Consider the following 72,089-nt stretch of genomic DNA (forward strand, 5'->3'; position numbering starts at 1 on the left):
TTGGTTAAGAAATTTAACTCGCCACATTCACGAGAATTGTGGTCTAACTACTAATAGATATATTCCAATCATACTAAATGAACATAATGCGGCTTGTATAATCCAATTTAAGAAAAAGTTTATTAAATGAGATAGAACTAAACATATATCACCTAATCTCTTTTTCATTCACAATCTTCAAAAGGAGTGTGACATCAACATCCGAAAAATCCAATAAAGTAACAACTTAGCCGATTTATTCACTAAAGCACTTCATACATTCAAATTTAAAAATGGTACGATACATTGGTATGCGGCACCTCAAGAAAATCAAGTGATGTGTCCACTATGGAGAGTTAGAAACATGTATTCTTTTTCTTATCTAAGTTTTCCCACTATGTTTTCTTAACAAGGTTTTTAATGAGACAATTATTTACAACGTAATATTATTAATCATGTACTAATTTCCCTTAATAATGATTTTTCCCTAAGGTTTTACCTATTCAGATTTTAACAAGACAATATATAATCGCTATTGAATGGAGAGTTAATAATATTATTTGGTGAATGACCATTGAAATCTCTATATTCTTTCATCTCTCCATAATTAGTGAGTATTAATAACAACATTATTATGAGTTTTATAGACATACTTATGTACCATTTTAAAGAACATTTATAACATAGATTGCTTTTCATTTTCTTTTGTTAGTATAAATAGCGAGTACTATATATTAAAAAAATGATTATTTTTACCGTAGGTAATGAAATAAACTTCTTCACAATCTCATTTCTTTTTTTTAACTTAGCTTCACATTTCATAAAATAAATAACTATTTTCCCTACTTTGTTTTTTGTATGAATCTATTAGTTATATAAAATGTGCTTAATCGAAGAATTTGTCCCCATTTGAATAAAATTTTGCAGCCCCTAACGAAAATATGTTTAACTTTATAAAATGTGTTTATATTCAATGTTGTCTTACTATAATATTCAAATTATGTGAATGATAATTCTCTTCTTTATCTTTAAAGAAACCATTCATCGTGGCATCGTGCCTTTAAAGCGACGCTTGGACGCGTGGTGTCAATGCCATATCATCCCGGCCCAACCTCCACTTTCTAGCTTTATGATTCTGAAAGTAGTTTTTTCGAAGTTTTGGTCCCTAAGCTATGAACCTACTGTCAAGTTTAGTCCTAAAACTTTGTGTTTAACCTTACAATGTAATGGATTCTATCATTCTACTCAACTCTACACGGCTACACGTGTTAATTACTTATAACTTTGGTTAGCGTTGGTAAGGAATTGAAGGAGTGGTTTGAGAAAGAAAAAAAAAACTTTTGATTTTAACAACACCTTCTTTGAGGATAGGATCAACATTACCCACAAATATTTACCAAACATGTAGTGTGTGAAAAATTATTGCTCCAATAGTTTTTTTTATATAATAGATGATACGTTGAGATCAAGAAAAATAAAAGACTATACGTAATAAATGAGTTGGTTTCTATCTTCTCCGTAGCTCATGATTTTTAATATATTTAGGTTGTTCCAAAAAAATAAATAAGTTAGGTATGCTTGTACAAAAGCAACAAAGTCAAGAGATATAAATGAAACAAACCCATTGGCATGTGCATTGTGTTGACCAAGTCATATTAGTTCATATAATTATTTCCCAAAAATATTTGGTTCAATTGTTAAAAAATATCAAGTCAACACCAAACTCCCTAATGAAATGTTTAACCGGTCCATTATGGATCGATCAAATTAGCACCAAAGTTGTAACATGAGAATACCACATAAAACAAGACTAAGTTGTGTGACCTAATAATTGTAGAAGTAAGTGGATTAAAATATGAGATAACTATTATGCTAGTACCATCAATCTTAGCTTCTTTACGGTTAGAAGGGGTTGTCCCCCCTCCCTCCCCCCCACCCCCCCCCCCCCACCTGTTTTTTTTATATATAATTAATCCATACCTATTAAATTTTACACATATTAGACTAAGTACAAATATAAAATTTGAAACATATTCCAAAGAATTGAACGTTCATACCTGATTATCCAAGGGACAAGAAGTTTGTTTAATCATGACAATGTACATGTAAAATTACAAATGTGTCATACACATGGAACATATTCCAATAGAAAATGTAAAAGGACAACCGGTAATGTATTCATCAACTCTTTTAAGGTTTCTATGACCAAAGAATTGAACGTTCATAAATATTGCAACTCTTAGATTAAAATGCCAATTATCAAATCATTGATGAATAGAAAAAAGTTGATGCCGATCACATGGTTCATATACGACAATTTGATAAAGATTGTGATTGTCCCTTTCTAACATTAACTAATCAACACATGCTCCTATGTAATAGCCAACACAAGTTTGAAATATTAAAAAGCCTCAATGGATAAAAGTAACCATTACATTTTTTTTTTGCATAATTTAGTAAGTGTAAATATTAGCACCTTTTCTTTTTAAAAAAAATATTGTTTCAAGTGAGACACAAAGATTGGAGCTCTTTGGTAGAAATTATTCATGTAACATGGGTATCTAATAAAGAAAATAGATTAAAATGGCTAAGATTGCATAAAATTCAAAGTAAAGGGGTATATAAATACTAAGTACATAATATAGGGACTGTTCTTGTAATTTATGACCATATGTTTGGTGATTCGTACCTTCCGACCCCCTGAAGTACATACTCTTGTCAGATAGATGCGCGCTCTAACTTACACACACCGTGACCGGAGGAGAGATTCCGTTTCCGAAGGTTGCGCAGTGCTTTATCCACCAACACCATCAACCACCACGACACCTGTTCGTACCAAATTCAATCAATAATCTGATCCTCAATTCTCATTTCCTCTTCCTATTGTACCTGATAATCGGAAGAGAGTAAAAACATTTCACTTCATTTCTTTTTCGGATCCAGAACACCGTTTGTTTTCCGATCGTCAATTCATGACAGGTCGTGTTGTTGCATTTTGGCCGCCGCCGTGTTAATTTAACGGAAGAGAGATTACATCATTTTTCACCTTTACGCGTTGATCTTAGCACCAATGACTAGCGCTAGCGGTAACAAATTAATCACTGTCGATCCTGAAGAGCTCAGGTTTCAATGTAAGAATAATTTGCATAGATGTTAGTGCATTTGATTCTGTTGATATTTTCTTCCTCGTTGCGTTGTTTATTAATTTAATGTTTTATCCCTGATATATTGTATGTTCAATTGTTGGTGAAGCGGTTTAGAAATCCAAATTTTGATTCAGATTGAGTTCGATAAATTGTTTTCGTTTAGGTCCGAATAGATCAGCCATGATATGTTTGCTTATTATTTGAGTATCCAGAATTTTTTATTAGCGTCAGTGATATTGAATGCGAAGAACGTGCTAGTCTTAATGTGTTCAACCTGTCGCTTTGCAGAGTTGTAGATGCGGAAAAATTCAACTAATGATGTTTTTTTTTTTTTTTTTGAGGAAATCTGTGCAATGTAGGAGAGAATGAGTAGAAAAACACCAATTTCTGTTGAATTTTGTTGAGATCTAATCTGGTTATTACATGTTCATGATGCGCATAACAGCATAAGATTACATTTTAGGGGAAAAGCTAACGATCGTACATATATCCATGCTTCTTATGCACCGATTACTTTATATCTATTTGATATTGATTCTGATTGCTTAAGCATTAATTTAACAGTTGAGCTGGAGAAAGCAAGCCATTGCGATTTGAAAGTCTCTAATGCCACAGACAAATATGTTGCCTTTAAGGTATGCTTTTGCCCTGAATTACTTGAAGTTATTCTGGTTGCTCTGTTTATCTGTTTCATGTTCACACAGCGTTCGGATGTAATTTCAAACATAGCTCATGATGCATTCACCAATATAATTTTTCTTCCTTTTCTTTGTTTTTTTCTAGGTCAAAACTACTTCACCCAAGAAATACTTTGTACGACCAAATACTGGTGTTATACAGCCCAGGGATACAAGTGTCATAAGAGGTATTGAATACTGATGATGCTGCTACTATTTACACCATTTTAACTTTTAAGGCTATAAATTAATAATTAAGATCTTGATTTAGTAAATTACAAGCCTTCTAACTTCAAGTTATTGATGTAAATTTAGTTACCCTTCAACCACAACTTGAGTACCCTCCAGATATGCTATGCAAAGATAAATTTCTTCTACAAAGCACCCCTGTGCCCTCAATCACTGACACTGAAGAGCTTCCTGCAAATACTGTAAGAATATATTTAATTCAAGAATATGTTCATTTTTTTATAATGCAGCTCCATTTTTGAAATGATAAATGACACAGTTAAATGTTGTAATTGTTCCAAATTCAGTTTAGTAAGGAACCTGGTAAACACTTAGAGGAATGCAAGCTTAAGGTCGTCTATATCGCTCTTCAGGGGAATAACAATTCCGGTGATACTCCCAAACAGAATTCCGATCCAAACTCTGTGAGTTCAATAGAAATTCCTTTTCCACTTTGCTGATTCCAATAGTATTGGAATGCGTGATTCCATTCCATGACGTGTTTGGTTGTCATATGGACAAAATCTAATGTAAAATCCTTCATGATTGATCGATTTCACAATTCAGATGGGAAGATGGAATCTTTGTTTTCTTTTATAAAAGACCAAAATACCCTTCTATTAAAATAAGTTAAATAGAAAATCAACAAAATTATCTAACTATTAGAAACATAAAGTTATCTAATTTTAATTGTGCCAAACAAATGCATCAAAGGTCATATTCCGATTCCGATTCCGATTCCATTTATTTCCAAAACATTTTAAACGCTAAAACCAAAGATTTTGGGAGAAAGTATGATTGCATTTATGCAGATTCCATTCCTTTCTTTTCTTTAAATGCAGAATCAAGCAATTCAGACTGCAAGAGCTGCTAGGGATTCAGCTGTGAGAGAAGCAACCCAGCTGCAACAAGAACTGGTAAATTTACATCTTTACCCTCAACTTTTAAATTCGTTATTTCACTGAACCCTAATTTATTAATTGTCAAATAAGCTACTGTTTTATTTCCAAACCTTAAATTATTGTATTTGAATAACAAACTAATCATATTAATTTGGTTTTGTAATAGGAAATGCTAAAGAAAAAGAACCAAAAACCAGCTCCAGCAGCAAGTGGATTCTCGTTAAAACTGGCGATAGTTGCTGGAATCATTGGGATACTGGTTGGGTTTATTTTAAAGCTGGCTATGGCTTCACCTACATCACCGCCACCACCACAACCACCATCCCCTTCCATAACAGAATAATTCCGGTCACTCTTTCTTTTGAAATCTACAAAAATGATGGATCATGATGATTTTTTTAATTTTGTTTGTTCTTAAAAAACAAAAACTTTTTCCAAAAGCTGATTCCTTTATCTTTTTTTTATATTTTTCCTGTTATCTTTGTACATGGACCATTGCAAATTGCAACATTGTTTGTTGGTACTTTTGTCAACACGTAAATGAACGCCGGCTTTATTGAGCTTATCTTTTTGTATGTCTTTTATATGCTAAAGTTTGAATTTTCAATAACTATTATGAAAATGTTTATTTATGTTAGAAGAAAAGCTGTAATGCACACTTACACACCACGCCAAAAATAAAAAGTAATAGAACATTCCGTTGAAACAAAAAGAATATATACATTCTCATAATTTGTTTTTTTTATATATACATTTTTACCTGGAAAAGTAGAATGTTATGTTTGACGTACTAACTGAAAATTTAGGTCTCGTTTGTTTTTCTACAAAAGTACTTTTTGAGCACTTTTCCCTTCTGGCGGGTAGACGTTTTGCAAGTGCACGTCTTCTTCCGCAAACTTGAAAAAAGACAAAAGACATTTAACCACTTCCAAAACAAAAACACCTTAGTGTATAAGTTAGTATATCAATAAGGTATCTTAAATAACTTATGGAAAACAAATTTATAAGTTACTTTGAAAGTTTCGGTAAATTATTTTTATGGTCTCACCAAACACTAAATTTTAATAAACTCGAAAAAAATAAGTTACTTCATGCGCGTCGAATAGAGTCTAAGGCTATATTTGACAGAATAATTGAAGAGTTATATTATTGCATGCTAGCTGAAAAGTTAGATGTTAACCGATAAAAAATAAGATTTAATAAATCTAGTTGATATATATAAAATGACATAAGGCTATGAGACGTAACTATCACCTCACTACTCTAAAAATTGTGTCGGGTCAACGCCATACTATCACACTTCCCCATGACTTACCATAGGAAATACACACCATTAACACCCCAAAATAACTTTCACCTCACTATTTATTTATTTCTTTATTTAAAACAAGTAATCTTAAAATATTATGTAATATTTAATTAAAATAAAAACATCTCATTCATTTAAAATAGACAAAACTTCAAAAATGGTTCATGTGGTATGCATTTTTTTCAAAAAAAAAATATTTAAACCACTGAATTTTTGGATTGATGGTCATTTTGAACAAGTTTGCTTGCGGTTTTGGTCTCTCGAAATAACTGAAATGACTATAATACCCTTGACGTATTTATCTCCCGTTTTTATTTAATTTTTTTTAAAATTTCAATACTTATTTATCTATTTTTGTAATTAAAAAATAAGAAAGGACATCTCTCTCTCTCTCTCTCACACACACACACATCCAACATCCACAAATCCAAATTGTGTGAATTCAAGAAACTTTGTGTTTGATAGGAACAGTAGCACAAGGTATTCAACAAGTGATCTTGATAATAATGGTTGTACTAGAAGGATTAAATCTGGAAAAGCAGCAGCATGGGAAGAAACATGTATTTATAAATGGATTCACATGGTTTCAACTGAACTAAACTTTTAGGTACTCTTACAACTTAATTAGAGCATAAATTCGTAGAGCCTGTTAGTTTTCTAGTTATGTGCACAAAGATAAAAAAAACATAGCATAATCTTTACTTGTCTTGTGTCTAGTCCTCTTTTTCAGTGATGAGCAGTAATACAAGTGTAAGTTTCTATGTGTTAATAACATCCATAATTAATCCATAGTCTATACCCACAATTTGGTCACGATTTTCTGGTATAGAAACTAGAAAACACATCTGACTTTTTATTGTTCTAAGATTTTATTATTTGGGAAAAAGATGGACTCCGGTACTTGAAAATGTAAGGAGATGAGCATGTGTATTTATGTTTGTGTTTACATGTTATAAAACATAACGAACGTTTTTGAGCGATTAAAATAAGACTTCAACACTCCAACACAATAGCCAACATAAGGGTAATATGATCATTTTTCATCATTCACAATTCAGTCAGATATATAATCAAACAACATGGTTTCAGCCAGATGTAGACTCAATAAGAAGTTCCAACTTAGTCCGCACTAACTCAATCAACAACTATCAAACGACTCATTTTCTTCTCAAGTAATCTTAATAAAAGTACTAATCTTTCCAACATAAATATGTGTGTTCAAAAGAGGATCGGTTAAACAATATATAAACGAATGGTCTCTTAAAACTTCGCGTATCATTAGCTTCATAATTGTCAACTCAAACAATCATGACATTTGTTATCATCCCCGTGAAGTTAGGAGGTTAACCAATGTGTATCCAACCGAAAAGGTATTGTTTGGGTAATTTTTAGACATGTTTACTCGTTTATATGGAATGGAATGGAAGAAGCAGTTTGTGCGTATGTTGAGTAATTACAAATGATATTGAGGCAGACAATACGTGAGTAGCTAGAATATGTTGGTTTTGCATTGGCGATGCATATTCATGGAAGAGTGAGAGATATTCATGGAAGATGGGAATGACGTCATGGGGAAGACATAGCAGTATGTCCGTAAAGTGTAAATTGTAGATGATTTATAGATGTGTAGACGATTTATAGTTCTTAACTCGACCTTGTTTCCATTGTTACAATTATATATCAACAACTGATATGTTACCATTCATTTTGACTTTAAACACTTTTGATATAACATTTCAATTATGCCCCTTTTACTAGTATTTGCATAGGACTATCATGTTTCTTTATATTTGGATGGGTAGTTTGTACTTTTAATTATGGATGAACATCGGTCTAAACCCGAAACAAACCGGATTGAGAACCAAAAAAATTGAAACCGATTTAGTAATAAATGGAGAACTGGAAACCGAACCTATGACATCCCCATTTTCACGGCAAAAAAGACCGGTTTTGTTTATGCTTTATAAAAATCAGAGTACCTTTTTTCAATAAAAATGTTGCGGAATTTGTTCCCAGTAAAACATGATAAATACGTTATCAAAGCATTTATGAAGAAATGTATTTTTATTCATTTTAAAACATTTGGGATGTTATCGTCGATACATAAACATAAACATAAACAGAACTTACATTCATTATCACTAGTGATTTATATCTCCTTAATCTCTCAGTGTAATGTAACTTCATATCGACATCTGTGATATAAATAAACTGAGTGGGTCAGGTTGGGAAACTTGGTGAGTACATAGGGTTTTCAACCCACAATAATATAATTATTATGTTTAAACAATCAAACAATCAACCCAATCATCCATCCCCATTATCTTCTTTATTCTTAAGGATCTACCTTAAGAATCAGTTATCTCTCGTTCATTCATTCTTAAGGATCATCCTAAGGAATTGGCATGAAGTCCATCGTTGCCATGGTTTACATAATGGGCACTGAGTCTGGATAGTCGCCAGGGTTTAGGCATCAAGTCTGCATGATCACCAAGGTTTAGGCATCAAGTATGCATGATCACCAGGGTTTAGGCATCAAGTCTGCATGATCACCAAGGTTTAAAGTACACCGGGTGAACACATCGTTCACAACACTTACAGGTTGCGAGCCTGCTAGTGTTCCACTGGACTGTCTAGAATAGTTCGTGGTTGTCATCCATACTCTGCTGAATGACGGGGCCATCGTTTGGGAAAAGGCTTCTCACATCGTCCACCCCTCACCCTCACCTCGTGGTCTATAACACCTCTCAACTCATCATCCAACTCATATTACATCTACCCATGTTTTACCCAAACATTATCGTAGATATAAAATACATATACAGTTTAAATCATTTAAAACATGTATAAAATCGTTCATCCAGCATAGACAGCAAGTATTCAGATAATATGCACACATAGCATGTAGTTTATATAAAATACTTCATATCTATGTGTAAGATGAAAAGTAACAATGCACTCACTTGATAAGGTGGTGACTCGGTACTCGGACAGCGCTTCGTTTACTTTAAAATAACTTATTTCGACGAAACCTAGTATTATTACCACTAGATTTTAGTCTAATATTTACCGTGACTAATTATTAGTCTTATTATTATTATTATTATTATTATTATTATTATTATTATTATTATTATTATATAAGTGTTTAAACAATACTTTCCAACCACTATGTACAGACAGTGGCCAGACAAAAAACACCGGAGGGCAGGATCATTTTGGCATATAGCACTTCTGAAATCCAACAACCCTACGCGACCCTTTAAACCAGATTCTCCATACCGCGGGTAGTTAAAAAGATATTATAACGACACATGTATAAGTCATAATAATAGCTCAAATATTTATTATAAGTTCATAATAACAATACTAATTTTAAATATAAACTATATTTAAAATAGGGTAAGCATAACTTACTTTCAATGGGATTTTAGCTAGGAGTCGGACTCTGCAGGGGCAGAACTTCGTCGTTGAATCTTTCTAAGAAAGATTTATGCAGCGCTTCAGCACTCACCTTACTATACTAAAACTACAGAAAGAGAAATCGAATCACGAGGGACCGAAATGCTCGGAGGATAAGAAGAGAAAGACTTTTGAATCAAGAGAATGGTGCAAAAAATATGAGAGCTAGAGACTCTTATTTATACTAATTGAATTTTCAAAAACTACCCTCCATAATTACTTAATGACCTTATAGTTATATAAACAACTAAACACCCATTTATATTACTATTTTAAATAGATTTAACGATATTTGTACTAAACTAATGTCACATTAGAACATGAATGATGGTATAGTCTGTTCTGGAATTTAACTCTATGAGATTTGAGTTTAAGCACATGATGAGAGGTCATTAGAATATGACACATCGGTACGTTCTAGTAATAGATGAGCTTGTCTTAAGTTTGATAAGAAGAAGAAGGAGTCTCCATCAAGGATCGAGATCGTGACTCGAATGTCATAGTTTGGAGTCTAACGAGCAGGTGCAAGTTCGAGCACCGCTTGCAGTCAAGGAGTCCGAGAGTTAGATACTCGTTTGAAGCAACATATAAGATACAATTATTACCTAGGATGAAGAGATAACGTATGGAATCATTATACAACTCTGTTTAGTTGGTGATTCCCGGACGTAATCATCCTAATGGGGAGATAATTGTAACTCCCGTAGATCCGGGCTAGTCAATTTAGAGGCAATAAGTGTCGAAAATGACTTTTTGGAAAAATATAATTTAGAATAAATAGTCTAAACAAATTTGTAGAATACGTCTCAAGGTTTCCGTACATATAAATAACGCCGAAATCCGAGTTATAGCGAATAAGTTATGGTCTGTCGAAGGTTTACGGCAAAACCGGCACGACACCGGGAAGCGTAAATAGCAGTGTTGTAAAAATCGGTCTAGGCGGCCGATTAATCGGGGATTAATCGCTAGGCGGTCTTCAACCGAATATGATTAATGCTAACCGGTTGGCTTAATCGGTTTTGGTCAAAGGGGGTCAAAGTCGGAGCTAGACGGGTCTAATCGGTCCTAGGCGGCCTAATCGGCCAAAATTTTCAAATTTTCACATTTTAAATATTAAACCAAAATTTCAAAAGTTCATAGTATTTCAATGTTCAACTAATATATAAAAAAAATTAAAATAAATAAATTTTAAAGTTTTTCTCCAAAATTTTCAAAATTTCTATGTTTTCAAATATACAAATACCAAAATTTACTTCTTTTCTTAACATATATTAAAATTTGAATAACTTTTCTTATTAATTGGATGATAAATTGTTGTGCTTTTTAAACATATTATTAAACTTTTATGCTTATTTATTTATATTCTTACGATTAAAGTTAGATTTATAATTTTTTATATATTTTCTTAACAATTAATGGTCCCCGATTAATCGCCGCCTAACCGATTAATCCCTAGACCCCAGTCCACCAACTAGCTAAGGTCTAACGTTTTCTGCAACCTTGGTAAATAGTGAATTTACGATACATAAATTTTTGGCCTTAGTAATCTAAATGAAAGTCATAGTATATGTTAAACCGAGAGCATCCATAAAAAGAACGTCCAAATCTGACTTCGTATGAGGAAGTTATGAATTTTCTAAGATTTGGCTTAGCAGTGCACGGCCCGAAACTCGAATTTTAGTTCGAGCGGTTTTTGGCTTACGCGACCTAAATTAGAGTTGAAGATCTCCTTAATAGTAACTCAACGGTAAAAAGACAGACGAAAACGGAGTCCGTATGAAGGAGTTACGAATTCTTCGCGGTCATTTAACAGTCTAATCTCCTCCTACTGTTAAATTTAAGATCGGTAGAGAACTAGCTGACGGAGTCTAAATGAAAGTTGTAGATCTTGTTTTTACCTACGTGTGGAAAAAGATAACGTCGAAAACGGAGTTCGTATGCGAAAGTTATGAATTTTTGAAAATCGGTTGATTTCCACCCTGTGTGCGTCGCCACGTGTCAGCACCAGGCGAAGCCTTGGAGCCTACGCAACACCACGACGTGGTGACGCTCCAGGAGCACTATAAATAGAGGTGTCGAGGCAACCCTCAACCTCACACCTTCACCCATTATTTATCTCTCTAGAAACTCTTTCTAAACCTCCCACCCCCCCCCCCCCCAAAAAAAAAAAAAAAAAGCCTAAGGAACCCCCTAGCAAGAGGCGGAAGCCCCAGAGTGCCAGAAGGCTCCGAAAAGAAGAGCCTTTGGCTCAGAAACTCTGCTCCGGCGGAGCCCCGTTTCCAAGGAAACCCGCTGTAAGTGAGTTATACCTACCCTACCTCTAGTATAGCTTATGTTTTAATATAGTATCGTTATTAGAAGCTTATAATAACTATTTAGGCTATTATTATGGGTTATTTAAGCGTCGTTATAATATCTTTTTAACCACTCGCGGTACGGGGGTTCCGGTTTGGAGGGCCGCTTGGGTTGCTGGATTCAGAAGTGTTTTTATGCCGAAATGATCTTGCCCTCCGATGTTCCATGTCTGGCCTCGTCTGTATATAGTGGGTGAAAAGTATTGTGTCGCGCTTATATAATAATAATAATAGTTAGACTATTAATTAGTCGTTGTTAACGTCAGACTAAACCCTAGTGGTTTTTATACTAGGTTTTGTCGAGGGAAAATTGTTTTAAGAGTAACGAAGCGTTGTCCGAGTACCGAGTCACCACCTAATCAGGTGAGTGCATAGCTACTTTCATCTTACACATAGATATCAAGTATTTTATATAAACTACGTGCTATGTGTGCATACTGTCTGAATACTTCTCTATGCTGGGTGAAAGATTTTTATACACGCTTTAAATGATTTAAACTGTATATATGTATTTTATATCTACAAATATGTTGGGATAAAACATGGGTAGATGAAATAGTTGGTGTGTGATGAAATAAAATGATGAGAGATAGGTGATGATAGGAAGGTGATGACAGTTAGGTGAGGATAGATAGGTGGTGATGAATCGGTGATGTAGGATACCAAAACCTTGTCCGGTAATATGGAGATGTAGTCATCTACCAAAGTATAGATGACGACCACAGACTATTCTAGACAACCTGTGGAAACACCAGCAGATTTATAAACTGTAGGTGATGAATTATGAGTCCATGTTAGGTTTTGACTGCATATTCATGTGATGATACTCTTACCATGAATTACGAGTTCATGCGATGTTGTAACTATGTATTCATGCCTTAGGAACGAACATATAAGGGAATGTGATGTAAAGAGATGAGAGGTAAATATGATATAGGAGATGACCCTTATGATAATTCTTTAGGGTATAATAAAGAAGAAAATGGGGAAGGGTAATTGGGTTGATTGTTTAATTGTTTAAACATAATAATTATATTATTGAGGGTTGAACATCAGGTTTCCCAACCTGACCCACTCCAGCTTATTTGTATCATAGGTGACGATACGAAGCTACTTACACTGAGAGATTTAAAAGAAATGTAGATCACTAGTGTAACTAAATGTAGATTCTGTTTATGCTTATGTTTCTGCATTGACGATGACATCTCAAATGTTTTAAAATGAATAAAAATATTTTTCTTCGGAAATGTTTTGATAACGTACTTATCATGTTTTACTAGGAAGAAATTCCGCAACATTTTTATTAAAAGAGGTACTCTGATTTTTATAAAGCATAAACAAAATTGTTTTTTTCTGGCCGTGAAAAATGGGGATGTCACAGTTGGTATCAGAGCATTAGTTTAAGCGAACTAGGAATATGGATTTATTTTCTAGACTTAAACTTAGAATTCTAAGCAATGATTGTGAGGAGTGTGTCTAATGAAATTTAGGTAATGCACCTGAATAGACACAAGCACTAGCTTATTTAGGGAAAATTCCTAACGTGCTTTTTATGTGGTAAATGATTTATGATGTTTTATGATGCTAAATGTCTGAACGAATCTATGGTCTGTTGCTGACTGGATCTAGGAAATTTTATGTGTTCAGATTTCTAAATGTTTAATTACGGTATTAAAACTGACATATAAATTTTCGAAGTAATAGGGAGATTTACACGTCGGTCGTAAATAAAATCTTTCATATCTTAATTCTCGTCGTTTCGCACCGAACTTATGAATTAGTGTATAGATTGAAATGACAAGAACCCAAAGTGGAGTTGGGAATGCAAATGGAAATGGGAACCAACTGATGGGTTTTTGGTCATAAGACATCCTATGTGCTCATACAAACCCTAAAGCTTGGATCTAGGTTTCTCTATTGTACATACTTTGAATCCAAGACTTGAACCCTAATTCTAGCATATGGAAATCAGAATTCACATGTAAATAGGTTTAAGAACATACCTTGATTGTTATGTAGCAATAACAATCCAATTCCTCCTTGAATTGACCTTGGAAAGCTTAGAGTCACAAGTGTCACTCCTCTAATGGTTCACAAACACCATAAGCAAGAGGATGAAGAGGAGAGAGGTTAGAGGCTGCCCAAAAACGTGTGAAACCCTAGAAGGTTGCTTGTACACGTTTTTGAGGCATAAGGGGTCTTTATATAGTGAGGCTATTAGGGTTATCTAACAAGGAAACCCTAATTTGGTTGCTTAAGCCCTAAGCAACCCATGGAGCCCTTTTCTTAAAGCCTTGGACGACTTCATATGGGCTTCCCCATTAGAATTCGTCCACCTTATAATAAAAGGCAATCCATGGCCCTAATTGCAATTATCTTATAATTACAATTCCAGTCCCTTAAGTTTAATTAATCTCTTTTAGTCACAAAACTAATTACCAATTAATTATTGACTAATATTAATTAAACAATATGATTTCTCCTTTAATATATTATTCTCATAATATATTAATAAATCATATTTAATCCTTTCTCTCCATAATTCATCCTATCAAGTTGCTTTGGTGAAGGCAACCCAAAAGGACCATGCACCATCGGGTCAAGTACATACCAAAATAGTTATGGACTTAGACACTAATCCAACAGTCTCCCACTTGGATAAGTCTAATAACTATTCTGCGTATGACTTCAGATCCCAATCTGCAATCGTAGCTTTCCAAAGCCGCTGTCAACTCTGATCATATCAAATACGCGTGTCCTTAGATAAGGGATCATATATTCCTCCATTCTAGATATCAAATGAGATATGATTTCAAATCATTCTCTTTGTACTATGTCTCGATTTCCGATTTATGACGACTGACTAATTGAACAAATCAAATTAGCCCTAGCCCGGCCGAGCATTTATGTTTGTCATCACTAAACCATCGAGGGGCCCAAAGATATCGCTTTTATTCTACTTTGAATAAAAGGAACGGATAAACTTTGATACAATGCTCGCTTGCACTCACGCACCGAATCACACACAACAATATGTTTTATAACACCAAGTTACTAGTGCGTTTACATATTATCAATGTGCAACCGATTCGCAAGATACAACTCACACATCTCGGTTTCAAGAATATAAGATGTTATCGTCTCACCAATCACTCGTGATACAATTCATGGAGTGATCCAAGTGAGCGTGGGTTTGATCCAATGCTCAAATCATATTCATAAGCACTCATGAACGTTGCAGCAAACATTTGCTTATGTCTAATACCTTATAGACAATCCACACACCAATTCATGACAATCTTCATTCATATCTACTTCCAACATATGAACGACTGTGGCCCGTTTGAATAATTCGATTATTCTTAATAAACTCAATTATTCTGGAAGTCAAAACATGCAAAGTGAAACACAAGAATAATACTAATCCCATATGGCCTCAAACCTTTGAGTATAAATAAAACGCCTTTTATTTATCACCATATTGATTACTCATTATTTGTCATTTCGGGTAATCAACTTCTTATTTGAATTCCAACACATGTCCCATGCTCCTAGCATGAACACAATGTTTACCTATGGTTCTTACTTTGTGAAATAGATCTCATTGAATACATTTCCAATCCTTCTCATTTCACAACTCCAAATCCGTTTTTCATAAGTTAAAGAATATCAAATTCTTGCTACTTATAGAATATGCTAGATTCTAACATTCTATGCAACTATCCTTTCGTAATGTCACTGCACCAAAGTCACAAAGACATTGCCAATGATATTACAAAGTCTTCTATCGGAGATTGTTACAAGACAATTCCATAGATGTGATGTCTCTCACTCAAAGTACTTTCTTTGAACATCCTTTTGCATATAAGTTTCTAATCTAGTCATAGATTTCTCAATATTCAATTCCCAATATGGACACACTTCCATATTTTCCATATGACAACTAATTCTTAATAGAATCTTATCTATTCGTAATGATGTCGATGTGGTCCATCCAATATGGACACATTTCCATATTTTCCAATACTATACTTCCAACTATTCACAAGCGACCAATCCTCGTCTAACTTTGGATTGTCCTTTGATAGTTGTTTAATTGTTTTTAGTCAAAACCGATTCTAGTCCTTTTTCCCTCTAAATGTGCTAGACATTTGGAAAATGGTCAAACATTAAAGCATTTGCAATCGATCCTATACCCGAAGCGTATGGGACACGACGCATAATGTTTTATTTGCTATGTTCTCAAAATTCGAATTGTGAAGAGGGATGCCGTAATCATAATCGAAATTTTAAGAACACACTTTGTACCTTTGACTAAATTTTATTAACATTTCTCAACCTAAACCTTTAGATTTGAAATGAAGCATAATATTCTCTCCCTTAATTATAGCAAAACAACTCTTCAATTATTGCAACTTTGCAAAGTATGACTCTTGTTTTCTATAATTAATATTGCTAATCTTGCAATACTTTCCTTAATAATCATAAAATCATAACTTTTATGCTCCCACTATCTTGATGATTATTATAAAACATAACACTTATGCTCCCACTAGCTTCGACATGTATTCATAAACATCTTAACTTTCAGAAAAAAACAATGCTTATTGAATTTCTTAAGTTCATGTTTCTAATACTTAGTGCTTTGATAATCTTTTATCAATGTTTCTTGAACTTATACACATTTGCCTTCGATATTTCATATGTGTGTCTAAACAATTAAGACTAATTGCCAAACCTCACAATTCAAATTATGGAAAGGGATGCCGTAACCATAATTGAATTCGAGAATGCAATTTTACAATCACTATCTTCTTAAAATCTTTCTTAGTGAAAGCATTTTCTCACAATCATTTTCATGAAGGAGGAAATCTTATGACACTTAGATTTAAATAGTGTATAAACGTTCCTATCCATGTGAATTTGTCAAAACCAACGTTTACGACAAATTCAAACTCATATGGATCGAACTTTCTTAATCTTGATTTCTTGCCTCATGGTAGCACAGCTGCCCACCACGTCTTCCAAGTAATTAAGCATCTCACCCTTTCTTATCAATGTACCTTTCATTGATTAAGGTGCCTTGCCTTTTATGCATTCAAGATGAGAACTCATAGAACTCATATGCATAATTAACTCAATTGGAACAGCACATAATCAAAATAATGTCAATACGATATGTTGTCAACCTCAACTCGTGTGCTAGTGATGATTGGTAAGGTTTATTTGATTTGTTCTTGAAACCTTTCAAGACCATTAAGACTCCCACTGACTCCTTGACATATACGATTCTCTTGTCAAAACATTTCTTGACAAACAAATATTCAAGAGTTAGTGTAGCTTTTATCAAAACACTTCATAAATTGGTCCAAGTTGGTCTTTGTCTTATTCAAGACATCACAATTTTACCACATTTAATGAAAGTTACAAACCTTCTTAATACTTATCACTCATTATCACAATCTTAACTTTAAGATTTATCATTGGAACGAAGTATGATTGACTTCTTGATTTAACCATTTCTTCAATTCTTGATTCCTCTTCTTAGACATACAATTGTACTAAGACTCACTTAGAGGATCAATTGAGATATGGTTCTTAATCATTAAGACCTATCATAAAGCATAAAAGGTACTCTCCCATCTTCTTAGAATGGAGAAACTTTTATCTTTCTGCCTACTTGATTCTTCTTATTCGTTCTGCTATTGATCTAAACCCTTTAATCAATTCAAAATTACACTTAATCTTGTAAGTATAATCATATTTACTAAACCTTTAGTAAATCATGACGAATGTCTTTGTTACTCTTATGGTGGTCTTGATCAACACGCAACTTTGTGTACTCGATCTTCTAGTCCTTCACTTGACACTTTGTCAACGAATTGGTCTAATTTCCAAATATGAAATTTCTCATTCATCGTGCAACCAAGTTGCATGATTCCAAATTTCTGTCCAATTGAAACTTGGGCGATGAGAAAACTCTCCCTATTTGGTAAATTCTTGACTTTTCCATAAACACCATAAATAAGAATCATATCCATTTGTTGTAGAAATATGCAAACACCAATTTTCATAACGATTTCATTGCAAGGAAATAAATAAATAAATAAGTCAAACAAAAAATTTTATTTTATTTATAAAAGCAGCGGAAAACATATGTCCTTACAATGCAAAATCCATTGAAAACTATGTATTTCAAAAGAAAATTTTCTAACAACTCTATCATAACTATCTAAGATCAAAATCTAATCTTCAAGTCCATGCGATCAAGATCCATTCCTTGTGATTAGATTCATCTTGCTCTTTCACCAAGCTTCCTTTCTTTTCACCGATCCTGTAAAACATTCAAATGCAATCTTATTACATTATGTATTAAGAATTAATGAATAGGAACTTAATGGAGTTAGATAGTGGATTTTACCTGAAGCGCAGCCATACTCTTTGACTCTCCCAGCTTCTGGACTCTTCAGGCTTTTTGGGCAGACTTGTATCCAACGCCCTTTCTTTTGGCAGCAAACGCAGGTCGGTTCTCCTAGAACGTCCTCGGAAGTATGGTCGGTTGACTCTCCCAACAAATACGCTCCATTGCTTCGCCAAATCATTTATGATTCAGTAGCAATGAGCATGTAAGTTAGGTCAATGAGGTTGTCATCATGATTCATCATATAATACTTTCTTTTGAACTCATTATATGATTCTGGAAGTGACTGCAAAACCCAATTCACAGCCAACTCATTCGGGAATGACACACCCAACATTTTCAACCTATCGATGTGTGATTTCATTCCTAGAACGTGGGCACACACGGGTTTACCATCTTCATGTTTCATTTCCAATAGGGCTTTAGTGATATTGAACCTTTCAATTCTTCGATCTTGTGGGTTGGGGAGAACAATAGGAGGAGGAGGAGGAAGTGAAGCATGATTTCTTGTTCCTCGATCGAATCGTGGAATATCATCTTCATGTGGAATGCTTGTTCCACGGGATTTGAGAAGACCATAGTTGTCGAACTTTGACATCTACAAAACGGGAGAAAAACGAATTCAAGTTAGTTGATAGATTGAGTCCTTGGTAGATCACCCAAATGAAATTCCAAGGCTAGGACCCAACACAATACGCTACAACCTAGAAAAGGGATGCCGTAATCTAGTTGCAGAATATTTGAAGGTAAGTGAATGACGATTCACTAATTTCCACCATGAAAAACGAAAAAGAAATTTAAGTTTTAAATCTATGAAAACTCCTAGATCCTTTGAGATACATTGAACTTTCAATGGCATGTTTATATCTCGATATGCCCCTCTTGTTTGTGACTGGGATGCCGAGGATCACAAAGCGGGTGTGAATAACCATGCAAACCACATGGTGCCCTCACATGTTACAGTCACCTATTCGATGTGCCGGTAAACCACACACGCTCCACCGAACTATGACAAACATTGAGTCACCCTTTGCTACCTTTGCTTAGACCCATTTAGTGTGCCGGTTAACCACACACGCTCCACTAACGTCTTCGCAAGGGCACAAAGTGTAATTTCATGGAATTGCATCAATTCACTTTTGCCTAAGTAACTAAGATTGGGAATTTTATGAAAACATTTAGTTACTTTAGTAATACATTATACTTATAATGGAAGGTTTCGTCCTATCCTACCCGTTCGGCTAACGACCCTCCACTAGTCAAGAGTGCGGTGGGTAAGAGTGGATACCCATTCAATCGCCATTTTATAGGCAATTTCCTTAAACACCCCTTATAGACCAGCTTCGTGAATGAGGCCTACTAACGGTAAGACTGACTTTTAGTTATACATATATATAATGTTAGACTTTTAATGTTATATATAGTATAGGGTGTATTTTATAACTTTTAAAATACTATGTGGTTAACTTTAACAATTACACTTTTAATTCTATTAAATGGTTAACCTAAACTTTTATGGATTTATTAAACCTCTTTTAATTATACACCTTAATTAATTAATAAAACCATAAGGGTGTGATTTGAACTTTTTCAAAACAATACTAGAGTTTTAGAATTTAACATTTCTAATTAAACTTTTAATCAACCTTTAAATTCCAAAACTTGAGGGCAAGTTTTGAAACATTTCAACACATTAGGGTTTCAACTATTTAAATTTCAAAACAACAAAACTTTTGGGTTCAAATTTAAACTATAAAACCTAAAGGGCAAAATATGAAACTTTTCATAACAACAAGGATCAAATAACAAATAATTCAAATTAACATTTAATCACATAATTATCCATATTTGATGATTTCTTGCAAAACAATTTATCAAATTACTCAAAATAATTAATCAATTATCTTATAAGGAAACAATTATCTTATTAATTGATAAATATCTTCAATTAGATCAAAAAATATAGTCAAATATATCATATAATCGGATTAATATTGATTTAACATGATAAGGTAACTATCCATAAGCAAAAACAGCAAGAAATCCCGAAGTACCCTCCTTCTGACGAGTTGACTCGTCGAGTCAGACTTGGACTCGTCGAGTCACCTTGGACTCGGCGAGTTCAGCCATGGACTCGGCGAGTCCAGCCTCCAGAATGCAAAAAATCGAAATTTTTAGTTACAACAAGCATCAATACAATAGAAACCAATCAAGGCTCTGATACCACTGATGGGTTTTTGGTCATAAGACATCCTATGTGCTCATACAAACCCTAAAGCTTGGATCTAGGTTTCTCTATTGTACATACTTTGAATCCAAGACTTGAACCCTAATTCTAGCATATGGAAATCAGAATTCACATGTAAATAGGTTTAAGAACATACCTTGATTGTTATGTAGCAATAACAATCCAATTCCTCCTTGAATTGACCTTGGAAAGCTTAGAGTCACAAGTGTCACTCCTCTAATGGTTCACAAACACCATAAGCAAGAGGATGAAGAGGAGAGAGGTTAGAGGCTGCCCAAAAACGTGTGAAACCCTAGAAGGTTGCTTGTACACGTTTTTGAGGCATAAGGGGTCTTTATATAGTGAGGCTATTAGGGTTATCTAACAAGGAAACCCTAATTTGGTTGCTTAAGCCCTAAGCAACCCATGGAGCCCTTTTCTTAAAGCCTTGGACGACTTCATATGGGCTTCCCCATTAGAATTCGTCCACCTTATAATAAAAGGCAATCCATGGCCCTAATTGCAATTATCTTATAATTACAATTCCAGTCCCTTAAGTTTAATTAATCTCTTTTAGTCACAAAACTAATTACCAATTAATTATTGACTAATATTAATTAAACAATATGATTTCTCCTTTAATATATTATTCTCATAATATATTAATAAATCATATTTAATCCTTTCTCTCCATAATTCATCCTATCAAGTTGCTTTGGTGAAGGCAACCCAAAAGGACCATGCACCATCGGGTCAAGTACATACCAAAATAGTTATGGACTTAGACACTAATCCAACACCAACAGCCCCCAATGATTGAGCAAATACCTGTGGTAGTAGAAGTTGCACCTGAGCCGTTCACCATGGTTGGAGTACAAGCCATGATTCAGGCTGTGTTAGCTGAACAAAGGGAGGAAATGAGACAGATGTTGCATGAAAATAGGGACGAACCTACCATGGCCATCGAGCAAACCGAGCCGATTCTCGAGCAGTCGGAGGAAGGGAACTACAGCCGCCAAGTGAGTCAAGTGGGGACTCAAGGTGAACGAATGAATAGCCCGGAGAGGGGAAACGACAAGGATGGGCGAAGGTACAAGAACTTCTTAAGTGCAAGACCACCAAGTCTCTCAGGAAGCCCGAAGCCTGTGGAAAGTTATGGACTGGATCTCCGAGATGGAGATGGTGTTTGAGAGTTGCGACTGTAGCAACAAGCAGAAAACCGCCTTTGCGGTCAGACAACTAAAGACCGGAGTCTTGATCTGGTGGAAGCTATTGGCAGATACGATGCCCAAGGGAGAAGCGAACAAGATGTCTTGGGAAGATTTCCTAGAGCAACTTGAAAATGCAGTACTGCTCTGAGTATGATCTACTAGAGATCAACAACGAGTTTCATAACCTAAAGAAAGGAAAAATGAGTGTCACCGAGTACGCTGCAATTTTTACGGCAAAGAGGGTATCACCAGATGATAACCCAACAGATCCTCTCACGAAGGAACTGTGTAGGGTTAAGCATTTACAGCATGCGAGGCGTATTGGGCTAAAGGATGACATTAGTTTTAGTAATTAGATAGCTTTCGAAACTTGTAATAGTTGAAATGTAATTGACATTTTATGTTTAAATAAAAGGTGATTTTATTTACTAGTATGGTATTATCTTGTGTCAATCATTTACTATTGTTTCATTTTACATGTTTTGACTTCCAAAATAATTATATTATTCAAACTATCCACATTCGATCATACTTTGGAAGTAGGTATTGAAATAAGACTGTCATGAATTGGGTTTGTAGATTTGTCTGAATTGTATTAGACATAACAATTGTTGTTGCAACATTCATGAGTGCTCATAACATCTGAGTATTGGATTCAACCCGCACTCACTTGTATCACTTCATGGAATTTATCTCGGGTGATCGTGAGACAGTAATATCATATAAGTCTTCAAACCAAGAGATATGAGTTGTTGACTATGAGTTGGTTGTACATTGATAGTACGAAAACGCATTAGTAACTTGATGTTATGTACAATTTGATGATTAGTTAGTACAAGCATATGAGTCAAATTTTATATGTTCCTTTTAGTCCTTGTAGGATTAAAAGCGATATATTGGTCCCCTCGATGATTTTGTTTTGACTTATGTGTCGGACCCGATCATAACTGAATTGATGTGTTCGATTAAGTTATATGTCAAACAAATCGGAAATCGGGAAACAAGCTGTTGGACAGTACGTACAACATTGTTCCATGTATCTGTCCGGATGATATCTTGAACAAATGATTATATGATCACTTATCTAAAATGGCACAACTTAGTTCCGCGAGACTTTGAAAGATCTACGATTGTTGGTCGGATCCTGAAGTCGTACTTGCAGCTATAATTATTAGACTTATCCAAGTGGGAGACCGTTGGATAAGGTGTCTAAGTCCATAACTATATTGTGAGAAGAGGATATTTATGGTTTATAAATATCTTATAAGTTCTAATATATCAATATGAATTATTTAATTAATATTGATCAATAATTAGTTTGGAATTAATTTTGTGATCAAAAGAGACTAATTAAATAAACGGGGACTGATTTGGTAAATCATTCATTCTTATATAGTAGGCTTATGATCCATAGTTCTTTATGATGGGCTAAACCCATGTGGTGACCCATGGATACTCCATGGATGTTAAAACCCATGGACCACGAAGAATGTGGAAAGACATGAGTTACATGGTGTAACCCTAATAAGCACACTATATAAAGAAGCCTCATACTCGTAAAATCGACACTTAAGGATACTAGTGAGGGCTAGTCGATTTTGATGGAATAAAATCTCCTCTCAAGTTATTCCAATTGTTGGTGGTGTTGTGTGAAGCATTTGAGGCATCACATTTGGGGTGCTAGGCTCACAAAGTCTTAAGGAATCCAAGCACAAGAAATGTATGTCATTTTACTAGTTTTTATATTACATATACCCCAATCACTGCTAGTTAGGATGAAACCTTGGAAAAAAAGAAAGTTTGCATATATAATAGAGAAAACATAGATCCAAGGTTTCTAGGGTTGCATGCACATCATATGAGTGTTAAAATGCTTCAAACCCATCATAACCGACTTGTAAACTACAACTCACGTATCTCCATTTTAAGATTATAAGATATTATCGTCTTAAAATTACTCGTGATAAAAATCCACGAAGCAATTCTCTGATCGTAAGTTTATCCAATACTCAAATCTCAAATTCAAAGTACTCATGAACATTGTAGCAATACCATTGTTATGTCTAAAACTGTGACATCCCCAAAATCACAGCCATAAAAGACCGATTTTCATTTATGCTTTTAAAATAATTTCAGAGTAAATCCTTTTGATTTAAAAGAGTTGCGGAATTTGTTCCCAAAACATAATATGATAAAATAAAGTTTATCAAATCATTTCATCAAGAGATGCGTTTTCATTAATTAACAATATTCGGGATGCCATGTTCCGATACAGACCAAAAGCATAAACAATATAAAATAGACCTTACAACAGTTATTTATAACTACTGATCTATAATCCAAAATCTCTTGTCAAGTCCACCCATTTATACTCTTGTGCCATTACCTGTAATGCAAAGAAAACTGAGTAGGTCAGGCTTGGGAGCCTGGTGAGCATGTAGGGTTTTCAACCCACAATAATACATTTATTATATTGAATTATTAAACAATCAACCCAAATACTCATTCCCATTATCTCCTTTATTTCTTAAGGATTTACCCTAAGAATCAACTATCCTTTATCCATTTATTCCTAAGGATTGACCTAAGGAATTGACACAAAGTCCACCACTGCCAAGGTCCACAAATTACGATTGGTAAACACTTAGTTCAACATAGTTAACAAACACCTAGTTCTAACACTCCTAGTGAGCAATTAATTCAAAACATCTGGTGAATACTTAGTTCTAAAACACTTAGTGAACACACTCAGTTCAACAACACCAAGTGAACACATCTAGTTCAAAAATACTTAATGAACACATTGAGTCCAAAAATACCAAGTGAACACATAGAGTTCGGAAATAACTAATGAACACATTGAGTTCAAACACCAGGTGAACACGTAGAGTTCAAAAATACCTAATGAACACATTGAGTTCAAACACCAAGTGAACACGTAGAGTTTAAAAATACCTATTGAACACATTGAGTTCAAAAATACTTATTATTTCGTCTCACATCAACTATTTCATCTACCCATGTTCTACCCAACATATTTGTAGATGCAAACACATATACAATTTAAATTTTTTAAAACATGTATAAAACATTATTTCAACATCTATCTCAAGTAAATAAACATTGTATAAACACCTAGCACGTACTTCATAGCAAATACTTCATATCTATGCGGTAGAAGAAAGTGAATATACATTCACACATATAACAACAAAATATACACATAACACGTATTTCGTATAAAATACTTCGTATTTATGCGTCAGAAGAAAGTAACCACACACTCACTTGATCAGAAGATGATCGGACAGCACTACGGCGTATAGAAGTAATATTCTTCGGTAGATCTGGAAGATCTCCACAAAAATCGAACTTCTCGTGGGCAGAGCTTCGGCTCGGGGATCACGCTCTTCGGGATTCTCGGGGCTTCAGATCTTGCTTCGGGACTCGGGAATGATACCGGGGCTTCGGGGTACTTCTGGCATGTAAATCGATGCAAAACGGGAGAGAGAAGAGAAAAAAATAGCAAAGGAGTCGGCTGCCCTCGCATCCTATTTATAGGAGGCTGGAGCCTCGGAGTACGCGGGGCGTACTGCCTCATAATCGTCATTGCTTACGTATCCGAAGAACTCGAGTGCGAGGCGTGTCATGCTTCGTTGTACGCGGGGCGTACGCTAGTACGCTGGGCGTACTTCGGATGAGTCCGATGACTCCTCTTCGGATAATGCCGGACTTTCCAATTAAATTTAATTACAAAATATATAATAAACTTCGGAAATTCATATCTTCTTCATACGAACTCCGTTTTCGACGTTCTTTATATCCACGCGAATGTGAGACTACGCTCTACAACTTTCGTTTAGACTTTGTCGGCTAATTTTGACTTTATTTTTATTATTTATTTTTAGTAGGCCCGGACAGGAAAACTTCGTTATAAATTCATAACTTCTTCGTTTGACGTCCGTTCTCGCCTAACTTTTCATCGCTTCGATACCAACAACGAGATCTTCGATTCTCGTTTAGATTGTTTCGGCTAAAAACAATCCATAAAAGTTTAGGTTTAAAATTTAATTGAATTAAAAGTATAATTGTTAAATTTGACCACCTAGTATTTTAAAAGTGTAAAATACACCCTATACTATATATAACATTAAAAGTCTAACATTATATATATGTATGAGTAAAAGTCAGTCTTACCGTTAGTAGGCCTCATTCACGAAGCTGGTCTATAAGGGGTGTTTAAGGAAATTGCCTATAAAATGACGATTGAATGGGTATCCACTCTTACCCACCGCACTCTTGACTAGTGGAGGGTCGTTAGCCGAACGGGTAGGATAGAACAAGCATTCCACATGAAGATGATATTCCACGATTCGATCAAGGAACAAGAGATCATGCTTCACTTCCTCCTCCTCCTCCAATTATTCTCCCTAACCCACAAGTTCAAAGGCTTGAAAAGTTCAAGATCACTCAAGCCCTTTTGGCAAGTAAAAAATAAAGAAGGAAAGTCGGTGTGTGCACACGTCCTAGGGATGATGTCACACATTGATAGGTCAAGAATGTTGGGATCCGTTGTCTATGAGGAAATGGTTGTTGATTGGGTTCTTCAGTCACTTCCTAACTCGTATAGTGAGTTCGTAAGAGAGTACTATACGATGAACCGCGACGTGACCCTTATAGATCTCACCTATATGCTTATTGTTGCTGAATCAGAAATGGTTTGGCGCAATAGAAAAGCAATGTTGATTGGTGAATCTGCCTTCGAGAGCTCTATAGATGTAGACAATGGCAACGAAAGACATGCAATGATTGAAAAGTTTGATCATAAGAGAAAGGCGATGTCTGAAGTAGTTCCATGTCCTATTCCGATAGAGTCAATTTGCTTTTATTGCCAATAGAAGAGGCATTAGAGACGAAGTTGCCCTATTTGCCTAAGAGATCTAAGAGATGGGAGAGTCAAAACGTATGGCTTTGCTTTAGGCAAAATCCATTGACTAACTCTTTTAAGCTTCTATTCTAGATTCTTAATACATAATGTGATAAGATTACAATTGATGTGTTTGTAGGATCGAAGAAAAGAAAGGAAGCTTAAGGGAAGAAGTGAGCAAAATCTAACTGTGAAGAAATGGATTTCGATCGCATTTCTCGAAGATTAGATTCTTGAGCTACTAGTTAGAGTTAGAATTAGATTGCTAAGAAAGATGTATTAGCATAAGTTTTTCAATGAGTTGCATTGTAAGGACAAAATTTTTCCGCAATAAAATAAATTTTGATTTTAAATTTTATTTATTTATCCTTACAATGGCGTGTATGAAAAATTGATGTTAAAATGTTTCTATTATTAGCAATAATGGATTTGGTTCTTATTATGTTATTTATGGAAAGTCGAGAATTTACCAAATAGGGAGAGTTTCTCATCGCCCAATGTTCAATTGGACAGAAACTTGGAATCATGCAACTTGGTTGCACGATGAATGAGAAATTTCATATTTGGAAAATTAGACTAATTCATTGACAAAGTGTCAAGGGAAGGACTAGGAGATCGAGTACACAAAGTTGTGTGCTAATCAAGTTCACCATAAGAGTAACAAAGATATTCGTCATGATTTACTAAAAGCTTAGTAAATATGATTATACTTACAAGATTAAGTGTAATTCTGAATTGATTAAAGGGTTTAGATCAATAGCAGAACGAATAAGAAGAATCAAGTAGGCAGAAAGATAAAAGGTTCTCCATTCTAAGAAGAAGGGAGAGTAAATATTATGCTTTATGATAGGTCTTAATGATTAAGAACCATATCTCAATTGATCCTCTAAGTGAGTCTTAGTACAATTGTATGTCTAAGAAGAGGAATAAAAAATTGAAGAAATGGTTAAATCAAGAAGTCAATCATACTTTGTTCCAATAACAAGTCTTAAAGATAAGATTATGACAATGAGTAAAAGGTATTAAGAAGGTTTATAACATTCATCAAATGTGGAAAGTTGTGATGTCTTGGATAAGACGAAGACCAACTAGGACCATTTTATGAAGTGTTTTGATAAAAGCTATATTAACTCTTGAATATTTGTTTTGTCAAGAAATGGTTATTGACAAGAGAATCTTATATGTCAAGGAGTCAGTGGGATTCTTAATGGTCTTGAAAGGTTTCAAGAACAAATCAAATAAACCTTACCGATCATCACTAGCACACGAGTTGAGGTTTAAAACCTATTGTGTTGACATTATTTTGTTTCTGTGCCAATCCAATTGAGTTAATTATGCATGTGAGTTCTATGAGTTCTCATTTTGAACGCATAAAAGGCAAAGCACCTTAATTAATGAAAGGTACATTGATAGGAAAAGGTGAGCTGCTTAACTACTTGGAAGACATGGTGGGCAGTTGTGCTACCATAAAGGCAAGGAATCGATATCAAGAAAGTTCGATCCATATGAGGTTGAATTCGTCGTAAACTTTGGTTTTGACAAATTCACATGGATAGGAACACATACACCGTTTAAATCTAAGTGTCATAAGATTTCCTCCTTCATGAAAAATGATTGTGAGGAAATGCTTCCACTAAGAAAGATTTTAAGAAGATAGTGATTGTAAAATTGCATTCTCGAATTCGATTATGGTTACGGTATCCCTTTCCATAATTTGAATTGTGAGGTTTGGAAATTAGTCTTAACTGTTTAGACACGCATATGAACTATCTAAGGCAAAGGTGTATAAGTTCAAGAAGACTTGATAAAAGATTATCAAAGCATTAAGTATTAGAAACATGGACTTAAGAAATTCAATAGGTATTGGTTTTCTGAAAGTTAAGATGTTTATGAATACATGTCGAAGCTAGTGGGGGCATAAGTGTTATGTTTATAATAATCATCATGATAGTAGGAGCGTAAATGTTATGATTGTATGATTATTAAGGAAAGTATTGAAAGGTTAACAATATTAATTATAGAAAACAAGAGTTATACCTTGCAAAGTCGTAGGGGTTGTAAAGTTGTTTTGTTATAATTTAGGGAGAGGATATTATGTTTCATTTCAAATCTAAAGGATTAGGTTGAGAAATGTTAATAAATTTAGTCAAGGGTACATAGTGTGTTCTTAAAATTTTGATTATGATTACGACATTCCTCTTCACAATTCGAATTTTGAGAACATAGCAAATAAAACATTATGCGTTGTGCCCCATACGCTTCGGGTATAGGATCGATTGAAAATGCGTTAATGTTTGACCATTCTAAAATTTTCCAAATGTCTAGCGCATTTAGAGGGAAAAAGGACTATAATCGGTTTTGACTAAAATAATTAAACAACTATCAAAGGACAATCCAAAGTTCGCCGAGGATTGGTCGCTTGTGAGTAGTTGGAAGTATAGTATTGGAAAATATGGAAATGTTTCCATATTGGATGGACCATATCGACATTATTATGAATAGATAAGATTTTATTAAGAATAACTTGTCATATGGAAAATATGGAAATGTATCCATATTGGGAATTGAATATTGAAAAATCTATGACTAGATTAGAAACTTTTATGCAAAAGGATGTTCAAAGGAATGTACTTTGAGTGAGAAACATCATATCTAAGGAATTGTCTTGTAACAATCCCCGATAGAAGACTTTGTAATATCATTGGTAATAGTCTTTGTGACTTTGGTGCAGTGACATTACGAAGGGATCGTTGCATAGAATATTAGAATCTAGCATATTCTATAAGTAGCAAGAATTTGATATTCTTTCACTTATGAAAAAGGATTTGGAGTTGTGAAATGAGAATGATTGGAAGTGTGTTCAATTTGATCTATTTCACAAAGTAAGAACCATAGGTAAACATTGTGTGCATGCTAGGAGCATGGGACAAGTGTAATAATTCAAGTAAGAAGTTGATTACCCGAAACGACAAATAATGAGTAATCGGTATGGTGATAAATAAAAGGAGTTTTATTTATACTCAAAGGTTTGAGGCCATATGGGATTAGTATTATTCTTGTGTTTCACTTTGCATGTTTTGACTTCCAGAATTATTGAGTTTATTAAGAAAAAATGAATTATTCAAACGGGCCACAGTCGTTCATATGTTGGAAGTAGATATGAATGACGACTGTCGTGAATTGGTGTGTGGATTGTCTAAAAGAGTATTAGACATAAGCAAATGTTTGCTGCAACGTTCATGAGTGCTTATGAATATGATTTGAGCATTGGATTAAACCCACGCTCACTTGGATCACTCCATGAATTGTATCACGAGTGATTGGTGAGATGATAACATCTTATATTCTTGAAACCGAGATGTGTGAGTTGTATCTTGCGAATCGGTTGCACATTGATAATATGTAAACGCACTAGTAACTTGGTGTTATAAAACATATTGTTGTGTGTGATTCGGTGCATGAGTGCAAGCGAGCATTGTATCAAAGTTTATCCGTTCCTTTTATCCAAAGAAGGATAAAAGCGATATCTTTGGGCCCCTCGATGATTTAGTGATGACAAACGTAAATGCTCGGCCGGGCTAGGGCTAATTTGATTTGTTCAATTAGTCAGTCGTCATAAATCGGGAATCAAGATACAGTACAAAGAGAATGATTTGAAATCATATCTCATATGATATATAGAATGGAGGAATATATGATCCCCTATCTAAGGACACGCGTATCTAATAGGATCAGAGTTGACAGCGGCTTTGGAAAGCTACGATTGCAGATCAGGATCTGAAGTCATACGCATAATAGTTATTAGACTTATCCAAGTGGGAGACTGTTGGATTAGTGTCTAAGTCCATAACTATTTTGGTATGTACTTGACCCGATGGTGCATGGTCCTTTTGGGTTGTCTTCACCAAAGCAACTTGATAGGATGAATTATGGAGAGAAAGGATTAAATATGATTTATTAATATATTATGGGAATAATATATTAAAGGAGAAATCATATTGTTTAATTAATATTAGTCAATAATTAATTGGTAATTAGTTTTGTGACTAAAAGAGATTAATTAAACTTAAGGGACTGGAATTGTAATTATAAGATAATTGCAATTTGGGCCATGGATTGTCTTAAATCAAGAGGTGAACGAATTCTTATGGGAAACCCATAAGGAAATCGTCCAAGGGCTTGATTAAAGGAGTCTATGAGTTGCTTAGGGCTTAAGCAACAAAATTAGAGTTTCCTTGTTAGATAACCCTAATAGCCTCACTATATATAGAACCCTTAAGGCTCAAAAACACGGGGAACTTCTTTTCTAGGGTTAGAACACGTTTTGGGCAGCCTCTAACCTCTCTCCTCTTCATCCTCTTGCTTATGGTGTTTGTGAGCCATTAGAGGAGTGACACTTATGACTCTAAGCCTTCCAAAGTCAATTCAAGGAGGATTTGGGATTGTTATTGCTACATAACAATCAAGGTAACATTATAAACCTATTCTAATATCTAATATGATTACTTGTATGCTATAATTAGGGTTTATAGTCTTGGATTCAAAGCATGTACAATAGAGAAACCTAGATCTAAGCATTAGGGTTTATATGAGCACATAGGATGTCTTATGACCAAAACCCATCACGATATTACATAATGTTCCATTGGAACTTTGTTATTCGAAAAAGTCATGGTAATAAAATTTCAAATTCAAGGTACACTCCTTGAACACTTCTATTGCGTTAAAGTTTCCAACTCAAATGTAAATTTAACTTTAGCTTTCAGTCCATATTCTCTAAATATATTTCACTTTAGGTTTTAAGACTGTTTCCAATTTAGATTAACTAATATTTAATATTGATTATATATATATATATATATATATATATATATATATATATATATATATACACACACACACATTGAGTTTTCAAACCTAAAAATCACAACACTTTAAACAATTTCACTAGAAAAAATGATTTTTTTTTTATTTTTTTTAATTTCAACGATTTTGTATAAAAAAACTGTGATTTTTAGGTGTGTAAATTAAAAAAAATAGATATATCAGAGTATTTTTTATATATTTTTTGGGTTTCTAGGATTTTTTGAGTTTATGTGTTTTCCATTAAATACACACACACACACACACACACACATATATATATATATATATATATATATATATATATGTATGTATGTATGTATTTAATGGAAAACACATAAACTCAAAAAATCCTAGAAACCCAAAAAATATATAAAAAAATACTCTGATATATCTATTTTTTTAATTTACACACCTAAAAATCACAGTTTTTTTTATACAAAATCGTTGAAATTAAAAAAAAATTAAAATATATATATATATATATATATATATATATATATATATATATATATATATATATATATATATATAACCCGTGAACATCACAATTGTAAAATTAAAAATTAAAATATATATATATATATATATATATATATATATATATATATATATATATATATATATATATATATATAACCCGTGAACATCACAAGTGTAAAAAAAAAATAATTAATCAATTATTTCGAATAAATTACTTTAAATAAATTATTAATTAAAATATTTTTTTAGTTATATAAAATTATAATCTTTGGTTTGAATAAATACATGAAATTATATCACCTTATAATATATATTAATTTTATTTTTTATTCCAATGTTATTAATTTAATGTAATTTAAGTTTGAAATTTGAAATAAAAAATAAATTATCAATTATCAATTTATTCATTTATTAGAATTGGAATATATAAATAAATATCAAAATTAACTAAAAAACAATACTGATAAATCATTTATTTAATCTTAATATTGATGGTTTTAGACCAAAAAAAGGCATTGTCTATTTAACCTTTAATTATAGGTTGTAACGAGTGTGATTACATAATGCAATTTGTCAAACAAAAAGAATATAATATTTTTTCAGCATTTTTCATACAAATAAAATACAACAAGTTTACAATAAAATAATATTATCGGTCATATGTTAAATTTTTGACGAAATCAATAAAAGTTTACCACTTTAACAATAGTTTTAACATCTAAATGGTTTTCTAAAAGATAGTATTACATTTTAATTAAATTAAGTGTGATATGTTTATGAGATTATTCTATTATAATTTCTTTTTAAAATTGAAAATTACATAGAATGTTTTTGTAAGGACTAATCTGACATGGAGTTATGATAGTGATGAGTATCGGAACCGACCCAGTCTGAACCGGAACCGGCCCAAGAACCGATCTTGGTGGAAAATAGGAACTGAACCGGACTGTTGGTTCTACCGGTTCTTGTCGTGTCTTCAATGTTGAACCGGTCCTCGAGAAATAGCAATATATGGTTTCGGTTTTTGCCGATTTTATCGGTTCTTACAGGTTTCCAGTTCCAAAAATCCGTAAAAATATCGTCCCGATCCCGACCCGATCAGTTCTATCCGGTACCAGTTCCGGCCGGTTCCCCGGTCCCAATGCTCATCCCTAGTTGACGAGTATAACGTTTAAAATGCAAGGGAGCATTATTGACAAAAGAGAGACAAGGGGGCGATGTGTAAAATCTAAAATCAGAGCAAACGGGCGGGAAAACATTGAACAGCCAAAATCTCAAAACCCTAACTCTCATATCATTTTCGCGCCTCACTGCTCGGCTCATCTCTGCAAATTCTTACAAGTCGATGACGGAAAAAACTTTCCAGCGTTTCTCGATCTGAAATCAAGTTCGTTAATCCTTCACAATCAACAAACCCTAATTTTGCCGACACGCTGAATTGTAGATCTGAACAGTTACAATGGAAAGTCGGCTGGTGCTATCACACGCGCCTGGTGAAGCTATTACCGAGCTTAGCACTGCCGACGCTGAGTTAGTGAGCAGATCATGGAATTTGTTCGCTATTCTGCTATCCATAGGGCGTTCAGTTCCTTCGATTGAATTAGCATCTCGATGCAGTTATCTTGACGTATCACCGGAATTCATCGAATTCGTTTGCTCTATACCTAACTCCCCCCTCTCGTTGACGGGTGATGGTTTGGTTACGGTTTCTTCTGCTGTTTGTATAGGTTTACAGCGGTTTTTGCTGAATTCAGGTCGAGTTTTTAAGATTTCGATTCCTTGGGAGATGAAGACTCGGGACTTTGAGCGCAAGAGAGCTTGGGAAGATTTTGAATTGACGTGTTCTCGAAAGCGAAGAAGATCGCGGCCTAATATTTCAGGTAATAAAAATACGATCTATTTAAGAGGAAAACCGATGTAATTTTTTCTTGATTTATGTTGTTAATGCTTTTAAAAATGGTGCATTATGCAACAGAGAAAGCTGATCAGCCGGATTTGTCGATGTCTGTTGGGATTTCAAATGCCTTTGAAAAGGTACTTCGTTTGTCTTTATACTTGTTAGATTTAAACTGTTTTTGAAGTGATCTTCAGGGCGTGCTATGAATAATCGTATCTATTTATCATGAAAAGCATCAAAATAGTTTATGTTGATGTATTTCATTAAATATTGATTGTAGATCCTAGTATATGCCTGTAAATTTTAACACTTTGGTACCTTTTTGATTTGAAATCGAACTTCCTATTTGCTTATTTTAATGCAAAATTTGAAAGTTTCCAGTTCATGATTTTTACACCACTCGAACTCTCCTTTTTATCCAAATTAGTTGACTTTAGGCAGTATCCAATTGCTTATAATTTTTTGTTTTGATAACAGCAATACGCCAATGGTGATGACCATACCTCAAGGAGTCTAATCATAACTAATGACAATACACCAGTTGAAGGTACATTTAATATGTCATCACTCATCAACTTTGATGCTGAACCCTTAACTTATGAATTAAACGACTGTAAACATGAAGATGAAAAGGAGTCGACTACAGTTTTGAGCATGAAAGAGCTTGCAATCCAGAATAATTTCCTCAATGGTTACATTTGTTTCCCTAGCCCTATTAAAAGGCCATCAAGAAAGCGTAAAGAATCTCTTCAGTTGCAATCATCATCTCATCCAACTGAAAGACCAATGACACGTTCATTGACCAAAAGGCATAGTAAAGCATCTTGCCAAGAAGATAAAAACAAGAAGGTAATCTCACTGGTGAAAACTTGGATTGAAAATTCAACAGAAAAACAAACACTTGTGATGGAAAGAGAACACAAATGTACCTTAGATTCTTCAATCCATGAAGTAAACATTGAAAACGTGCCAAATAATATTGTTCATGAAATCATGATCCCTGAGCTCAATTCTGGAAACATAAACACTATGAACTGCAATGACATGGCGCCTTGTTCTGACAATAAGGAAAAGGTAGTTTGCCAAGACGTTGAAGAACAGAAGATAGTTTCACTAACAGATGCTGAAAAACTATGCATTAATGAAGCTCAAATGGATGATGTAAAAGAGGAAGAAAAACCAATTTGTGAAAGAGAAGAGTTAGTTTGTTCACAAGATACCGAAAACAATCTCCATGACAACAAACAATTGACAGTTGTTCCAAAGGATGCAAATTTGTCAGTGCCAACAGTCTCCATAACAACAAACAATGGAAATGACGTCAGTGCCCCTACTGAGCAGAAGAATAGTAAAAAAGACAAGAAGTCAGCTCTCATGAAGCAGAAGTTAAAGCCATCTGGAGAACAGAAGATAGAAATTACTCGGAAACAGGAAAACATAAAAGAAAATAAGGAAAAGTGTAATGCCACTTCTGTCAAAGTGAGTTTTAGTAATCATGGTTTTAGCCTGATGATAAATTTAATTTATAAGCTAAAGCTTTTTGGGTGCTTTATTTTCAGGGAAATTTGGAGCCAAGAGAAGTGCCAGTGTTTGATTCTTTTATTGTAGAGGAAGAAGAAGGTTCAGGTAATGAAAAGCAATAATGAATACTGAATTTAAAATTACAAGCTTAAAAGACTTTCATTTCATGTGAGAATTTACTTTTTCTTTTCTCTCCCCTTATGAAATACATAGGTGGTTATGGCACAGTCTACAAGGCACGAAGCAAAAAAGATGGAACAACATTTGCTGTTAAAAGTAAGGAGCTGAATGTTATTTATCTGCTTAATCTGTTAACTTAATATTTCTAGAAGCAATGCTGACCTGGAATTGTTGCATAACATTTTTGCAGATCCTCATGAAAATGCTAACAGAAACCATGTTTATAATGAATTAAAAATGCTGGAGAGATTCGGGTAAGGATGTTTAATAAATATCACTCAAAACAATCTTCTCTGTTTCTGTTACTGATACATAATCCAATTATATTTCAGGGGTAAGAATTTTGTAATTAAATACGAAGGCTCATTCAAAAGTGGCAATTCCCATTGTCTTGTTCTTGAGCATGTTGCCCATGATAGGCCTGAGGTGTTCTTTTATTCCTACCTTCATTTTTTTTTCTTATTAAGGCAATGTTTCTATTTCTTGCATTTAACTCTTGTTAATATCATTAAGCTTTCTTTTTTGTTAGGTCTTGAAGAGAGAAATAGATGTTCAACAACTTCGGTGGTATGGCTACTGTTTATTCAGAGCACTTTCTAGTCTTCATAAACAGGTAACTATTTTAATTTTTAAGCAAAGAAAATTTTCCCATATAAAAAATAATTATATTTCCGATTTTGTCCTCAGGGAGTAGTTCACAGAGACGTTAAACCTGGAAATTTCCTTTTCTCACTCAAGGCCTCCAAAGGCTATCTCATAGATTTCAACCTCGCAACTGTAAGTTATTATTCTTTGATAAAACATTCTTTAATAATATGATATTTAATTATTAACCAATACATAAAATGTTTTTTTAACAGGATTTGCATCAGAAATTCGGATCCACAGGTGAGCTTCATTTTCCGTTCTCTCTAATAATTTATTTTTTTTAACTTCATTTGAGAAAATTTACCGATTTAAATTCTCTTTTTTCCTTTTTTCACAGAAAAATCCAAGTCGAATAATGATGCAAGTTTTGGTCTTCCTCCTACAAAGACTAGAAAATACACAAGCTCCAAAGCTTTAGAACCAGTGACACACATAAAAAAGAAGAGTGATCAAATAAAGATGAAAAGCCAAGGTGCAGATGGTTCTGGAATAACCTCTACAAAAGACGCAACAAGCAACAGAATTCCATCAGCAGAAAGGCTTAGGGAGCCTATTCCCTCCACACAGAGAAAAGAACTTCTCAATTTAGTACACGAAGCATTACAGGGTCCAGATCATCAACCAATAACTTCAAAAAGAAAACGCGTTGCAGCCCCTCCAACAAAATCAGATAACAAAAAGCTTATATATCTCACTCCAATGCCACTGCAATCCACCGGAATCGCGGTTTCCGGTGCTGGATTACTTAAAAACAAACAACGGAAAGAAGGTCCATGCGTTGGCACAAAAGGTTTCAGAGCCCCAGAGGTAGCTCCTTATACCCTAAATGCATTTAATGCATCGGCTATCTGTCATCTGTAAATGTTTACAGATGAGATTCTGATAAAAGATTTTGAAACATTGTTTAGGTATTGTTCAAATCGATGTACCAAGGGCCTAAAATTGACGTATGGTCTGCTGGAGTTACTTTGCTTTATTTGATCATTGGAAGAACTCCGTTTGGTGGTGACCCTGATCAGTGAGTATCTTGAGATCTTCATTCTCTGCAAAACTCCATGTTTTCTTTTTGTTAAGTTTGTAAAATTTTGGAATTTTTTTAAACAGGAATATAAAAGAGATTGCAAAGTTAAGGGGAAGTGAAGATTTGTGGGAAGTGGCAAAGTTGCATGACCGTGAATCATCATTTCCACCGGTATGATATAAATAAGGGCTTTTTTTATATTTTGAATTAAATGCAAGGACCAAATCTGTAAAGTGTGATATGTTTTGTGTTGCAGGAACTGTATCAGTTGAAGTCATTGCCATCTGTAGAGCTACGAGAATGGTGTAAACAGAATACGAGACGCCCGGATTTCTTAATTCCAAAATCACTTATTGATCTTGTTGATAAGTGTTTGATGGTGAACCCACGAGCAAGAATAAGTGCAGAAGAAGCTCTAAGGCATGAGTTTTTCATGCCATGCTTCAAGGACATTGAAAAGCACAGGCTGCTCAGGCAAAAGCCTTCTCAGCCTCTGACTTTTGAAGGTCTTTCGTGAGAGACTTATATTCTCTTTGTTATATCATCATAACGTTAGGTTTTCTTAGGTCTTGCAAAAAAAAAGCATAGTTTTTGCAGTAAATCTAGAAGGGACTCTACTCTTAACATGTTGAATTTCTTGAACCAAATGATTGTTAATATGAAACTTGACAGTTGACATAGGTATTTTGGTGTGTGTTTATTTCTTTAAATTATATTACATTAATTTTTTTAATAAAATTGTTTTAGATGAATTTGAAATCAAAACTTCAACATTTTATCAGGGTTTAAACTATATTACATGCATGCAGCAGTCACGGGCCAAGCTCTGGCTATAGACATGCTGATACACCAAAAATATGATGGCCGACACCTAAGCTGCTCACTTGCCATTTGAACAACTAACCTAAAAAAAGTATGCCACATAAAGCAAAATAAGTCTTCATCGGTTCATAAATTTGATAGTATTAAGTTATAAGCAAAAACCGCTACATAGATATTAAATCAAAATTACTTATACAAGCATATATATTCAAGTTTTTTCATAAGACCCAAAAAAGGAAATCTAATCCAAGCATTCATCTCTATCCCTAAATAATAACATATTTTTAATTTCAAAACAAATTGGGGGTGTCACATAGTATATCCGTAAAAGTGAAAACGTCCACGGTCCATCCTTTTATAGTTTTATATATAGGGGCTTGCAATGTCTTAAAAATTGGTTTGTCAACTGTTGGTATACATTTGAGAGCTGTGTGTTGGCTTTCCAGTCGTGTATACTCTAGATACCATGATTGTTCAAATTACTCAATTTGCTTTGAAAATGAATGAGTTGTTTTTTATGGGGCTAAATGAAATCCAACTAAGTCTGAATGGTTTTTTTATCCGTTCCATTATATTGTTTCAATCTGGTTTTTGAGAAACTGTTCGGCTCAATTGGTCTAAAAGTTGACATAAAACCGTTCGCTGTTGAACCGTTCTCATCTAGTGGCAAGACTATTTTATGGGAAGGTGGGTCACTTGACCCACCTAAAATTAAAATGTTTATAACAAGTTTTATACAAAAAATATTTAGGACCTACCTTAAAGATTTTGAAGGACTTAGATTAATGTGTTTAGTAAAAAATGAAAGGAAAAGAAAGATATAAACTATAGACAATAAAAGACATATCGTAAGTGAGATTAAGGGGTTTCATATCGACTCTAAGAAAAAAAAATAGTTAAGTGTTTTCTATTATAAATAAATGCTTATTCTTTCACATTTGTACAACATAAGTTTGCTCATGTCTTGTTTAGACCGACTAACTCTAAGTATAAGTTGCTTTAGTAAAAAGAAGGAATGACTAATTTGGGCTTAGTCATTTCAACACCACTTTTTATACATGCTAATACTGTTATTTTTCTGGGTGAGCCATTCTAGTTGAGCCTAATTTTTTTTAACCGACCCGATTAAACTCGGTTGGTGAACCACATGGTATACTATTCTAGACTCGCCACTGCTTTCACCCTCGGTTCTAAAGAAACTGAGAAAACATTCTATTCCATTGATTATTGATCTTACTGCGTACAAGCATTAAAGAGATCCTTATAAACAGGATCAGATAAACTAGCTAAAAAAAGGCTAAAGATAAACATGGGAATAAACTAAACAATACATGATTATCTTAATGGAATACTCTAGATGTGTAAAATAGTTCCATTACTCCCCCTCAAGATGGAGCATGAAGATTACGAATGCCCAACTTGTCCGATAGAAATTTGAGACGATTTGATCCAAGTGGTTTGGTCAATAAATCAGCTAATTGGTCTTGAGTCTTGATTTTGACAAGTGCAATATCCTTAGACTAAACTCGTTCCTTAACAAAGTAACAGTCCATTTCCACGTGCTTTGTACGTTCGTGGAAAACAGGATTGTGTGCAATGTGACGAGCAGATTCATTATCACACAAAAGGGGAGTGGGTTTGTCCAAAACAATGTCGAAATCAGCCAACAACCAACGAATCCAGAGTATTTCACTAACCGTGACAGCCATTGCACGGTATTCTGCTTCAGCGGAGGAGCGTGAAACAACAGATTGTTTCTTAGATTTCCAAGAGATTGGAGCACCCCCTAAGATCAACAAATAGTCTGTCCGTGATCTCTGTGAGAAGGGGCATCCCAACCGATCAGAGTCAATGTAGGCAGTGAGCTTAACGTCTCCTTCCTTTGGTAAAAGTATGCCTTTCCCCAAGGTGTTTTTCAGATATCGAAGTACTCGCATGGCTGCATCGCAATGGTTTTGACGAGGATCAGAAACAAACTGACTAAGCACGTTCACTATGTAAGTTATGTCGGGCCTAGTGGCTTGGAGATAGAGAAGCCTACCAACAAGGCGTCGATAGGTGCTTGCATCTACCTTGTCAGCATCATCTCCTTTATCGAGCTTCAAATTTTGTTCCATAGGAAACCGACTAGGCCAACAGCCAAGCATGCAAGAATTTTCGAGCACATCAATGGTGTATTTACGTTGACTGAGTACTAGCCCTTCATTTGTGCGAGCTACTTCAATTCCCAAGAAGTATTTCAAAGTTCCAAGGTCTTTAATACTAAAATTCTTGTCAAGGCATGACTTCGTATCTTCTATCTTCTTTCTATCATTCCCCATAATGATAACATTGTCAACATAGATGAGTGCTGCCACAAAGATATCTCCGTCTTTGCAGCATGAGACTGTCGAAAAGCAAGATCTTGAAGGGTAGCAGTGAATTTGTGATACCAGTTTCGCGAGGCTTGTTTTAGGCCGTATAAGGAATTCTTTAGCTTACATACATGTGTCTCATTATCTTTTCTGAAGACTTGTGGTATTTTCATATAAATGTCTTCATCGAGACCGCCATGCAGAAATGCATTGTTGACATCTAATTGGGATATGATCCAGTCACGCTTGACAACTATGGTAAGCAAAACACGAACAATGACGAGTTTAGCAACTGGGGCCAACGTGTCATGAAAGTCGACTCCTTCCATTTGTGTGTAACCTTTTGCCACAAGGCGTCATTTGTATCGTTCCACCTCTCCATTCGGCTTATACTTCACTTTGTACACTCACTTAGAGTCTATAGCTCTCTTGTCTTTTGGCAGACTCGTAAGTTCCCAAGTGTTGTTTTGCTCAAGGGCTTCAATTTCCTTCTGCATTGCCTCTTTCCATCGTTTGTCTCGAACTGCTTGATGAAAAAATTTAGGCTCATTGTGGGTGACGATGGCAGCTAAAAAGGATTTGTGAGATTTAGAATTTTTTTTTATAAGAGAGATAATTGGTAAGAGGATGTACCGTAAAGGCGACTCGATCAATGACGGGTTGCAGATGATTTATCGAAGGGGGAAGCTGCACTTCATAGTCTTTGTAACGGGTGGGTTGTGACCTATTTCTGGTTTCTCTTTTCTGATCGGTCCTGCTGGTTTCACTGGCGGCGTGATGGTTCGTTGGTACAGAATTATCTTCAACTTTGCCAGAGACATCATTTACAACACTCGTCGTATGTTGGTTGTGGTCAGAATGACTTGTGGGGCTGTTGTCGTCGATAAAACTGTCATGCATGGTAGTCTCGGATGATGAGTTTTGATCAGGGGGTGTGGTGATCTTATCAGCAAAGCGAAAAAGATCTTCACTGTCAGCTAGTGGTTGCATGTTTCCATGCATATGTTTCATGGGAAACTTGTTTTCACAGAATCTTACGTCCCTTGATACCACTAACTTCTTGGTTTCCATGTCATAAATTTTATAACCTTTTATCCCTTGAGGGTACCCAAGGAATATTCCTGGTTTGCTCGTGGTTCAAAATTTTCTCCCCTAGTGTCGGTGTTGCGATATTATGCCAAGCAGACACGCATATGATCATAATTTGGTGACTCATTGAAAAGAAGCTCATAGAGAATGAGACCACGGAGTACCTTGGAGGGGAGTCGATTTATGACATAGGTGACAGTCAATATGCACTCACCCCAAAAGGTTTTCAACAGGTTTACTTGAAATAAAAGGGCACAGGCAGTTTCAAGCAAGTGTTGATGCTTGCATTCTACCACCCCATTTTGCTGTGGGGTGTATGGACAAGTGGTCTCTAAAACAATGCCTTTCTTGGCATAGAAGTCGAACATTTTTATAGAGATAAATTCTCCCCCGTTGTCACATCGTATCCGTTTTATGTCTTTCCCAAATTGTGTTTTGACCATTTTGTGAAAATTTATGAGATGTAAACCAACTTCATGTTTGTGTTTGATAAGAAAAGTCCACACTGATCGGCTATAGTCATCAACTATTGTTAAAAAGTAGAGAGCCTTTGATAGGGACGAGATTCTATATTTTCCCCAAACATCACAATGTATAAGCTCAAAACAAGAAACAATGTTTATTTCACTAATGGGAAATGGCAACCTAGTGTGCTTAGCTTTAAAACAAGCATCACACATTTTAGTTTGGTTATTCCTAGAAACATCTCTAACAAAATTTAAATTCGAAATCTTCTTGGGTGATGGATGACCAAGCCTTTTATGCCAAACCTCGAAAGTTGTCATGAGAACCTTCTTTTCCATTGCCCCCATTCGATACAATCCTCCAATGCAGTTACCCGCACCAATCAAGTCCCTCGTCACTAGTTTCTGCACAACAAAGAAGTCAGGAAAGAAAGTTACAGCACAATTAAGGTTCCTTGCAAGTTTGTTAACAGATAACAAGTTGTAATTGAAATTAAGAACATGTAAGACGCCATCAATTTTGAGACCTCCTGGTAGGGCGTGTTCACCCTTACCCCTGACGGGCACCTTATCGCCATTAGGGATGATGACAGGTGTTTCTTTGGTGTTTGTGACTCTGTTATCAAGAAAGTCACTTCGATGGGTGATGTGTTCGATTGCACCCAAGTCAACCACCCATCCATCATACGCGTTAGTTCTACCTGCCAGATTAGCTTTAGGAGCCTCATCTTCTCGGAAGTGTGCAACAAAAAGACGATACTGTTCATCCGTTAACCCTGGTATGGGGCTGGATCCAACTTCTACACAAGCTGCTTTTGCCTTTGGTTTGTCTTTCTTTCCCAACCATCAATCAGAGTAACCTATCTTCTTGAAGCACCCATCGCTTTTGTGTCCTTCTTTTCCACAAAAAAGTGCATTTTTCTGCCTTGTCGCTACTCTGTTTCATGATTCGTTGTGCTCCTTTGTTAGCCGTCTGTGTGCTTTGAACCCCTTGTATAGTTCATGTTGCCTTCCTGTTCATCACGTTCATCTGGAAGGCTGTTGTTTCGCCAACTGCTTTTCTGGATCCACCTGTGATTACGCGTTGCTGTTCATCTTCAGCAACCAGGTGATACGTGTCCCCCAAGGAAGGTGTTGGCTTCATGGCAAGGATTTGGGTTCGGATGACGGAGAACTCCTCATCGAGCCCCATAAGAAACTCATAAATTCTTTCTTTCTCCTTCACTTCATTCAATATTTTTCCTAGAGAGCAATTACACCCATCACAGGTACATCTTGGTGTTGGGAGAACGAGTTGCAGTTCATCCAATAGGGTTTTTAATTTCGTGTAGTAGGATGAAACCGAAGTCTCGTCCTGCCTTGTAGTGTTCAACGACTGTTTTAGCTCGTAAGCCCGTGGAGCACCTTCCTTCTTAAACCTCTCTTCCAAGTCTTTCCAAATCTCGACTGACGTATTAGCGTACCTCACACTGGTCCGGATGTCCCTCTCCATGGCTGTTGCCATCCAGCCCTTGACCATGACATCTGCACGCATCCATGCCATATGCACGGGGGATGCAGAATCTGGTTTGTTGATTGACCCATCGACAAACCCCTTTTTATTCTTGGCAAACAGAAAATTGATCATATCCTGCCTCCATTCGTTGAAGTTGTTATCGTTCAACACGTCATTAACCTGCATCTGTTTAGGGTAATATGACGGATGAATGTAGTATGGGGAATTGACATGGATGAAGTTAGCATCGATGGGTTCTTCAGTCTTCTTTCTTGCCCCCGGATCATTGTCTTTCTCTTCTGTTATGGCAGCTTCCAATCTAGGTTTTCTTCACTCTGATACCATAAAGAAACTAAGAAAACATTCTATTCCATTGATTATTGATCTTACTGCGTACAAGCATTAAAGAGACCCTTATAAACAGGATCAGATAAACTAGCTAAAAAAAGGCTAAAGATAAACATGAGAATAAACTAAACAATACGTGATTATCTTAATGGAATAGTCTAGATGTGTAAAATAGTTCCATTAGGTTCACGGCCCGATTGGGTCAACTGACTGGTAGGAATTTTTAATTTTTAATTTTTTTATATATAGAGAATTTCAATCCTCACAAACTTTAATTGTTACTTTTATATATTTATAAATTTTAAAATTACATGTATATTTGTCTCAAACTATAAAATTCATATTTATATCCAAACTCATAATTTAATTAATTTAACATTATTTCTTTTCATCTTAGTTTTAAAATTACATATGATTGTACTAAAATACCTTTCCCTAATTAAAAATCACTACCTAATTCAAAATCAAGATTTCCCTTCTCTCATCTTTGAGCTATAGCCGATAACATCTTCGGGCTATAGCCCATAACAATTAGATTAGGGCTTACCAATCGATTTCTAATGCTCACCATGAGGTGACCTCCATGAAATTCTCAAAAGCAAGCCAATAATGAACTTAACGTAAATTAAGTAGGGATACGGCCATAGGGGGATGCCGAAAGAAAAATGAAGAAAATTAGTCTTTCCCTTTTGTTTTATAAGGCATTGAGGCTCCCGATATTTAATTAACAAGATTTCTGTTCCATTTTTACTTGTATATGAATATTACTAATTTATTTGTGTAGATTTAGTAGGCAAAAGATTTAATTGGAAACCATATCCCTATAACTTAATTACGTCTACAACGCAAAATAAATATACAAAAAAATTACTTAGCTATCTTTGCAAAACATCTCCTATAAATATATGCTACATTTTTTTCCCTTAAAAATCATCTAATCCAAATTCAAATACCAAAATTTTGTCAGATTTTATTTCTCCAACTACCATGGAATCCTTCTGGTCGTTCTTTGATCCACAACCACAATCGTCTTCTCCCAAGATACCACCCTGTCAAATCTCTCCCGTAGTAAAGACTTATCTGAAAAAGGTCTATCCAATTCGCCTTAATTAATTTTTCTGAATATCAGTGTTTCGTTCAAGGAATATGTTAATTTCTCTTCTAGTATACATGTATATTTCGGTTTTGACTATTGGTTTGAAAAGTCTTGAAGTACTTATGCCTTAGTTGTCCATACATATGTCTATGACATGTGTTTTCGTTCAATTCAGTACTCTTTATTAATGATTAACAAAATATATAAAAACGATTAGGATTTCCATCTTTTGCATTGGGGAGTCGATTGTGTTAGTAACTTAACTATCTTCCTGTAATGTAATTATTGCAGGTTTATTTCTCACTATGTTGCTCTCTCATAGCATCTGCATTTGGTGCTTTTCTTCACCTCCTATTGAACATCGGAGGCATTCTAACCTTCTTCGCAACATTAGTTTGCTTCTATCGGCTACTTACCACTCCCGTATATTCAATCATCTTAATCTTAACGTTCTATCAATCTTGATTTCTTATATATTGATCTTCATGTCATTCTAAAACATCTTGTAATCCACTCACATTCCTAGAAAACAAGATTCTCACAATTAATGACGTTTTCCCTTCTCCATGGAGTCACCCTTGGTCCTCTTATCGGCTTAGTCATAGATGTTCACCCAGGGTTCGTTGACTTCTTCTTTCCTTTATATTACAATTTACAACCCTCAACTTATTACACGTTCATGTTTCTTGATTCATATTTTTGGTTAAAATTTGCAGCATTTTGGTGAGCGCGTTCATGGCAACTGCAATCATATTTGCTTGTTTCTCAGGAGTTGCCATGTTGGCAAGACGAAGAGTGTTTATTTATCTTGGAGGTTTTCTTTCCTCTTGTTTTTCAATCCTTGTGTGGGTGGTATTTGTGGCATTAATCTTTGATGAAAATGTTGCGCTCTTTAATATTGAGGTAAAAAGTTTAACTACTCTTGTTTCATTTTTTTTTGTAAGTTTTTATGAATCCTTTTTCAAACTACTAATTAGTGTTTAATTTGCTTTTTAGTTGTATTTTGGGCTGTTGGGTACATAGTGGTTGACACCGAGGAGATTATTGAAAGAGCTCATCTTGGAGATTTGGATTATGTGACCGATGCTCTCTTGCTTTCTGTAACTTTATTTCTATATTTGTTCGCATTCTTATCATCATAGTGAGTTTTATAAGTCCACTTAAATTGTTTTTTTGTAAGGTTGTTGTGGATAAGATTTAATGCTATGTTATTGTGTGTGTTGCAGTTGAAGGCAATAGAAGAGGATGAGAAGAAGAAAAAGAAAGAGAAAAAGGATTAGAGTGTTTTTGATGATTTCATGTGGTACATAGTTTGTTATTTATTTATTTATTATCATTAGTAAATTAGAGATTGGGATTATTACTTTTAAATCGTAAAAATGAATACGTTTCTGTTTATTGTATCCGTTGGACCGATCAAACTTTAATTGTTTATACAATTTGTTTGAAGTTAAAGATAACAACTCTAATGCACAAAGTCATTAAATTAATTACCTTGATATATAAAAATAAAATGAAGTGACCGGATGTAAACAAATGGTTTGACTATGGTTGTCAAAACCACGATCCTAATCCTAGGATCGTACGATCCTAGGTATGAAAAACGATCCGAATCGTAAAAGGATCGTATTTAGGGTAGGATCGCAGGTATGATTGTAGGTAGGATCGAGATCCGATCTGATCCAACCTTTATTTATTTATTTATTTATATTTTTTTTGCAAATGAAATTTTTTTACCACTTTATGTCTTTTACCCTTTACCAATCTACCGTTTATCATTTTTTTTATTGTGACTTATGACTAATATTTTGAAAGTTTTATAACTTTTGAACAAAAAATTAAATGTTTGAAATATTTTTCATGATTAAATATTATAAATTAAAATTATATTTTATTTTGTGGGATCTTAGATCTCGATCCCGATCTTACGATCCCGATCTTGCAGACCCAAAAACGATCCCAGGTAGTATCCCGATCTTTACAACCTTGGGTTAGACTATTTTGGATGTAATAATTATTATTTGCGACAAGATGATATATATTAAAATTAATCGTTACGTTTAAAACACGATAACATATCAATAATAGCACGGTTACAATTATTTGCTTATAGTTGTGAAATAATATGATTTTTGTTGGTGATTTGTTTCACTACTTGTATTTAAGTGTAATGGGTTGACTTGTTGACCAAAATCAATCTTGATGAATATTAAAGAAGTAACAAATCTGCGGAGTGCACACTTGTTTAAGTTTATTCAAGATTAAAAGTAGTCTGTCATTTAGGGGCGAAACCCCTGAATGAACGGGGGTCCGTGGGCAGCGCCCACGGGAGCGGGGTTCAAGGGGCAGATCCCCTGGCTGGGGTCGAACTGGCAAGTCATTGCGGAATTTTTTTATATGAGTTATGTTACTATATAAAAAATACATTAGAAATCTGAATTTTTGGAAATAAACCCGATTTTGACTTTGTTTTGACCCTTATAGAAAGAACCCGTATTAGTAACAGTCTTCAGACATAAAACTGTTTTTTGTGACAATTTTTAGACATACAATTGTCTGGTGACAGTTTTTCGATGGAAAAGATACTTAACTAATTTTGGTCTTCATTTGATGGTACACACGAAATTCATAACAACCAGATGTTCTGTTCTTGCTCTCAATTTCCGAGTTTTATCCGATTAAAGATTGAGAGAATCACCCAAATACTTTAATATGAAAGTGATACCACAATTCTCAGAATTTCCAAGCCTTTTTATAACCCAAATTTCTAACAATTTTAAGTTTTGTTATAGCAAATAAGATATAACACAAATTTGTAAAAACTAATAAATAAAACAGGTGTTATTGAAAATTTACATAAGTAATAAAATAAGAATAAGTTTGTGTTGATTTTCTAGATTGAGATATACTTATATACATTGTATGTGATGGAACTTCGTTCCCCTTAAGACCTTGCTTGTGCTTCGGTTGGGTTTTCCCTGGTTGCCTAGTCACCACTGCAAACTCACAGAGAACGAAGGCCATCATCCGCTTTCCGGGAGGAACTCCCGGAAGAACGCTCTGACGGTCAAGTTAGAGGATGATTTAGGGTTTGTGTATGCGTTCTCCAGAAGGTCCAGAGAACTTACCTCGCTAGTCTGAGAATGCATCCTTTTATACCTAGCGCCCCTGCCTGGTGCGTACCAGACAGGATCGCTTTTTTGGGGAGACAGGATCAGACGCGCTGATCGGAGGGTCATGCGCCCTTAACCGCTAGAGTGCCCTCATTGGCTCTGATGGTAATGCTCTGATCCCACTGTTTGTCTCCTGACCGTACCTTTTTTCTTGGAGCACGGAGCGTCACTTGGCGGGCGCGAGCCTTCCGCCCGGGCGTTCTGCTCCCGGGGGTGCCAGCGGGCGCTGAGCCTACTGGGTTGGACCTGGCTGGTGTGCCCGACTTTAGGGCTTGCATGCGACTCTGTTGTGCTGCCCTAGGCACACCATCAAGTCCCACAGTCCAGTAGCCGTAGCGTTGCAGCGCTAGTTACGGTGTTCTGGACTTAGTTAATTGACGTGTGTTCGCTTTTCTCTACCCGCCGCTCCGTTTTTAATGGCGACGTGACTGCACCTGACTGCTGGCAGTTACATCATTACGTCAGACATTTAAATGTCCCGCCTCTTCCCTTTCTTTAAGAGGGTGCATGTATAGTTTCTTTTGCTTCCTCTGTTCTTCCTTTTCTCTTCGTGTTCATTCTTCTTTCCCTCTCATGGCTAACCTTCCTGGAATCGTCCTTTCTGCTGCCGAGTATCGACAACTGGAGACCACGTATGGATTATCCTCCTTAGAAGGTGTGGAGTTTCCTGCCCCTGGTTCTAATATCTCTTCCCCCCTCCTGGCAAAATTGGGGTTTTCCTGAAAACCCTAGATGCCGGTATACGATTTCCCCTGACGGACTTTCAGGAGGAAGTTCTTCAGAAGGATGGCTGTAGTCTTCAGATGTTGACCCCTAACGCTGTCAACAAAGTGGTTGCCTTTGAGATGATATGTAGGGAAAATGGGTACCTTCCTGAATACTTTGTCTTCAAGTTCTTCTTTCGATTCTGCCTCACCGGAGATAAATGTACCTTCTCAGTTCGGCGAGGGGGGCACACCTTGGTTCCTGATGGTCGTACCCCCAAGAACTGGCAGGACAAGTGGCTATGGGTGAACCAGGGACTGGTTGGAAGTGGCCGCTATCGTGCCAATTCATTCGCTAATACCATTCCAAAGCTTTTCCCTCATAACAAGGGTGTCGCCGATTATCTAAAGAGTGTGCAGGTGTCCGCCGAAGATTACTCTGAGGCGCTTCTTTCTGGTGTGGGGATGAGTCCTTCTTGGAGGCGACGTGGAAATATGGCGGTGTTCTTCTCCGTCGTTGATGGTTAGTGTAGTATCTTCCCCTTTTCTTTTCTTGTTTCTCCTTGTTGCTTCTGTGTTTTTGATATCTCCATTCTGCTTTCCCCCAGGCACTGAGTCTTCTTTGTCTATGGATGAGGTACTGCGCAAGTGCTATCGGGGTAAACTGGAGTTTCGTGAGGTAGACCTGGTCGATAGTCTCCCCCCTCCTCGCCGGGCGGACCGTCTTACTCTGACCGTTGCTCCTCCTGTTCCTCTAGTAAGCTCATCGGCGTCCAAGGAAGATCTGCTGCGTGTTCGCCCCATTTCCTCTATTATGCCCTTGGGTGGCGCTCCCTCTTCCTCCTTGGAGGATAATGAAGATAACAAAGAAGGCATCATTGGTGACGTTCGGCGGATGCAGGCGAAGCGGAAAGCTATGCAAGCCATGGGCGGGCCGGTTACTGGCGCTCCCCCTGCTGCTAAGAGAGTGCATACTAGGCGCAGCTTTTCCCACCTGCTGTGTTCGATGAGTTCCGCACCAGTGAGTTCCATATCCACTGGTGTGGTTGTGATTTCCGATGATGACGTGCAACAGTCTGAGGGAATCGACAGGGCGACCGAATAGCCTGTTATTTCGGATTTTTCTTCCATTCCTTCTCCAACTATTCTGTTTGCTCCCTCCAAGCTTTCCCCAGCGAAAGAATTTGGCCTTCCTGAGCCGGTTACAGTTTCCAATGACGGTGGCCCTGGTGCCGATTCTTCTGGGTCTACGGTCTTTGTGCCATCATGGAATCTTCGCGATGATTCTCGTTTGTCTGTTCATGCCAATGCTCTGGAATTCTTGCGCCATGCCTTCCCCCCAGCTGCTGTTGAGGATATGTAAGCGATGGGTAATCTTGCCCTTGCTTCCAATATGGCTTATGCTGCTGCACAGGCCATGTTTTATCTTGTTGCAGGTTCCCGACGTATCCACACCCTAGGCGAGGTGGAGGCTACACATGCCACCTGTAGATCGCGTGTGGCTAGCTTGGAGCGTCGTCTGAATGAGCTTGGGGATGATCTTCGCTCTTCTGAGAAGAAATATGAGTTGCTAGCATCCGAAAAGAACATTCTTGACGAGGCTAGGGCTGCATTGGAAATCAAGGTCGATTATCTCACACAAATGAATGAAGGCTTAATGATCCAGGTTGAAAGTCTTGAGCGTGATGCTGTCGATCATGACAAACTTGTGTCGTCACTGCAGTCAGATGTGGATGTTGTTCGGCGAGACTTTGATTGGTTGTTGCATGTTGGCGTTGTCCGTATTGTTGATAAACTGATAGAGCATCCTGATTTTACCAACGCCATAAGTCTTATCCGCCATGCTGCGTACATGGCTGGGGTCGAGTCTGTTCAGAAGGCTTCTGGTGGCGGTGGGAGTGGGGAGGCGGTTGTTGGTGTGTCGTCTGTTGGTCCCGTGGTTAGTATAAATGATGCTCTTTTGTCCTTTGCTAGTATGGATCATGCAAGTCTATTAGGTTTGGGGGAGGTGGGTATTGAAGGTTTGCGGGAGTTATGCTCCTTTGGTGGTTCAGAGGGTACGCCTGAGAGTACTGTGGGTCATGAGATTGTGTTGGTAGCGGGTGTTGATGTGGAAGGTGATGGTAAGGATCACGGGTCTGGTGGTGGTGGTGAGCATGATTTTGGGGCAAATGTTGGTGGTGGTACCGTTAGTGAAATGGTTGTGGGTGATGAAGAAGGCGATGATAGTGAGATTGGAGAAAATGCTGGAAAGAGTGCTGGGGTGGAGGCTGTAGTGGGTGAGAAGAATGTTCGCGGGGATGGTTTGGTGTTTTGCTGTAGTGTTGGAACTTCTAAAACAATATTTCGCTTTCTTGGATGTATGTTTGGCCTGTTTTAGGCATTATCAATTGTCTGCTTGTTTTGCTTTGTTTTTTTTGTGTGTTGTTTCTCTTGCTCGCTTTCTGCGCATTGTTCAGGATACACAGCGCCTTGGTGCACCGGGCACTTTGCTTTATCCTTGCTATCGTTGGCGCATTAAGTGTCTATATTGGACGCACTTAGCATCCATGATTGGGTTTCGCATGTGATCACTCAGTCACTAGACTAATACACTAAGTATATGAAGATCTGTAATTATCATTTCATTAACCGCGGGTTTTTTGAATACATTAAGTGTTCAACTCATGACGCTCAGCATGGTATTTTTAAATACGCTAAGTATTGGACTCATGTTTCTTAGCATGGAATTATACATACACTAAGTATTGAACTCATGTCTCTTAGCATGGAATTATATATACACTAAGTATTTAACTCATGTCTCTTATCATGGAATTTTGAATACACTAAGTATTGAACTCATGTCTCTTAGCATGGAATTTTAAATACACTAAGTACTGAACTCATGTCTCTTAGCATGAACAAATATGCTCTAAGTATTCAGGGTACAATACGCTCAATGAGACATCAACTAATTGGGCTGCCTCCTTTTCTTCCTCCCTTGCCTTAGAAGAAATATTTCTTTAAGTTTCTAGCATTCCATGTTCTTAGAATGGGCCTCCCTTCCATTGTCTCCAACACATATGCACCGCTCCTACTTGCCTCCGTGACTCTGTATGGGCCTTCCCATGTTGGACCCAACTTCCCTTGAGGTTGGGCTCGGCTTGCTTCGTTTTTCCTCAAAACATATTCGCCGACTTTGAAGGCCTTCTCCTTCACCCTTTGGTTGTAATATCTTTCTGTTGCCTGTTTATACGCGGCTTGGCGTACACTCAACTCTTCACGCTTTTCCTCTACGATATCTAGGTGTATCCTTAGGTCTTTCACATTGCCTTCCTCATCTTTGTTGGCCGCCCTCAGTGTGTTCACTGCTATCTCCATGGGAAGCATTGCTTCGGTCCCATACATCAAGCTGAAAGGGGTTTCCTTTGTGCTTTTCCGTGGCGTAGTTCTGTATGACCACATCACCATTGGTATCTCTTCTGCCCAATTCCCCTTTGCTTTGCCCAACCTCTTCTTAATCCCATTGACAATGGTTCGGTTGGACACCTCCGTTTGGCCGTTCGCCTGAGGATGTGCCACCGATGTGAAACGTTGACTTATCCCTTTGGCAGTGCACCAATCTCTGAACGGGTTCTCAGCGAACTGCAAGCCATTGTCGCTGATGAGAACCTTAGGCATTCCGAATCTTGTCATGATGTTTTTCCATACAAATTTTATCATGTGCCTCCCGGATATGCACGCCAGAGGCTCAGCTTCGATCCATTTTATGAAGTAGTCCACAACTACCACCATGTACTTTAGTTTCCCTAGTGCTTCTGGGAATGGACCCACTATATCTATGCCCCACTGGTAGAAGGGCCATGGGCTAGATATGTTGCTTAGCGGGGCCGAGGGATTAGCTTGGACTGGGGCATAAGATTGGCATTCCCCACACTTCTTGGTTACTTCTATCGCATCCTGCTGTATCGTTGGCCAGTATATCCCCATTCGTAACACCTTGCCCGTCAAGGCTCTCGCCCCCTCGTGTGCGCCCACCTGTCCTGAGTGTGCCTCCTGCAATATCTCTACCCCCTTGGCCTGATCCACACATTTTAACCATGGAGACGTGAACCCTTTCTTGTAAAATTCTCCATTCACCAATGCATATGAGGGCACCTTTATACGTATTTTTCTTGCTTCATCATGACCGTTTGGCAACACTCCTCTTTGGAGGTATTCCTGGTACGGTGTCATCCATGTGGGTCCAGCGGGGGTTAGGGTGGTCACTTGCTGCTCATCTATACTCCTTTCTCTGAGTACTTCTACTAAAACTTTCTTTGATGGGTGGTCAAATCATGTGGACACCAGCTTACTTAAAGCGTCTGCCCTCTTGTTTTCGCTTCTGGGTATCTGCTTGATTGTAAACCGGCCGAACGATCCTACTAGCTGTTTCACCATCTTTACATATTTTCCCATTCTTGGGTCTCTTACTTCGAAACTACCATTGACTTGGTTTGCTGCTAACCTCGAGTCGGTTAAGGCTGTTACAGCTTTCGCACCCATCTGCCTAGCTAACCGTAGCCCTTGCAAGAAGTGCTTCGTACTCTGCTTCGTTGTTTGATGTATGGAAGTCGAAGCGGAGGGCATAGGTTACCTCCTCTCCTTCTGGGCTTGTTAGGATCAGTCCTGCCCTCAAGCCTTCCCTGCTGGATGCTCCATCCGTATACAGGGTCCATGAACCATGCTCAGCCGGGGCCTCTTCAACTACCCACACCTTCTCCTTCGCCGGGTTCCCTCCGTCTGGGATTTCCAGTAAGAAGTCGGCTAGCGCCTGCCCTTTGATGCTCGTTCTTGGGTGGTAGTTTATGTCGTGTTCCCCCAACTCAATTGCCCACTTGGCCAGCCGTCCTGACGTCTCTGGCTTGAGCAAGATCTGTTTAATGGGGTAGCTCGTGAGTACCTCGATTTGGTGTGCCTGGAAGTATCGCCTTAGTCGTCTCGCGGCGTAGATGAGTGCTAATACCAACTTTTCCAGTGTGGGATAATTGAGTTATGGTCCTTGCAGTGCTATACTAACAAAGTACATCGGCCTTTGTTCCCCCTCCCTTTCCACGGCCAATACCGAGGATATCGCTTCACTTGACGTTGAAAGATACACTTGTAACGTTTCTCCAGGGATATTGGCCAAAGTTGGCAGCTCGTGTAGTGCTTCCTTGATTTTCTAGAGCGCCTTTTCTGCCTCATTTGTCCACTGGAAGTTGATTTTCTCAATTCACCCCTTTAAGGTGTGGAACAATGGCATGGCCTTGTCAGCGGATTTTGAAATGAACCTGCTTAGCGCTGTAAGCTTCCCGTTCAAACCCTGTGCATCCCAGAGAGAGTTTGGGGTTGGCGTCTCGATGAACTCGTCAACCTTTGTCGGGCTACGTTGGACGCCTTGTCTGGTGACATAGTATCCCAGGAATTTCCCCTCTTCTACTCCAAACGTGCACTTAGCTAGGTTTAGCTTCATCTTGACCGCTTCTAACGTCTGGAATGTTTCCTCGATGTTTTGCAGCATCCTTTCCTCATTTGGGCTTTTAATTACCATATCGTCCACGTACACTTCGATGTTCCTTCCAATTTGCTTAGCGAATACCGAGTCAACCAGACGTTGATATGTTGCCCCTGCATTCTTTAATCCGAAGGGCATCTTAGTGTAGCAAAAGGTGCTATAATCTGTATAGAAGGCAGTTTTCTCTTCGTCTTCCTTGCTCATCAAAATCTGGTGATATCCCTTATATGCGTCCAAAAAGCATTTCAGTTTAAATCCCTGTAGTGATTCTACTTTCTGATCGATCTCCGGGAGGGGATAACAGTCCTTAGGGCACACCTTGTTTATATCGGAGAAGTCTATGCACATACGCCACAATCCATCCTGCTTGTGAACCATAACTGGGTTCGCGATCCACATTGGGAATATTGCCTCCCTTAATATCCCGACCTCCGTCAGCTTAGTCACTTCTGCATTAATCGCCCTATTACGGTCTCCCCCCTGGACCCTCTTCTTCTGCTTAACTTATTTTGCTCCTGGTCTGATCATCAGTTTGTGTTCAATGACCTTCCTTTCTACTCCCACCATGTATGTAGGAGTCCATGCGAACACATGTTTGTAGCGCTTGAGCAAGTCGACCAGCGCTCTTCACGTGTAATCTGGGAGGTCACATCCAACGCTGATCGGCTGATCAGGGTGTCTTTCATTGATTACCTCCTTCCCCTTTGTGGGACTGCCCCTGGGTCTTTTGGACCCTTTGGTTATTTCTGCTGGCTTCATGACTGTATAACATTGCAATTCTTTTGGTGGAGTGGCCAGTATCATGGCCTCGCCTTTCGGTGTGTCAAATTTCATGATTCCATGCATGGTTGTGATGGGTTTTGGTTATAAGAACATCCTATGTGCTCATACAAACCCTAATGCTTGGATCTAGGTTTCTCTATTGTACATGCAAGTTATCCAAGACTATAAACCCTAGATCTAGCATATGATAATCAATATAACACATAAATAAGGATTTAGATCATACCTTGATTGTTATATAGCAATAACAATCACAATTCCTTCTTGTAATGACTTTAGAAAGCTTAGAGTCACAAATGTCACTCCTCTAATGGTTCACAAACACCAAGAGCAAGAGGATGAAGAGGAGAAGAGAAGGAGGCTGCCCAAAACATGTGGAAACCCTAATAAATTAGTTCACCACGTTTTTGGGGCTTAAGGGTTCCTTAAATAGTGAGGCTATTAGGGTTATCTAACAAGGAAACCCTAATTTGGATGCTTAAGCCCTAAGCAACCCATGGGCTCCTTCCTTAAAGGCCTTGGGACGATTTCTAATGGGTTTCGCCATAGAATTCGTCCACCCCTTTAATATGGAGTCCATTAGCTCAATATTCAACTATCATACAATTGACAGTTCTAGTCCCTTTAGTTTAATTAATCTCTTTTAGTCACAAACTTAATTCTTATTAATTCTTGACTAATATTAATTAAGCAATATGATTTCTCCTTTAATATATTATTCTCATAATATATTAATAAACCATATTTAATCCTTTCTCTCCATTATTCATCCTATCAAGTTGCTTTGGTGAAGGCAACCCAAAAGGACCATGCACTATCGGGTCAAGTACATACCAAAATAGTTTTGGACTTAGACACTAATCCAACAGTCTCCCACTTGGATAAGTCTAATAACTATTCTGCTTATGACTTCAGATCCTGATCTACAATCGTAGCTTTCCAAAGCCGCTGTCAACTCTGATCTTATCAGATACGCGTGTCCTTAAGATAAGGGATCTTATATTCCTCCATTCTAGATATCGTATAGACTGAGACATGGATCTAAATCATTCTCTCTGTCTATGTGTTGTTTCCCGAATTTAGCTTTATGATGACTGACAACAGACTACAATTTGAACACATCAACTTAGTCCCGGCTTGGCCAAGCGCTTAGGTGCCATCACTAAATCATCTAGGGGCCCACATATATCGCTTTTATCCTACTTTGAATAAAAGGAACGGATAAACTTTGACTCAATGCTCGCTTGCACTTACTTACTGAATAACACACAACAATATGTTTTATAACACCAAGTTACTAGTGCATTTACATATTATCAATGTGCAACCGACTCGCAAGATACAACTCACACATCTCGGTTTCAAGAATATAAGATGTTATCGTCTCACTAATCACTCGTGATAACGATCCATGAAGTGATCCAAGTGAGCGTGGGTTTAATCCAATGCTCAAATCATATTCATAAGCACTCATGAACGTTGCAACAAAGATTTGCTTATGTATAATACTCTTTAGATAATCCACACACCAATTCACGACAGTCTTCATTCATATCTACTTCCAACATATGAACGACTGTGGCCCGTTTGAATAATTTGAGTGTTCTCAACCAATTAAATTATTCAGGAAGTCAAAACATGCAAAGTGAAACACAATAATAATACTAATCCCATATGACCTCAAACCTTTGAGTATAAATAAAACACCTTTTATTTATCACCATATCGATTACTCATTATTTGTTGTTTCGGGAAATCAACTTCTTACTTTGAATTATTACAACACTTGTCCCATGCTCTTAGCATGCACACAATGTTTATCTATGGTTCTTACTTTGTGAAATAGATCAAATGAACACATTTCCAATCATACTCATTTCACAACTCCTAATCCTTTTTCATAAGTGAAAGAATATCAAATTCTTGCCACTTATAGAATATGTTAGATTCTAACATTTTATGCAATGATCCTTTCGTAATTTCATAGCACAAAAGTCACAATGACTATAGCCAATGAATTACAAAGTCCTCTACCGGAGATTGTTACAAGACAATTCCATAGATATGATGTTTCTCACTCAAAGTACATTCCTTTGAACATCCATTTGCATAAATTTCTAATCTAGACATAGATTCTCAATATCCAACTCCCAATATGAAATGTTTCCATATTTTCCAAATGACAACTTATTCTTAATAGAATCTTTTCTATTCATAATAATGTCAATATGGTCCATCCAATACTATACTTCCAACTACTCACAAGCGACCAATCCTCGGCGAACTTTGGATTGTCCTTTGATAGTTGTCTAATTATCTTAGTCAAAACCGATTCTTGTCCTTTTCCCTCTAAATGTACTAGACATTTGGAAAATTTTAGAATGATCAAATATTATAGCATTTGCCATCGATCCTATACCCGAAGCATATGGGACACGATGCATAATGTCTTACATAAAGATTCGATACTTTATCAATCTTCTGCCATAATATTTTATGTGCTACGTTCTTATAATTTGAATTATGAAGAGGAATGCCGTAATCATAATTGAAATTTAAGAACACACTATGTATCCTTAACTAAGTTTATTAACATTCCACAACCTAAGCCTTTAGATTTGAAATGAAGCATAATATTCTCTCCCTTGATTATAGCAAAACAACTATTCAACCCTTACAACGTTGCAAAGTATGACTCTTGTTTTTCTATAATTAATATTGCTAACTTGCAATACTTGCCTTAATAATCATACAATCATAACATTTATGCTCCCACTATCACGATGATTATTATAAACATAACACTTATGCTCCCACTAGCTTTGACATGTATTCAGAAACAACTTAACTTTCAGAAAAACGATACCTATTGAATTTCTTAAGTTCATGTTTCTAATACCTAATGCTTTGATAATCTTTTATCAAGGCTTCTTAAACTTCTACACCCTTGCCTTGTATAGCTCATATGTGTGTCTAAACAATTCAGACTAATTGCCAAATCTCACAATTCGAATCATGGAAAGGGATACCGTAACCATAATTGAATTCGAGAATCCAATTATCACAATCACTATCTTCTTAAAATCTCTATTAGTGAAAACATTTCCTCACAGTCATTTTCATGAAGGAGGGAATCTTATGACACTTAGATTTTAATGGTGTATGTGTTCCTATCCATGTGAATTTGTCAAAACCAAAGTTTGCGACAAATCCAAACTCATATGGACCGAACCTTTTCAATCTTGATTTCTTGCCTTATGGTAACACAGCTGCCCACCATGTGTTCCAAGTAGTTAAGCAGCTCACCCTTTCCTATCAATGTACTTTCAATTGATCATGGTCCTGGCCTTTTATGCATTCATGTGAGAACTCATAGGGCTCACATGCATAATTAACTCAATTGGAACGACACAGAAACAAGGTAATGTCAACACGATAGGTTGTAAACCTCTACTCGTGTGCTAGTGATGATCGATAAGGTTTATTCTTGATTTGTTCTTGAAACCTTTTAAGACCATTAAGACTCCCACTGACTCCTTGACATATAAGATTCTATTGTCAATAACCATTTCTTGACTAACAAATATTCAAGAGTTAGTGTAGCCTTTATCAAGACAAAACATTTCATAAAAAATTTGGTCCTAGTTGGTCTTTGTCTTATCCAAGACATCACAACTTACGAATATCATATGTGAAAGAATAAGAAAACCTTTTTCCAAATTCTACATTTGATGAATGCTTTAAACCTTCTTAAGACTTGTCACTCAATATTACAATCTTAACTCTAAGACTTGTTTTGGAATGAAGTATGATTGTCTTCTTGATTTAACCATTTCTTCAATTCTTAATTCCTCTTCTTAGACATACAATTGTACTAAGATATACTTAGAGGATCAATTGAGATATGGTTCTTAATCATTAAGACATATCATAAAGCATAAAAGGTACTCTCCCTTCTTCTTAGAATAGAGAAACTTTTATCTTTCTGCCTACTTGATTCTTCTTATTCGTTCTGCTATTGATTTAAACCTTTACAATCAATTCAGAATTACACTTAATCTTATAAGTATAATCATATTTACTAATCCTTTAGTAAATCATGACGAATATCTTTGTTACCCTTGTGGTGGACTTGATCAACACACAACTTTGTGTACTCGATCTCTTTTTCCTTCACTTGACACTTTGTCAACGAATTAGTCTAATTTCCAAATATGAAATTTCTCATTCATAGTGCAACCAAGTTGTATGATTCCAAGTTTATGTCCAATTGAAACTTGGGCGATGAGAAACTCTCCCTATTTGGTAAATTCTTGACATTTCCACTATTAACATAATTAAGAATCTTATCCATTCGTTGTAGAAATATGCAAACATCAATTTTTCATAACGATTTCATTGCAAGAAAATAAATAAATAAATAAATAAGTCAAATCAAAAAATTTATTTTATTCATAAAAGCAACGGAAAACATTTGTCCTTACAATGCAAAATCAATTGAAAAACTATGTAGCCAAAAGAAAAATTCCTAACAACTCTATGATAACTTTCTAAGCTCAAAATCTAATCCATGCGATCGAGATCCATTTCTTCATGATTAGACTCATCTTGCTTTTCCATTAAACTTCCTCTCTTTTTCACTGATCCTGCAAAACATTCAAATACAATCTTATCACATCATGTATTAAGAATCAACGAATAGGAACTTAATGGAGTTAGATAGTGGATTTTACCTGAAGCGCAACCATACTCTTTGACTCTCCCATCTTCTGGACTCTTCAGGCTCTTAGGGCAGACTTGTATCCAACGCCCTTTCTCTTGGCAGCAAACGCAGGTCGATTCTCCTAGAATGTCCTCGGAAGCATGGTTCGTTGACTTTCCCAACAAATATGCTCTATTGCTTTGCCAAATCATTTCTAATTCAGCAGCAATGAGCATGTAAGTTAGGTCAATGCACTACTAGAAAATAGACCTTTAATGACGCGCTTTTTACGACACGCGCTGATTAACGATACGCAATAGGACGTGCCCTTAAAATAGTGTTATCTCTCCAAAAAATTTAAGGATTTACGTCACGCATTATTGAGTGCCCTTAATTTAGTGTCTCAAGAAAAAAAATTAGAAACACGGAGGGCGCTTTATCTTAAACGCGCGTCCTCTGTACATGTCGCTTTATAATTTTAATGAAACGTGCTTTTAGTTAATGAAGGGGGAAACAAAATCCCCAAAATTTTGAAAACCCGCCTTGTTTTTTCTATCTTCTATCTATTTTTCATCCTTGCAATCCACTCTCCCCTCTCTGATACTCTCTCCTCTAGATCTCCCTTCATTCTTTACCTCCCGTCTCTCTGTAAACCTCGAAGGTGAATCGTAATTGATCTGCGAGGTCTCCTTCTTTTTCTTTGTTTTCTCAGGTACAACATCATCCTAATCCATTAACCCCTTTCATTTTTCATTAAAAAAAACCCTAATTGACTTGGCAAGTTCATGAACCAGATGTAGCACATTCCAAACTGGGGATTTAACCAAACCCGATAGAGCCATTGACGGAATCTTTGGATCCGGTCAACAAGGACTCTCTGTAATCGCGCAACTTTCTTCACAAGGGATCGCTCCAGGTCTTCAATCTATCAATCTACAATTTCCACTGTTAAGTTACATCGAATCAAGGTCTAGGGTTTCAAATGCTTCAAGTTCTTCCCAAATAATTTCCCCTCTCAAGACGATTTTCCTCGATCGTATCTTTATGGCGATGATTCTCTCTCGATCGGATCGAAGACCGCTCACTCTCTCCTTAGATCTCCATGTGAGTCTGATCCCCCCTCTCTGTAACAACCTCGCTTCTTTCCAAAAATCGAAGACCATTCTCTCTCGATCGCCTCTTTAAGGCGAAATTTAGACACAATAATCTCAATATAAAATTCGTAACTGAACTCCTCTTCACCTCTACCCTACTCCATCTACAACGACTCCTTAAATTTACAAACCCTAGTCTAGTTACGCTTCTAGTCAAATCAGGTACCTATCTATCTGCTTTCTAAATTCTCCTGGATTGGAAATTTCTTGATACTTCGCTAGCTTTTAAACAAACAAAAATCAGTTTTTCTCTCAATAATCCATTGGATTTTTCATTGGTGTTCCCCTTACTGGTTTCGATAACCTCTCTAATCTATGAGGTTTGTGTTTACTTTCTTGCCCTCCCTCTCTCTAAGAAGAAAACGCAGCCTCGTCGCCTTCAATCACCCAACGACATAGGTGAAACTCAAACTTCTCAGACCAAAAGAAATATTGTATGAAAGAAAAGCTGTCCATTAATGGAAGAAGTGCAGGGGGGTTGCTTATTGGTGCTGTTGTGAACATGAGACCTGATTTATTTAAGGCTACTGTAGCTGGAGTACCATTTGTAGATGTTGTGACTACAATGCTTGGTCCAACTATTCCTCTTACAACTGCAGATTGGGAGGTGATTTATATATAATATTTTTTTGTTTTGGAAACTCAAAGCAGGATGCTATGATAATATTAGTATGTTTCTTTCTAAATGTGAATGACTTGCTCTATTGCAGGAATGGGGTGATCCTCGGAAAAAAGAGTTCTACTTTTACATGAAATCATATTCACCAGTTGACAATGTGAGTGCCAATGTATCTTGTTTCAGTTTAACTGACATAAATCCATCTGACAGATCATCAAATGAAAATGTTGAAGTTAATTACTGATGGGTGTCTATTTTGAATAGGTAAAAGCTTAGAATTATCCAGCCATAGTTGTTACTGCTGGAATAATGGTAGGTTGTCAAGAGTGATATTCAGGATGTGATTGATAAAGATGGTGAGGGGTTCACTATGGTCACAAAAAAAGCTGGAAATGCAGGGACTGCTACTGTGAAGGGGTACGGTACAGATGATATTCATCCCAATGTTTCTGGAAGCAAAGGTAGTAATTGGAATGGAGGGAATAACAAAAGAGGAAGCTATAATAGTGTTAATAAGGGTAATAAAGGTTGGAATAACAAAAGTCATAGTGGGAATTGGAATAGGGTGAGTGTTAGCCATTGGAATCATCAAAAGAAATAGGAGTTTGTTGCTGCAAATAATAAATCTTTCATTATAGATAAGCAGGGGCATAATGGGAAAGAGAGTGCGGATTCTAGGAAAAAAGAGGAAAAAGTGGAGAAGGGAAAGGATTTTAAGGGTTGCCAAATTATAAATCTTTCATTGTAGATAAGCATGGGCAGTCTTCTCCTGATTCTATGGAAAAGGTTGTCACATAATCAACTTTGTGATTGTATATTGATGATTATAGATTGGTGGCTTTGAGAATCTAACAATAACTTTAACTTTTTTTTTTCTTGCAGATATCAACAGAATCCTGTCCTGCTTCTGATCTGTTGGTCAATAATTCTGACAGTGGTCAAACTGAGGCTATAGAATCTAAGTGTGATACCAGGGTGAATTCCAATCTTGGGAACCATGATTGTTTAAATCCTATGAATGACATCCTTGATACCATGTAAGTTTGAAAATTTAATCATTGCAACTTACTAAGTATCAAAATAAGAAGGTTGGATGTTTTACTTTGTGATGTTTTTTTATTTATTGTTTTAGATGATTTGATTTCAAAGGTGATCAAGGTTCTTCTAGAAGAGATTGAGACACTAAGAAAATGAAACCGGGATGCTGTGTTGGTGAGCCAATATCTTTCTGAGCTTAGAGAAGTCAAGAAACAGGGGAGAAAAGAGAGAAGGCACAAGGAAGCCCAGGATGTGCTTGCAGCTGCAACTACTGCTGCTGCAGCTTCTTCCAGGCTTTCATCTTTCAGGAAAGATACACTTGAAGAATCCAATCACCATGAGGTAGTTGACTCTCATTTTGTTAGATAACATTTTTAGGGGTAATTTCGTCATTAAAAACCGTTCTTATAATGTGATTTCTCTAAAAACTATCATTTAAGGGTGTTGAAAGTTCGTGCACACAGTGAATCTTGTAGAGCTGTTAGATTTATCAATGAAGGACTTGGTAATGAACCAACGTTGTTTATACTTTATATACTCTTGAACCATGTAATTTACTTTTTACCCTCAGTAGCAACATAGTTGCTGTTTCTTTAAACTTGATTTTGAATGTGTGTTTTTGTCATCAGTGATCCTTACTGGTTCTCCAGATTGTTCTATTCTTGCAATTGATATTGAAACAGGATCTCCAGTTAGTTATGGATGGATGTTCATAAAATTAGGTATTATTTTCAATATTCATACAGTTAGTTATGGATGGATGTTCCAGGTGGGGGCAGACGTGCCTGTGCAAATCTTTAAGATGTCTCCCTGTTGATCGTATCTTTGTGAGGATGGGTGCAAAAGACCATATTATGGCAGGCCATGTGACTTTTATGATGCAAAGAGAGAGCTTCTGTGAATAGGTGGGGGCAGATATTACTTCATAAATTATTGTTTTTTCTATATATATATATATATATATATATATATATATATTACTTCATAAATTATCCCACAAATACATTGTAGGTGAGGGTATAAAATGTTTAATTACCTTTTTACCCTTGAGGCTCGGGTTTAAATATTTACACAATGTTTTTACAGCTGTGAGAGGGTATGGTTTATCCTACCCGTCATCTTCAGCGGTCCGCGTCCGGTTTTTACTGAATACACCTAGCATGCTGAATCTTAACCAAGAATCATTCTTTTTACTTCACAGACATCTGAACATTTCTATTTGTTATCAGAATTGTTACTTTGCTCTTAGAAATAATTGTCATAAACGGATTGCTCTACCATACACAGGGGACAAATTCTTGCTTCATAAACAAAGCACAAAATGGATCACAGTTATGACAATGGCGCCTCCAAGGCTGGAAAAGGGTGCTGGGGTGTTAGATAAGCCAGTAATAGAGAAAACAACTCCTGGAAGAGAGTCTGAGTTTGACTTGAGGTATTGTATCACTTTTAATGAAGTTTGAAATGCATATAGTAAAAGATTAGGTCGATTTACCTTTTTTTTTTTTGTTTTTTTAGGAAATCAAGGAAAATGGCACCACTATATAGAGTGATGCTACACAATGACAACTACAACAAGAGGGAATATGTTGTGCAAGTGTTGATGAAGGTTATACTTGGAATGACAGTTGACAATGCAGTTAATATCATGCTCTTGACCTGGACACCACTCTAAATTGAAACTTACTCTAAATTTTATATGTAAATTTTATTTTATCTTTTGAAGGGAAATTTACTGAATATTGATTGGTTGATGCAGTTAACTAGAATTGGTCGAGATGCAGTTTTATATGTTGAGTCGCTCATTGAGTCAATCATGGGAGGATTGGAAGGGCTAATCAACATTCTTGATTCTGAAGGAGGTTTTGGCGCTTTGGAGACACATGTTCTTACTATTTTATCAATTTCCTTAAAAAGTTACCAAATTCATGTATTAAATTTGATAAAGCTAACTTAATTGCTTTTTTTTTTTTTAAATCCTAGCTTCTACCAGAAGTCAGCTGAAACTACAAATGGCTTTTGATGGGCAGGAAAGATATATGAAGGTATGATCTATATTGTAATTCAGATTCTATAACTTTTATTATGTAATGTCTTAAGTCTTAATACCCATTATTCCTTATGTATGTAGAGATCTTGGGAGCCAAGTGATAAAGCTGATCTTCACTTTGTCTACAAAGATGTTGAAGGAGTATCAACTCAATGGGATGATATTCAAAGAAAACTCAGGAACTTACCTCCCAAACCCTCTGCCTTCAAACCCGATCCCTTCACTCCTGTAGAAGAAGAAGATTCCAAACCTAAAACCAAATCTCGGATCAATAACAAGACAGAAGAACTCAAAGATTTAGAAGATGATCTTGATGATAGTTGTTTCCTCGAAGAATACAAGTACCTTCAACTCCCTTAATCCTAATATCATTTTATGAGGGTATTAAATTTCATGTGATATTTTCATGGTTTCATTTTCTTTTGTGTTCTTGAAGCAGAAAGAGGTTAGCAGAGATGAAGCAAACAGTGGAAGTTTGAACTCAGAAAGTTCGGGCAGCATCTATGGTGGCCCGGGCATCATCTATTTCAATATTGATTGTGTGAAAGTCATCTACTAAAGCAAGGTTGGTGTAAGATTTAATGATGAGAACATTGTTCCAAGACCTTCAGTGAGTTATGATGATGTCCCTTAATAGCAATGTAGTATTAGGTTATATAGTTACCGATGATTATTTGTATTTGACATTTTATGCAATGAATTATCTTACTTATTTATTGTATTTTATTTTGTATCTTGTATGACATTAATTTTTGTGCAATGTATTGTATTTTTTGTATATGGTGTTTTATTTCTATTATGAGAAATTAAATGCAAATTTAATTTAAAAATTAATAAATATATAAATTTATTTTTTTAAACATTTAAATTTACGATACGCAAAAATGTGTGTCATCTTCATTTATGACATGACCTTTCTTGACAGGGGCTTTCTTGATACGCATTGTGTGTCATTAACACGCGCGTCGTAAGGTTACGACACGCGAACGCGTGTCGTCTTCCTTTATGACAGGGCCTTCCTTGATACGCATTGTGTGTCGTAAACGCGCGTCGTAATTGAGCGTCGTAAAAGCGCATCGTCTCTCTTTATGACAGGGCCTTCCTTGACGTGCATTTGCGCATCGTCTGAGCCTTTTACGACGCGCAATGAGCGTCGTAAAAGGCTGTTTTTCTAGTAGTGATGAGGTTATCTTCATGATCCATCATATAATACTTTCTTTTGAACTCATTATATGATTCAGGAAGTGACTGCAGAACCCAGTTCACAACCAACTTATCAGGGAATGACGCGCCCAACATTATCAACCTATCGATGTGTAATTTCATTCCTAGAACGTGGGCACACACGAGTTTACCATCTTCATGTTTCATTTCCAATAAGGCTTTAGTGGCATTGAACCTTTCAATTCTTCGATCTTGTGGGTTAAGGAGAATAATTGGAGGAGGTGGAGGAAGTGAAGCATGATTTCTTGTTCCTCGATCGAATCGTGGAATATCATCTTCATGTGGAATGCTTGTTCCACGAGATTTGGGAAGACCATAGTTGTCGAACTTTGACATCTACAAAACGGGAGAACATAAATTCAAGTTAGTTGATTGATTGAGTCCTTAATAAATCACCCAAATGAGATATTAAGGCTAAGACCCAACACAATACGCTACAACCTAGAAAAGGGATGCCGTAATCTAGTTGCATAATATTTGAAGGTAAGTGAATGACGATTCACTAATTTCCACAGAAGTATCTGCGTAAAGAATACCATGCATTTCTTGCTCACGTCGTCGACACGAGCCTCGAAACGAAAGAACTAAAGAACATCCCAGTAGTGAGCGACTTCCCCGACATTTTCCCAGAAGAGCTACCTGGATTACCTCCACAACGGTAGGTCGAGTTCCGAATCGACTTAGTCCCAGGAGCTACCCCAGTAGCCAAGTCGCCCTACCGCTTAGCACTAGCTGAGATGCAGGAACTCTCTGGTCAACTTAACGAACTGCTCAGCAAGGGCTTTATAAGGCCGAGCTTCTCACCTTGGGGAGCACCGGTTTTGTTCGTTAAGAAGAAAGACGGATCATTCCGTATGTGTATTGACTACAGAGAACTCAACAAACTGACGGTCAAGAATCGTTACCCTCTGCCTCGCATAGACGATCTTTTTGACCAACTGCAAGGGGCGAATTATTTTCCAAAATTGATCTGAGATCCGGATATCACCAGTTACGAGTACTAGAGGAGGATGTGCCAAAGATAGCCTTCCGAACTTGTTACGGACATTACAAGTTCGTGGTGATGCCATTCGGATTGACCAATGCGCCTGCAGTCTTCATGGATCTGATGAATAGAGTATGCCGACCTTACTTGGATCAGTTCGTCATCGTTTTCATTGACGACATCCTGATCTACTCCCGAAGTAAGGAAGAGCATGGCGATCACCTACGACAAGTTCTAGGGACATTACGAAAGGAGAAAATTTATGCGAAGTTCTCGAAATGTGAATTTTGGATCCGAAGAGTAGAATTCTTAGGACACGTGGTAAGCGAAGAGGGAATCCACGTGGACCCATCCAAAATTAAAGCCATTGAGAACTGGTCAGCACCCAAGACGCCTACTGAAATTTGTCAATTTCTAGGCCTCGCTGGCTACTACCGCAGATTCATTCAGAACTTCTCCCGAATAGCGAAACCCCTTACAACCTTGACCCAGAAGGGCGTGACCTTTGACTGGGAAGAGAAACAAGAGAGAGCGTTCCAAATGCTCAAACGAGCCTTGTGCACCGCGCCAATACTATCCCTCCCCGAAGGGATAAAAGACTTCGTAGTCTATTGCGATGCATCCAATCAAGGGCTCGGGTGTGTTCTGATGCAGCGAGGTAAGGTCATCGCCTACGCCTCGAGACAGTTGAAGACACACGAGGTTAACTACACGACCCACGATCTTGAACTAGGAGCAGTGGTGTTTGCTCTGAAGATCTGGAGACATTACTTGTACGGAACGAAAAGCACTATCTTTACCGACCACAAGAGTTTACAACACATTTTCGATCAGAAGGAGCTCAACATGAGACAATGACGGTGGGTCGAGCTACTCAGTGACTACGAATGCGATATTCGTTATCATCCGGGTTGTTGGGATTAAAACCCTAATTGTGATTTGATGAACAAGATGCGGAAAATAAGAACAAACACAAATAATGAAGATTATGTCGAATGATCACTCGATTTATTGAAATATGAGGAATAAATTACACTTAAAGCATAGACTAAAGAATCTAACACTACATAAGAAACCTCACGTGGCGGCTACATTTTGCCTCACACTCTTAACCCTAATAATGAATAATACATGACTATTTATAGGGAAAAGACAAGTCTTGGGCTTTTAACCTAGAATTCATCAAAGGGGCCCATTGCCATCATCCATGGAGTGCTTTGAAACCCTACAATCTCCCCCTCAAAGTATGGAATGGATGACAATGCTTTAACTTCCAAAACAAGCATCTAGCAAATAAAAAGATCTGCAACGAGGAATATATGAAGCAATCCACGAATCTTGATTCTTCAATAGTCTTCAAACACGGGCTCTAGGATATATAAATCAAGCACTGAAGTAATGTCTTTAAACTTCATTTTCGAATGTAATCCCAAAGAATCTTCATGAAAACCAAACCCGCCATAAAACCCATTTCAGAACAAAGAAACTGAATCACTTCTTGTCTTTGAAGAGCTCCCCCTCCAAGTCACAATGATCTTCAAATAAGCTAATGATATAAGCCATCAAAAAATATCATGTAACAACCCAAACTTTAAGATTCGTAACGCCACTTGATCGAGAAAATACAAGAAGTCGGAGATATAACAAGTCCTTAGCAGAGCTCGATGAAAAACTTCCGCTGTAAAGGATACTTCTCTGTAAAAACCTTAGTAGAGCTCGATGAAGAACTTCTGTTGTAAAAGCTACCTTCATAATTTTCCCACAAGCTTTATCAAAAATCTTCAACTTTGAAAAGTCACAAATCCAATTTCGAATGGCCATACCAAATTCTCCCCCGATTTATAATCAAAAACATGATTATAAAGCCTTCAAATGGTCATGAGAATGATCTTGAATGGATAAAAATTTACTATGCTCCCCCGCGACAAAAAGATATACAAAAAAATCCGAAAAAATTGTGAAAACTTAACGTTAAAAAAAAACGACTTTCCGAACCGCCAAGACTTGATAGAATCTTTATTTTTCTGTTCACAAAAAAAATATGAGCGTTAAAGAATCCAAAACTGTTCACCGGCCCTCAATGTAGTAACTTTTCTGAATATTGGGCCGAAACTGTCACTTTCTGAAAGACAGGGGCTGGAATGGTAATTCAGCATCAACAAACCGTTTTATATGTAACAAAATCTGCAAATGGTCCAAAACTGCCAAGGCATGAAAAGTATAGGGACCAGATCGTTAAATTCTTGAAGTGGCAGGGACCAAGTATGAAACATTTAGTCATCTTCCCCATTTACATTCAGATGAACGAACACAACGACTGGAAGGGGGATCATACGAGCGTTCACAAACGATTCCAATCAACTCCTTGTAGACTTTCGTTTCAAGTACAAGCAACCGAACCAAGGTTCGTTTCAAGATCGCCATTTATTCACGCGAACACAACCGAACGTTCGGTTCGTTTCATATCAAGCTTCATCAGGCGAAACTCCTTTCGCTTTTGGTTCATCCTTCGTTCGCTCCAATCAACCGAACCCAGTTTCAAAAGCAAAACCGAGCATCCCGATTAGAATAAGGAGCGAAACCTTAGCCAAGCCGAATCACAGGTTCGCTTTCGGTTCATCTCCTATTTCAGTCCCAACATAAACACGCGAACCCAAGATCGAGGTTCGTTCCATGAGCTGCTAACGCGAATCTACCCCTTTTCGTTCCAAGTGCTAACAAATGACCTCAAGTTTATTTCACGTTCGTTTTGAGCACAAGCCTTCATACCGAGCCCTGAGTTCTGAACACCAAGAATCTCACCCAAAGCGAACCAATTTCAAACACGAACCTAATGTCAGATCGAGGTTTGTTCCAATTCCGTTGATTATACCCCAAGGCGAAGAACAGTAAACGAGCATTCACAGGTAAGGCTTTCATAGCGATTTTGACTTTTCAGTATTTGACCACAAACAAACCCAGTTCAGTTCATTCGATCCTCATTTGTTCATCACACAATCGATTTTGACATAAACCATGATTGCAAGACCCATTTTATTACGAACCAAAAGAACGTGAAGCACACCACAATTTGATTTTATCAGTGATCATCAAACTGCGAATGTATTATTCCAATCAGCAAGACAACCAATTAAAATACCAGCGCTCCGATAGCCTATGTTCCGACTATCTTCATAGCATCGCACCAACTACCCTCGATCATTTAACTCAATTTTGACTTTTCTGTTTGACAATTCAAATTGAGATTCAACGCAGTGTATCATATGACTTCAAAAATTGCATTCAACCAACACCACGTCAATATACCACATATCGATTTCATTTATGAATCATTAGTAATTTGAAGAAACAAATGAAATCGAGTCAATCAGTAAGAGCTGAAAAAAAATGATGAATAAGGAATAAAAGAGTAACGAATTCAAGATGCATCTTTTCCAGATGGGTCGATTAAGCCAATCGATATTCAAACGCTTACAAACGATAGCATCGGTCAATCATTGATTTGTTAATTTTGACAAGCAAGGGAGTATGAAGATGCAATTGGAGACTCGGATGCAATATTAAAGCCAAAGAAAATTGGATCGACACTAAGCGTATGGATCATGAACAGTGAATCGGCCAAAGGATTGGGCCAGATCAAAATAAGACACGAATGGATCCAAATGGGTCAAAACAAATGATTGAAATCGACTGATTTTTGGATTAAGCTAATCACCAGATCTAAGATGAACAGAAGAACGAATAAAAAAAAACAGATGAACAGTGATGAACAGCATGAATTTCCATGAGCAGTAACTTGAACAAAATTTTGATTCCATACCGCCAAAACAACAATAATCTTCAATATGTGTAGAAAATCACCAAATCAAGAACCGATACTTCAAAAATCAATAGATTTTCAAAGACCCGCTCTGATACCACTTGTTGGGATTAAAACCCTAATTGTGATTTGATGAACAAGATGCGGAAAATAAGAACAAACACAAATATTGAAGATTATGTCGAATGATCACTCGATTTATTGAAATATGAGGAATAAATTACACTTAAAGCATAGACTAAAGAATCTAACACTACATAAGAAACCTCACGTGGCGGCTACATTTTGCCTCACACTCTTAACCCTAATAATGAATAATACATGACTATTTATAGGGAAAAGACAAGTCTTGGGCTTTTAACCTAGAATTCATCAAAGGGGCCCATTGCCATCATCCATGGAGTGCTTTGAAACCCTACACGGGTAAAGCCAACGTAGTAGTAGACGCCCTAAGTCGGAAGGAATATTCTAGTCGCAAAGTCAAGTCATTGTCAATAACCATCCATTCACACTTGTCTAAGCAAATTCAGGCGGCCCAACTTGAAGCCATGAAACCTGAAAATGTGACGGGTGAATCCCTTAGAGGAATGGACAAGAATTTAGAAGCCAAGGGTGACGGAGCCTTATATTTCATGAACCGAATCTGGACACTGAAACACGGCGGTTTCCGAGACTTGGTCATGACCTAGGCGCACAACACTCGATATTCCGTCCACCCAGGTTCAGATAAGATGTATCTAGATCTTAAAAAGCTATACTGGTGGCCTAATATGAAAGCAGAGATTGCTACCTTCGTAAGTAAATGTCTTACTTGCGCAAAGGTTAAGGTCGAGTACCAGAAGCCCTCTGGTCTACTGCAACAACCATAGATTCCAGAATGGAAGTGGGAGTGGATCACTATGGATTTCATAACCAAGTTGCCCAAGACAACGGGTGGACTTGATACCATATGGGTCATCGTCGATAGATTGACCTAGTCTGCACACTTTCTGCCTATCAAAGAAACTGACAAGATGGAGAAACTTACGAGAACATACATTAGAGAAATCGTACGACTTCATGGTGTACCTATGTCCATTATCTCCGATAGAGATAGTAGGTTCACCTCAAGATTCTGGCAATCACTACAACATTCCTTAGGAACAAGGCTAGACATGAGCACAGCCTACCATCCACAGACCAACGAACAGAGTGA

General features: G+C 36.6%; 2 protein-coding genes and 1 pseudogene across 2 annotated transcripts; all 3 read left to right on the forward strand.

Moving 5' to 3' along the window:
• The first annotated feature begins 2,684 nt into the window (after window positions 1–2,684).
• On the forward strand, window positions 2,685–5,495 carry LOC145057206 (Plant VAMP (vesicle-associated membrane protein) family protein). Its single transcript, XM_079004986.1, has 7 exons — window positions 2,685–3,110; window positions 3,690–3,760; window positions 3,909–3,990; window positions 4,118–4,233; window positions 4,339–4,455; window positions 4,873–4,947; window positions 5,099–5,495. Exons 1-7 carry the CDS (start codon window positions 3,050–3,052, stop codon window positions 5,273–5,275), a joined length of 699 nt encoding a protein of 232 aa, XP_078861112.1. The 5' UTR covers window positions 2,685–3,049; the 3' UTR covers window positions 5,276–5,495.
• A 27,951-nt stretch (window positions 5,496–33,446) lies between these two features.
• On the forward strand, window positions 33,447–38,140 carry LOC145057207 (Protein kinase superfamily protein). Its single transcript, XM_079004987.1, has 15 exons — window positions 33,447–34,069; window positions 34,165–34,223; window positions 34,564–34,633; window positions 34,712–35,565; window positions 35,646–35,712; window positions 35,821–35,883; window positions 35,978–36,041; window positions 36,120–36,213; window positions 36,317–36,400; window positions 36,475–36,564; window positions 36,648–36,675; window positions 36,773–37,242; window positions 37,344–37,453; window positions 37,540–37,627; window positions 37,713–38,140. Exons 1-15 carry the CDS (start codon window positions 33,649–33,651, stop codon window positions 37,971–37,973), a joined length of 2,823 nt encoding a protein of 940 aa, XP_078861113.1. The 5' UTR covers window positions 33,447–33,648; the 3' UTR covers window positions 37,974–38,140.
• Window positions 38,141–45,015: 6,875 nt separating this feature from the next.
• On the forward strand, window positions 45,016–46,404 carry LOC145060336 (bax inhibitor 1-like; annotated as a pseudogene).
• Window positions 46,405–72,089: the final 25,685 nt, after the last annotated feature.

The sequence above is a fragment of the Lactuca serriola genome, chromosome 6 (assembly GCF_051521515.1).
Source record: "Lactuca serriola cultivar US96UC23 chromosome 6, Lser_US96UC23_V15, whole genome shotgun sequence".
NCBI lineage: Eukaryota > Viridiplantae > Streptophyta > Magnoliopsida > Asterales > Asteraceae > Lactuca > Lactuca serriola.

What these genes read in the sequence shown, in the direction of transcription:
- LOC145057206 (XM_079004986.1), top strand. Translation starts at nt 3,050, where the DNA reads ATGACTAGCGCTAGCGGTAACAAATTAATCACTGTCGATCCTGAAGAG. An exon ending in AGAATTCCGATCCAAACTCT is followed by an intron (nt 4,456 to 4,872) that starts GTGAGTTCAATA and finishes CTTTAAATGCAG; the next exon opens with AATCAAGCAATTCAGACTGC. An exon ending in CCCAGCTGCAACAAGAACTG is followed by an intron (nt 4,948 to 5,098) that starts GTAAATTTACAT and finishes GTTTTGTAATAG; the next exon opens with GAAATGCTAAAGAAAAAGAA.
- LOC145057207 (XM_079004987.1), top strand. Translation starts at nt 33,649, where the DNA reads ATGGAAAGTCGGCTGGTGCTATCACACGCGCCTGGTGAAGCTATTACC. An exon ending in TAGATTTCAACCTCGCAACT is followed by an intron (nt 36,565 to 36,647) that starts GTAAGTTATTAT and finishes TTTTTTTAACAG; the next exon opens with GATTTGCATCAGAAATTCGG. An exon ending in TTTGGTGGTGACCCTGATCA is followed by an intron (nt 37,454 to 37,539) that starts GTGAGTATCTTG and finishes TTTTTTAAACAG; the next exon opens with GAATATAAAAGAGATTGCAA.